Genomic DNA, 72,089 nt, shown 5'->3' on the forward strand with positions numbered 1-72,089 from the left:
TTAGAAAAATTATCAGCATAAATGACTATATCAATAACAAAACCAACAGAAATCAAATAATTATCTCAATAGATTCAGACAAAATACAGTACCCATTCCTATTTAAAAACACTAAACAGCATAGGAATAAATGGAGCTTATATTAAAATGATAATTAATATTTATCTAAAACCATCAGTGAGCATTATCTATAATGGGGATAAGCTAGAAGCCTTCCCAGTACAATCAGGAGTGAAGAAAGGCTGCCCATTATCACATCTATAATTTAATATTGTACTAGGAATGTTAGCTATAGCAATAAGAGAAGAAAAGGGAATTAAAGGAATTAGAAGAGGTAATGAGGAAAATGAGGAAACAAAATTATCACTCTTTGCAGATAATATGATGTTATACTTAGAAAATCCCAGAGAATCAACTAAAAAACTACTTGAAACAATTAACTACTTCAGCAAAGTTGCAAGATACAAAATAAACCCACATAAATCATTATCATTTCTATATATTACCAACAAAGTCCAGCAACAACAGATAGAAAGAGAAATCCTATTTAAAATAACTATAGACAATATAAAATACTTGGGAGTCTACCTGCCAAGACAAACCCAGGAACTATATGACCATAACTATAAAACCCTTTTCACACAAAAAGGCAGATCTAAAAAACTAGAAAAGTATTAATTGCTCATGGGTAGGCCAAACCAATATAATAAAAATGATAATCCTACTTAAGTTAATCCATTTATTTAGTGATATACCAATCAAACTATCAAAAATGTTTTATAGATCTAGAAAAAATAATAACAAAATTCACCTGGAAAAACAAAAGCTCAAGGATATCACAGGAATCAATGAAAAAATGAGAAAAAAGGGCATCTACCAGTACCAGATCTCAAACTGTATTATAAAGTGGTAATTATCAAAAACAATCTGGTACTGGCTAAGAAATAAAGAGGTGGATTAGTGGAATAGAATAGGTAAAAATTACACTATAGTAAATGACTATTGGAATCTGATATATGATAAACCCAAAGATCCAAGCTTTTGGAACAAAAACTCATCATTTGATAAAAAAAAAACTGCTTGGAAAACTGGAAAACAGCATCAGAAACTAAGCATAGACCAACATCCCACACCATATACTGAAATAAGGTCAAAATGAGTACATAATTTACACATAACGAGCAATACCATAATCAAATTAAGAGATCATGGAATAGTTTATCTGTCAGATTTATGGACGGAGGAAGAGTTTAGGACCAAAGAAGATATAGAGAACAATATAAAACAGATTATTTTGATGATATAAAATTTAAAATATTTTTGCACAAACAAATCTAATGTAACTAAGATTATAAGGGAAGCAGAAAACTGGGAAAGGAATTTTTAAACAAGTATCTCTGATAAAGGCCTCATTTCTCAAATATATAGAAAAGTGAGTCAAATATCTAAAAATACAAGTCATTCCCCAATTAATAAATGGTCAAAAGATATGAAGAAGAATTTTTCATAAAAATTCTATTGATTTTACTTTTGTAATATCTCTTGTATAATTCTTCCCTCTCTTCTCTGGAACTGATAATACCATGTTACAGGCCCTCATCACTGTATACCTAGACTATTACAATAGACTAGTGATTTGTTTTCCTGTCTCCACTCTCTACACTTGAATTTTTCCTCTATTCAGCTGTCAAATTTATACTCTTAAAACACAGGTCTCACAATGTCTCTCTCTCTCTCTCTCTCTCTCTCTCACACACACACACACACACACACACACACACCACTCAATAAATGCCAGTGGCTTCCCATCACCTCCAAGATCAAATACAAAATCCCTTGTTTGGCTTTTAAAGTCCTTTACAACCTGAACCCTTCCTACCTTTCCAGTCTTCTTACTCTTACTTCTTACTTCTTAGACTTGTCTCCTTGATCTTCCTGAAACAAGATATTTTATCTCCTGATTCCAGGCATTTTCACTGGCTATTCCCCATGTCTGGAATTCTCTTTCTCCTCATCTCTTACTCCTTATTTCCTTCAAGTCCCAGATAAGAGTCCAGCTTCTATTAGAAACCTTTCTCAGTCCTCCTTAATGCTAGTGCCTTCCTTCTGTTGCTTATTTACAATTTACACTGTTGTAATTTTCTCATACATAGTGATTTGCATGTCATCTCCCCCATTAGACTGTGAGCTCCTTGAGAGCATGAACTATCTCTTGCCTTTCTTTATATCCCTAGTGCTTAACACAGTGCCTAGCACATAATGAGGTACTTAACAAATTCTTCTAGACTTGATCCCTGATGAAGAAATTTCTTCCTCAATACAGATGTACTACAACTTCTAGTTTTAAAGACTTTTCTGAACCATTGAGAAGGTAAGTAACTTGCCCAGGATCACACAGTCATTATTAGTGATAGACAAGACTTGAAACAGGTTCTTCCTGACTCTAAGTCTGGCTATCTCTCCATTACATTCTCCATCATCAATTCTAACATATATATGGATGGATGGGTAGAAAGATAGACAGGCAGACACAGGCAGACACAGATGCAGACGCAGACATACTTGGTCCAGAAATCCCTCTGCAGATACAGATTTATACCTTATTTGTAATTTAGAGTTTGAATATGCCTGGAGTATTGGAAAGTTGGGGCTGCTTGGCGACACAATGGATAGAGTACTAGGCTTGGATTTAGAAAGACTCATGTTCCTGAGTTCAAATCTGACTTCAAACCCTTACTAGGTTTGTGGTACAGGGCAAATCACATAATCCTATTTGCCTCTGTTTCTGCATCTATAAAATGAGCTGGACAAGGAAATAGCAAGCTACTCCAGTATCTTTGCCCAGAAAATCCCAAATGGGGTCACAAAGAGTTGGACACGGCTGAAAAGACTGAACAACAACAATTGAAAGGTTAAAAAATTAGCCTATGGTCACATAGCAGATTTGTTCCAGAGGTGAGATTTGAAACGAGTCCTCTTGATTCCAAGTCTAATGACCTAGTCAATGAACCAAAAAACCTCATATTTGTATAACATGCTAAGATTTAGAAATCTTTTTTCCCTTTGTTCCTTGAAGATATGTAATACATTCATAGGATTTTAGTATCATAGATTGAGAACAGTCTAAGACTTTAGAGATCATCTAGTCCAGCTCCTTTTGATAGATGAGGAAAACTGAGTCCCAGAGAGAGGTTGGTGACTTACCCCAAAGTAACACAGCTACCATAAGCAACTCCATTCTAACTGATTCTAATGAAAAAAAAAACTGAGTCTCAGAGAGGCTATGATATAACCATGGTCACACAGCTAATCCAGTTCCAATTAATGCTTGTTAACCCTATTTATTTTGACTAATGCTCATTAAATGAACCATAAGTCCGGTGTTATTAGGTCAACTTCATTGGGATGGCTTAATCTCTGAAGATATTTCTTATTTCTTGCCAGCACCTGGGTGCCATGTTTAATTGCCTTAGAGATGCATTCCCCAAATACACTAAAACAGGTGCCATTATAAACTTTATTTATTAAGTATGGTTTGAGCTAATGACAGTAACATTAGTTTTGTTATTTTGTTCAATTTTTCAGTTATGTCCAACTCTTCATGACCCCAGTTGGGGTTTTCTTGGCAAAGATACTGGAGTGGTTTGCTGTTTCCTTCTCTAACTCATTTTACAGATGAAGAAACTGAGACAAATAGGGTTAACTGATTTGCCCAGGGTCACACAACTACTAAGTCTCTGAGGCCAGATTTGAACTCAAGAAGATGAGTCTTCCTGACTCCAGGCATTCTATCTACTGTACCACCTCACTTTTTTAATAGTGTTTGAAGGCATTCAAAGTGCTTTTCTCACAACCATATTGTGACATAAGTAGAAAAGTAATACTATCCCAATTTTATAAAGCAAGTAATCCAAGGCACTGAGGCACATTAGATCGAAGTTCTATTAAGTTCTCTCTTCTCCCCCCATTTAGTGCCTTCCCTTTGAAATTTCTTCCCATCTTGCCATTTACAATGAATGTATCTTGCATGTGCATTGTTTGCATGTTGTGTCCCCTCTTATAATGAGAGCTTCTTGAGGGTAGGGAACACGTTTTTGTCTTCCTTTGTGCCTCTTACACTTAGCACAGTGCCTAGCACATGGTAATAAATTATTAATAAATGCTTGTTGACTGAAGAGTTTCTATTGTCTCCATCTTTAAAATTAAAGTTTTTACTTCATTGAGTTATATAGATGATTCTGGCCACCTTCCCCTTGGGTGAATTCTAGTATGGAAGGAAAAGGACCCTTGAAAACAAGATTACATGATGATACATAATAATCAATGGAGATATTAGTTAAAGTTCTCTTTTTTCCTTTGTTCTTGTCTTCTAATCAATGCTCTTTGATTGAATTGATCACTCTGTAAAGAAAAATTTATTAGCTAGCTAATCTTAATCTGAAAAAATTCATAACTGTAAAATTATGATTATATGAAAAATTATAACTTTAGAAAAATTATAATTGGACTGTATGTCCTGCCGGGTCGCCATTCAATTGTAAGAATTGTTTTAACTAGTTTAGGCCTAATTTGGGGGGACTAATCTGGGGACTTTTGACTGTCTGGCTATCTGACTGCTATTAATTTAATGTGGCCCATTTATAAAGTTTCTCCACACTGCTCCCAAATCAAGCAAACGGTTAAGAAGCCTCTTAATTAAATAACCAAAGCAGAGTTTAATTATAAAAATCAATGTAAACAATAAGGGTTAAGAAATGCAAATTATACTACCTGTCTGCTTTTATTATAATAAGGGTCCTTGCTGCCTCTTGCCTTAGGGTATGCTCCAGCTTTCTCTAACTTTCACTTTTTTCTCCTTCTCTCCAGCTTCCCTGCTTCACTTTCACTTATAACTCCAAGCCCCTTTCACTTTGTCGACCTCCCTGAAAAGCCCCTTAGCGTCCTCACCTCTGTTGCCAACCCCCTGGCATCTCTAGCGTCTCTGTATCATAGCCCTTTCTCGCTTTCTCCAACCTCCTGTATCGTCCTTCCGTTTGTTCTCTCAATCTTCCGGCCTCCCTGCGTTCCCCTAGTCGTCCTCTCTTCACTGTCTCACTAGCTCTGCATATCTCCATCTCTGTCAGCCTCCTTTTTATTAACCGGCTCTCAGGTGAAATTCGGGGCTGGCCGCCCCGGGTTGCTCAAGCCCAAAGCTGGTGCTGGGCGAAGCAAACCCTGGCATCCCTGAGGGTTTTTGTGCACCTCTCCACTGTGCACAGGGTCCCACTGTGCCTCGCCTGTGGTTTTTTTGTCCACACAGTTTAGCCCGCAGCTGAAGCAGAGGGGGAGGGGAAGCTCTGCTTATGGAGCCTGAGGTTAATTTCAATGCTCACAACTCCCTTGCTACTAATTCTAGAAAGAGTGGAAGAAAGGCCATCTAGATAGGTTCTTGATACTTTGGGGTGTTTGCAGGAGACAATACCTGCTCCTGTGGTTCAAAAAGCTAGGGGTGAAAACAAACAAACAAAAAAAAAGGGGGCAGCTAGATGGCACAGTGGATAAAGTACCAGCCTTGGATTCAGGAGGACCTGAGTTCAAATCTGGCCTCCTACACTTGACACTACTAGCTGTGTAACCCTGGGCAAGTCACTTAACCCTCATTGCCCTGCAAAACAAACAAACAAAAAAATTACGGGTGTCACCTGGGCTATCAGAGAAGGCAGGGAATGAGACAAGAGAAGAAACAGAGTGCAGTGGACTTGGAATCTGGAGATAGGTTTTTGTCCTGTTAGTCTACCTTTAATTTGGTATATGGCCTTAAGCAAGTCACTTTAGCATTCTAGGTGGGCTTAAATTTATTCATCCATAAAATGAGATTATTGAACTCAATAGCCCCTAAGATACTCTCCAAATCTAACAACTTATGGCTCTGAATGATGAAATTTAAGAAGATACCATAGTGTTGATAGTATGAGAATAAGGACATAAGAACAATAGTGAAGTCTGAGTAAAGTGGTGTCAGTAAATAGAACCATAGGAAAGGAATAAGGGAAGGATGACCTTATGAATGAAAGAAAACAACTTTGGTCATATCTACAAGGCCATGCTGAACTGGACATAGGAGGGGGACCAGAGGTGTTCTGGTAAATGTTTTAACAACCAGCTTTCAAGACAGGCTACATACACATTTTAAAGTTTAATCTGCTTTAACATTTTCTGCATCACTTTCACAAGAACAGACAATCAGCAAAACAAAAAAAATCAAGTCCTGACTTACAGCATTTGCAGTTTTGAAGGTATAAATGCTTACCCAGAAAATTTATCAGCTCTTAAGAACTGGTTTGAACTGGCTATAGTATAGCCCTGATGGAAACAGTCAATAAGCCCAATTTTGTGGCATGTAAACTATACTTGACAACTGTTTTAGGTTGTCCTCTCCATATAATGTATCACAGTACAAGGGGCATTAACCATACCAGTTTGTGGTCACTGATTCAGCTCCACATAGCATCAGTCAAATCCAAAAGGCTGGAGCTGTTCTTTGTCCATTTTCAACAAGAAGCAATAACATCATAGTGTGATGTCTTAACTTGCCTGTGAATTGGATTTAAGTGAGGCAGAGTTATACAAAATCATTATCCTCACTCTCTTCCAAAGTCATTAAAGTCCAGTGATGGCAGGATAAAAGTCAAGGTGCCCGACAATGGCCCGGGATACCTTAGCATTTTCGATGTCTGATCAAGTCTAAGCGTTCCATAGCACCTGCTTCATCTATCTGCCTTCACAGCTATTAGAACAAATTGTTCTCATCTGTCCATTCCACTGGGGGAGGTCTTCTCATGCTTGGGGTAGATATCCCCCTAACTTATGGACAGGTTTGAGGCCTATCGGTCACTGTTAGCCTGGTTTAGCCCATTTGCCTAGATGGTTTTTCTGGGGTGTAGCCTGCAAAAGCTTCATAGAGCCTCAGGTGAAAGTTGGGTGAAAGGTGGACACCAAAGAGAAAAGAGTAACCCTGAGAAGGGCTCAGCAACCCCACACACCAGAGGTGCTAATCCTCCCCCAACACCCCATACACTATAGCACCTTGTGTTAAAACTAGCACAAGGCAATCAGGGTTTTGCCCTAGAGTGGGAAATTTAGAGGGTGCAAAATTTTAATATATACTCTTTGAGTAGAAGAGTTGATGAGAGAAGGATGGGTTCAAACACTGTCAAAAGTAAAAGAAAAAAGAGGTTTCATTTCAGGGTAGCTGTAGAGGGACAATTCCCTCCTCCCCTTTATCCCTCAGCTCCACATCCTCAGCATCCTTAACTATCACTTCCCTGTTTCATCCTCTCTCTTAAGTTTTGTCTTCCCCAGATCCATTCAATGCATCCCTTCCTCCATGAGAAGCTACATTTCCTACCATCAAGGGTAATAATTTCAGTGCTTCCTTCTCTCCTATAGGCTTTGTGGGAGGGTGCCTTGCCCAGGCTTTTCTATTAAGTAGAAAGTACACAGTACTGCTAGGCATTACCCCAAAGAGGTCAGGAACAAAAAGAAAGGTTCTAAAATATTTATACCAGAGCTTATTTGTGGTAGCAAAAAACTAGAAACAAAGTATAAATCCATTGATTGGATAATGACTAAATAAGTTGTGCTACCTAAATGTAATTTTTGCTATGAGAAATGATAAAGATGATGAAAATAGAGATGCATGGGAAAATTTCTATAAACTAATGCAAAGTGAAGTAGGCCAAACCAGGAAAGCAATATACAGAATAACCATGATGATCTAAATGGAAAGAACAACAAAACAATTAAAGCTGAATGCAAATTATAACGACCAAGCATTAGCCCAAAGATTGGCGTAGATATGTCCCCCACTTCCTTGCAGAAATGGGAGACAATGGATGTAGAGTACTGGGTAGAATGTAAAACTTTTGGATGTTTGTTAGTTTAGCCAGTTTTTTATGTATTTAATGTTATTAGTCTGACCGAACTGTTTTTCCCCTCTTAAAAATTATATTATGGGGGCAGCTCTGTGGAGCAGTGGATAAAGCACTGACCCTGGATTCAGGAGCACCTGAGTTCAAATTAGGCCTCAGACACTTGACACTTACTAGCTAGCTATATGACCCCGGGAAAGTCACTTAACCCTCATTGCCTCGCCCAAAAAAACCTTTTTTTAAAAATTATATTATGTGGGGCAGCTAGGTGGTGCAGTGGATAGAGCACCAGCCCTGTAGTCAGGAGAACCTGAGTTCAAATCCAGCCTCAGTCACTTAACACTTGCTAGCTGTGTGACCCTGGGCAAGTCACTTAACCCCAATTGCCTCACCCTCCCCCCAAAAAAAATATTATGAAGAATGGCTCTCTGTGAGGGAAAAGGGAAAAGAATACATTGGAAAATATAGGTGACATTTAAAAAAGATAACCACACAAATTTCTTTTTTTTTTTTAAAGGGGGAAAGGGACAGCTAGGTGGTACAATGGTTAAAGCACTGGCCCTGGATTCAGGAGGACCTGAGTTCAAGTCCAACCTCAGACACTTGACAACTTACTAGCTGTGTGATCCTGGGCAAGTCACTTAACCCTAATTGGCCTGCAAAAAAAGGGGGGGGGACATGTATCAAAGTGTATCAAATGGCCTCTGAAATCTTTTCCTGCTTTTAGATTCTTTGGCTTAAACCATTCTTCCAACTTCTTCCTCCTCCTGCGGTCTCTTTCTTCCTCCACTTAATTTGTCCTAATTAATTCTATTATTTTTACACCATGAATGCATACATGAAGGAAGCACTCAGTAAATTCTTATTATGTGCCAGATCCTGTGCTAAGCAACAAAGATAGAAATATAAGGAAGAAAGACGGTACTTGCCCTTAAGTAAAACATTTTAATGAGAAAAGCCAACACATAAAAAAAAAAAAGCTAGAAAGTTGGAGGTCAGATAGTTGAAATGGAGGCACAGTGTGTCATGGTTTGAAAACATCTGGGAATTGGTGAGGGTGGCCTGGTTTGGGACAAGATAAGGTTTGAGCTCACCTAACCAAGCCCAGGGTCACGGGGTGGTATCTATATTCCAATTCAAAGGGGATGAGGAGAATGACCACAGCTGGTGGCCATGGTTTGAAAAAGGCTGGAAAGGCCATGAATTATAAATTTGATTTGCAAAACCTATAGGAAGCTCCTTCACTGGAGAAGCAGTCGCCCCAGGCACTGCTGTGGCTAGTTCTAGCTCTACCAAAAGTTGACATTCTTTAGAAAGCGTCCATTCAGGGTATTACAACCTGTTAGACTAGGAGAACAACAAGCAAACTTCACTGGCCCCTTGATTGTGCTACCTGTCCATTACTTCACTGAAAAGTCTTTCAGCGTGTCAAAGGAGATTAACAAGAAACAATTCTGTACCTATGATCCCCAGGTTTTAAATAGATTAAAAATACTGCTCTGTGATTTTCCCCCTTTTTCGCTGCTCAAAATTTACCTGAAGTCAGAGTTCCTTCATTATCACGTCCCTCAGCTGCTTCTCAGTCCTATCTTCACAGTTTACCTTTACTGACCTCCGTTCCTTTCATACTTCCCGCCTACAGTTTTAATTTTTTTTTATTATTAGATCAGTTATCTCTTTGAAGATCCTGTGGCACAGTCTGTCCAACCTTATAAAACTTACTTTCTTCCGAGCTAGCTTTCATTTATAAATGTCTTGTTCAAATGGCTTTATTCTCCACCATTTTCCCCAGTAACACTTCAACTTCTACTACAGGCTTCTTTCTTGCCTCAGGGACCTCAGAGAAAACACTTTCATTTCCAAGTATGAACCTGCTCTGCTCGGTGGCATTCTTTCTGCCCTTTCTAATCCCCCAGGATCCTGCTATCTCCAAAGAGAAGCCTCCATAAATCCTTATAGGAGGAGAGTCTTCTATGTAGATAAAGCCAGAAAGTACAAGTTCCTTTACAGATCACTGGGCAAAGTTCTGATTGTTAGAGGAATAATCAAATCCTGACAGTGAAGCAATGCCTGTCATCTCCTTATCAGTGTTTTGGTATATGTTTTTTTACATAATCTGAAGGAAGATTACTTGGGCTGTGGTGGGAAACTATGAAAGCCTCAACTGGCTGAGAAAGAACAAATGCCTGGGTCCCAGGACTCCATAGTTCTCTCTTATTTCAACAGATGTAATTAAAAGGCAGAAAGGACAGTCTGCTATCATGGCTACACAGCTGGTCTTAGAGTCAGAAAGACTTGGGTTCTAGTCCTGCCTCTAACACACACTAGCTGTGTGACCCCAGGAAAATCACTTAACCTCTCAGTGTCTCTCCCCAAACCCCCCACCCTCCTGTCAACACTAGGCAAACTTCTAAGACCATAAATTGTAGAACAAGTGCTATGTTGTGATGGTAGAGGAAATTTCTCACACAGGAACTCATGGCACCAATGAAAACACAGATCCAGATTTTCAAAATTGAAAGGTAGAGATAGTTAACCATAGACTAACAGAATAAATGTCTAGGTAATTTTTGACCAGCTGAGTAGTTCACTAATCACAGGGCAACCTTTTAATTTCATCAGTGAAAAGTTCAATATTGGTATAATAGCATAATACCACCGTGGCTTTTCACAGCATGATAGACATTTTGTTTTGTTTCATTTTGTTTTCCAAGAAGAAAATACATTCTTTTTCGGTCATTGGCATTCTGTGTCTGGACAAATTATAGTTTAAGAAATGTTCCTAATACATAGAATGATTGTAAAATAAGGCTAGTGGCTGAGTAGAGATGAGGCTCTTGGCCAGGGTTGAGAACAACTGGATGAGTAAAGACCCTTCTGGAGTTAACTCACACTGACATTATTCTCCTAGTAAAGAAGCAAGGTTCTGAGATACAGAGCTTAGAAGTTACCTCCCATCATGGGACACTCCATAGGGCATCATCAGTATCCATCTACCCTGCTTGATAGAGATAGCCCAATCCTGAATGCATCATAGCCTCTGTTGCTGGGCATCACCTCTAAGAAGTAGGCATCTAAGCTCTGCTTGAAGCCTTCCTGTGATGGAGGACTGATTGCCTCCTAAGGAACCCTGTTCTCACTTGTGGATACCTTTAGTTCTTTGGAAGCCTTTGTCTTATCTTGTGCTAAAAATTAGTTGTCTTCAGCTTCCATCCATTACCTTCACTTCCATTTTTTGAAAACAAGCAAAACAAGCTTAATTCCTCTCTTAAAGTACAACTCTTCAAATACTTGAAGGCAGCTAACATGCCCCCTTTACATCTTTAAGCCTTCTCTATTCCGTAATAAATATTCCCCAGTTCATAGGATCATAAAATCTAAAAGTGGAGAAGATCCTAAGGATTATTAGTCTAACTTCTCTATTATGAGGATTAAGAAATTGAGACCAGGAGAGATGCCTTGTGCTTATCTGAGATCACATAAATATGAATGGCAGAGCTTGGCTTTACATCTAGGTTCTCTTACCTTAATCTTTTCATGGGATCATAGATCAACAAATCTAAATCATAAATATAGAGGTAGAAGGAATGTTAGAGGTCACATAGTCAACCTCCCCCTTTTTTAGAGTTGCTGCTTTTTATTTTGTTGAATATCTTTTTTTTTTTTGCTGTAGTTCCCTGTTTTCCCACTCCTCTTATAACATTTTAAAAAAACGTAAACCCTCTTATTTCAGTCACAGCAAGAAGCCAAAACTGAGACAAACAGAAAACCCCTCTGGAAAGACTGGAAAACTAAACGGTTTTACAACAACAACAACAATAAAGAGGGGAGAGGAAGCTTGATTTTGTTTTTTAAATGGGCTCAGATTTGAACATTGAAAAATCAAGAAATGGTATTCACTCCTTTTGCTCAATAATAACTAGTGGATGTTTTTTGCATCTGTGATAGGTTTTTTGTGAGTGTTTTTTGTTTGTTTGTTTGTTTTTTATTCTCTTTTTTTTTCTTCCAGGTGCTGATACTTGACTCCATCCTCTCATTCTTGGTGGTTTTGTTTTGATAAGATGTCACTATTCCAGTTCACTCTCATGTCCCTTACACAAAGGCAAAATAATCCCTTCAAGGGGGCAAAGAGGTACACTCCATAACTTGCCCAGAAGTCTTTGCCTAATCAAAAGGCTCATGTTGGACACATAATGGACTGGGAAGCCAAAGACCCTTTCCATTTTAGCACATCATAAGATGGTTTTGTTCTCATTCATGAAGATGGGAAATATATTGGTCTTTGCCATGCTTGATAGAGTCTGATATAGTTGTAATGGTTCTTGTTTTGCTGAGCTTTGCTATTCTGCCATGGTTCAAATGCTCATGAAGCTCCATCTTATCATTAATAGAAGATGCCAAATGCCTGTTCATACTGGGAAAGTTACCCCAGAAGTAGCAAGCCCCATGGACTTGTGGCATTTTTTTGGCATCAACCATTACAGGGTTGTACTCTAGAAAGTGTGAGATACTCCCCTTATCACTGACCCCCATGGCCAGCACATTTTCAAAGAGCCAGAAGAAGGGGTAGTCATCATCCTCCTTAAGTTGGGTTTCATGCAGAAGGTGGTAGAACTCAAAGAAGAGTCATCCAGTGCCCTCATAGAGACACTCCCAGGAAGGGTTGACAATAGAAAGGTCACTGCAGGGAGTGCCTCCAATTACCAAATCAAAGTTCCTTTATGTGTTTTTCCTGTATGTAACATTACAGATATCTCCCATATACATGTTCTTCCCTTGTGGGAAGTGGGGGAAGGAGGGCATACCATTCCCACAGTGATGGAGTCCTCACCTCTAAGGCAATGCAGGGGTCTACCTTGCTCCCCACATCGTTCAGCACCTACAGTCCTGTGGCACTTCCTTTAAAAACCTGAATTGATTTCTGTGTCTCAGCTGGGAGTGGGGGATAAACTTTGGGAGGGTCAAACTCCTGGTCATAGTGAAAAAAACATCTGAAATCATCATGGCCAGTTGAGTTGCTGCCATTGCAGCCCATAGGCGCCTTTTCTTTTCTTTTTTTTTTTTTTTCCTGTGGGGCAATGAAGGTTAAGTGACTTGCCCAGGGTCACACAGCTAGTAAGTGTCAAGTGTCTGAAGCCAGATTTGAACTCAGGTCCTCCTGAATCCAGGGCTGGTGCTTTATCCACTGTACCACCTATCTGCCCCCATACGTGCCTTTTCACCACACATGTAGCAGTTCAGGGGTCTTCTTTGATGGCTGCCTGGACAGCACCTACTTCCACCCGGAGGTCCACACATTTGACACAGAAGCATTTGCAATAGTTGTTGCTCCTTCACTTGAGAACCTCTTGGCCCCTCAGCAAATAGTACAATATGACTGGTAGTCATCATCGTTGTACTGATAGGCACCCTCCAGGAAGCAGTTCTTGACATTTTGGCACATGCCTCCGCTAAAGAGGGGGTGTTCCAGGATGATGGTGAGGCTCCCACAGGAGATATAGATATCTTCAATGTTCCTGTGCTTCTGCTGTATAACCTATACCAGCTGCTCTCTTGTGCTTTGGCCAATGATCTCTTTGATCTTGGGCTTCACTATTGTGGTCTTTCAGGGCTTTTTGGCTGTTGGAGGTAGGGCATGGGCAACAGCTTTAGCCCATATCAGTACAAACTTCCTTGTAGGGATTTCTTTCTTCTTCTTCTGGTGGCTCCAAGCCCTTGGGGCCAGAGGGCTGGAAGCCACCCAGAACCCATTCAATCATTTGATTGTTCTGCAACTCCATGGCCTTGGCTGTGTCACTGTCATCATTCTCAGGGCAGTCTGTAAATAGCTTCCTGGAACAGCTGCTGGATACCTGAAGGACCTCATAGATGGTTTTCCAGTATATAGGCTGCTTGTTATATTTGGCCTGGCAGAAGGCACTGCAGAAAGAGCTCAGTACAATTTGGAACTATGCAAAGGGCTATAAAGCTGTGCATACCTTTTGACCCAGTGGTACCACTGCTAGGTCTGTATCCCAAAGAGACCATAGAAGAGGGAGAAGGACTCGCATGCACAAAAATATTTCTAGTAGCTCTCTTTGTGGTGGCAAAGAATTGGAAATCAAGGGAATGTCCATCAATTGGGGAATGGCTATGAATGTAATGGAATACTTTTGTGCTATAAGAAACAATGAGCAGGAGGAATTCAGGTAGGACTTGAATGAACTGATGCTGACTGAGAGGAGCAGAACCAGGACAACATTGTGCACAGTAATAGCAACATTGTGTGATGAACAATAGCGACAGACTTGGCTCTTCTCAGCAGTGCAATGATCCAAAACAGTTTCAAAGAACTCATGATAGAAAATGTTCTTAACATCCAGAAAAAAAAAGGATTGTGGATTATGAATGCAGATTGAACCATACTCTTTCTACTTTTGGACTTTTTCCCTTCTTGTTGAGGTTTTTCCTTTGTGCTCTGATTCTTCTTTCATAAGATGACTAATGTAGAAATATGTTTAATGTGATTGTACATATACAGCCTGTATCAGACAACTTTCTGCCTTGCGGAGGAGGTAGGGAAAGGAGGAGGGGAGAGAAAAAAAAAGTTGGAACTAAAAATTCCATGAAAACAAATGTTGAAAACTATCCTTATATGTAATATGTAGCTGGAAAATAATAAAAAAAAATCTAAAAGAAAAGAAAGAACTTAGTGGCATCAATTTCTCAACACAAACCACTGAGAATTTGCCATCTCCAAACCACTTGACCCATTGAGTGCCTCCAGCTTCTCAGCTTTGGCACCAAGATACAATTTAGCCAGGCCACCAGGAGAAAGCCTGCAGTTTTCCCCGGACCAGTTCTCCAGTGCCAAAGTCCAGGCTATCCTCATATTCTGGCTCAGTAGCAACAGCCTTGAAATTCTGAAATATTAGTACCCAACTCAGTGGCAGATCAGAGCTTTGAACTCACATAATCACAGAATTTGAAAATGGAAGCGTTGTCTAAAGCCATCTTAATCCAACCTAAATCCTCTGACTCCAAATTTACTATTCTTTCAGCACTGTTTACAGAAAAAAATTAACAAATTCCCACAAAAAAGAACAGTGTCATAAATTAGTAAAGGCATCCCTTTAGGTTGACACTGATGCTTTAATCAATAACTTATGGGTCTGCTTATTCAACAAGTACCAAGTTCACCTAATTGTACTATCATCTAACCCACATCTCTCTCCAACTTTTTTTTTACAAGCATAGCATGAAAGATTTTGTCACTGAACAAATTGATTGAGCACCTCTATGTGCCAGTCACTGTGCTAAGTACTGGGGATACAAAAAGAGGCAAAAAAAGCCCCAAACAACAACAACAAAAAAAACATAAACAGTCCCTGCCCTCAAAACCTCAGTGTAATGGGGGAGACATCATGCAAAAGAGCTAAATACAGGATAAATGGGAAACCATAAACAAAAAGGAGGCCCTCAAATAAGAGAGATTGGTAAAAACTTCCTGTACAAAATTAGATTTTAGCAGTGACTTGAAGGAAAACCAAAAGCAGAGATGAGGAAGGAGAGCATTTCATGCACAAAGGAAAGAAGGAGTGTCTATTCAGAAAATATCAAGATCAATGCCACTGCATGGAAGAGTATGTGGGGGTGGGGTCTTAGGGGGTATTAGAGGTCAAAGGAATAGGAAAACTGGAAAAGTGGGAAGGGAGCTAGGTCATAAAGGGCTCTGAACTGCAAGTAGAGGTTTTATATTTGATCTGGGAGGTGATAGGGAACCAATGGAGTTTACTGAAGGGTGGTATGGGGTGACACAGTCAAACCTGTGCTTTAGAAAAATCACTTAGGTGGCTGAATGGACAATTGATTAGAGTGAGGAGAGATTACTGGCAGGCAGACCAATGAAAAGCTACTGTAAATAATCAAGGCAAGAGAATATGAGAGCACATCAGCCAAGATGGTAGTGAAAGACATTAAACACACACAGATTCTGATACAATCACCCCAAAAATATCAATAAAAGAACCCTTGGAGCAGAAAGACACACAAAAATATGGACTGAGAGTTTTCTCCACCTATAGATAGATTTCAGGGGGACGTGCTGGGCCACAAGTAAAGCCTACCGCATTCAGGCTGACACACCCGACACCTGCCCAAGGAATTTGCCCTAGATCTGGGAGGGGAGCAGGGGAGCAGGCTCGTGGAAGCTAAGAACCACACCACAGATAGCTTTGCTGGTTGGTTATTTAGTAAGTAGGCTTGAGGTTATCTCTGGACCAGAGAACAGGCCAGGCAAGATTAAAACCTCCTCAAACCAAAACACCTGGGACCCTCTGAAGCTGGGAACAGGAGCGGAGCCGAGAAGCAGCACCCCCCACCCCCCTCATGGAGAGTTGAAAATCAAATAAAATTGAGGTCAGGCAGCCTGAGAAGAAGCTGAATCACCCCCTGGCCATGCTGTCGCTTGAACAGTGTTTCCTGGAAGCAGCACTATACTTTAAGGAGTTAAAAGCCAAGAAATAGTAAGCCAGCAGAATATGAAAGCCTGTACTAGAGTAGTAGCAGTATCAGAGGGGAGAAGGGGGCATATTACAAAGAGATATTACAAAGGCAACAGGGGGGCAGCTAGGTGGCACAGTGGATAGAGCACTGACCCTGGAGTCAGGAGGACCTGAGTACAAATCCCACCTCAGACACTTAACACTTACTAGCTGTGTAACCCTGGGCAAGTCAGTTAACCTCAATTGCCTCACCAAGAAAAGAAAGGACAATAGGGCTTTTCAACAAATTAGGTAAGGGGATGGGGAATGAGAGTAAGGGGGTATACTTCATATCAACTTTATTCCCCATAATAACTGTCCATAAAAACATTTGGATAAAACTGTTTAGTATAGCTATTAAGACAACCAGAGCCAAAAGTAGCATGAATGCCAACATCCAGGGCTGATGGAGTTCACCTCATTTCATTCATACTGGCAAACTAGGGACTAAGAGATGAGGAGTATCAACCTTTCCCCATAAGCTTAAAGAGAAGAAGCACACTGTGTTCTCCAGGTTCCTCTCCCAGCCCAAACACTATGGCTATACACAAGTGGGGTGGACTCCTGAGGTGGCACCTGGCCTGAGGTACCAACACAAGTGATGCCAACACATGGCAATAATAACAAGATGCACCAGTCTCAGGTAATGTCAGTGTGTCTGTCTCTTCCTATCCCACACCATACTCCCTAACCATATTTGATCCAGTTGTTCAAATTCCCATTAATGTTTCTACTGGTAGCACATATAACTTTACAGTTCACCATTTCTTAATAGGAAAAAATGAAGAGCATAACCTCAGTAATCTAAAAACAATATTGACCATTGTATTGAGCTGAATTTCCATTGCCTTTTAACCATTGTCCTCAGTAACACTTTTTAAAAATAAAGTTTTTTCATAAGGGCAGGGAAGTCCCTCTACAATGCCAATCAGCAGCTGACATGAAATTTATGGTCTTCAACAGTTACTGAAAGGCACTGAGAGATTAAATGTCTTATCCAGATCACCAAGTCATTATGTGTCAATTAGGTTTCTTGAGTTTGAGACCATCTCTTCATCCACTAGGCTATACTGCCTGTCTCACTCACATTGTTGTCCTTACTATGAATAATGTTTTCTTGGTTCTGCTTGTTCTTGATGAAGCCATTCTAGCTCTTAGGGATTATCTCTTCCAAATACTGAAAAACCTACTTCAAAAATTCATTCGACAATTAAGCAGGAATCAATGAAAAATCTATCTTCTCCCCCATTTTAAGCATGAGAATGACATTTGTCTGTCTTTTATTTCTATTATTAAGGTTCTAGAGCTGTAAATGACCATAGCGATCATCTAGTTTATTTTATAGATGAGGAAACTGAGGTCCAGAAAAGGTTCAGTGGTTTGTCCAAGCTTGCACAGATTTCAAAGCAGCTATTAGAACCATCTCCAAATTCACATTCTGAATTTATGCCTCTGCACCTGTTTTCCTCTCTAGTGGCATTTTTTTCTCTTCTTTACAATTTTTCATAAGCCACTGACAGCAGCTGAGCAATCACACGTGTAAGATTTTTTTCAGTATCTAGGACTCTGGGGAATAATTCATTGAATCCTGTTATTTTGAAGGCAGCAATATACTTGCTTATCTTAGATTTCAACTTACATTTAACCATTTTTGTTCTCTATGTAATGGGGATGAAGGGAATCATGTAGACTCAATCTATAGAGCATATGTGAGGAACTTGGCCTGCTGCCAATTTGCCTGGAAAAGTTGTTGACCCTGCTTCTAAAAGGATTTGATAACATGTAATGGAGGGGCCAGTATTCTGTGACAATGTCCTATCCACTTACTCCATGACAAAGTCCTTTAATTGTCTGTTGAGGAAGAATTAGGCATGCATGCAAAAAGGAATGAACAGGAATAATTGTGAAATGTTGTAACCCCCCAGATGGGGAATCCCTCTTGGCTTGGTTGTCATGTGTCTTATAACACATGACACATATTATTTCTGTCCCTGTTGGGTCTATTCTCTTGTTTTTAGATCGTTTATTGGAGATGGAATAGCATTATAAGCTTAGAAAGGTCTTAAGAGGCACAAGAAGTCAACATTAACAGGAGTCTATATTAAAGATTACTGTAACTGCTATAGCTCAGTCAGGTGAGGCACCAGTGTACCCTTTCCCTCAAAGAACAAACCTAATGTATACAACCCAGCAGCGAATGAATCTAGCAACTGAGACTCTGTATCCTATAGGCAAGGAAGTAATTCCATCAGTTATACTTGTGGTAAAAAAATATGAAAGTTTTTTTAACAGTCGGTTAGGATAACTGAAAGACGCCAGTTTTTTTTAAGGACCACTCTTTCAGGGAGGAGACCAACAGCATGAGCTATGCCCGCCAGTCCGCTTGCTGCGCATGTCAGACTGCCTGCTAGCACTCCACTTCCGGGGTGCGAGCTTAAAAGGCAAGGAGAGAACGGAAGTGGGAGTTTTTTCCTGCTCTGCTGGTCTCCTGACTGCGCTGTACAGGCTGATGCTGATGAGAGTTCGAGTAGGCCCGGCTCGCGGTTAGCAGCAGCACGTGCTTGACACGGTCTCTCTCTCCCCAAAGGTGGCCTTCGGTTTTTTGGTGAGTTTTATGCGAAATATAGACTAAGCTTAGACTTAAGATGATTTACATTGTATTTCTACTTTCCTATCCTTCTAATCAACATCACCTTGTGGCTACCATACAATAAAAGTTCTAACTAGAAAACCAGAAGCTTCTTCCATTTACTAGTCTGGGAGATAAATTAAGGGAAAGGTTAAAGAGGGAAGATTTATGATCTAATATCCAATTTTAAATCTCACATACTACATTCAAAAGGTGAACATATTAAGTCTGTGACTATTCTCTCCAACATACAGTAGAAAAGAGAATTGGGAGATTCCCCCTATTTTAGAGGGATGCTTTTGTACTTTGGTTCTTGCTATACCTACTAAATAAATCTCTGATTCTAAAAATACTTCATGCTAATTATAAATTATATTTTTAAAAGATTCCACCTGGTTAATTTTATAATGAGGTGCTAATCACTGGCATTGATGACTTTGAGAAGATGTTGATTGGCAGTGGTGATTGAGAATGAGGGAACACACTGATATGCAACACTGGTCAATAGTATTAGAATACCACGGCATTTCAGGGGTAACCTTGAGGAAGAATGATAGCCCAGAGAACAAATCCCTCTAGTGAACCAATCTGATAATAGACTTGGGGTTGCGAGAGTGAGGCCAAAGATTATATTCATTATATATATATATATTAGTCTGAGAATCATTCTCACTGGTAGAGAAAAACAACAAAATAGGGTTGAGTCATCCCTCCATCTATTTTCATCGTCCCAATTCTTTCTTTTGTTCCCAATGTAGCTAAAAAAGTATATCACTAGTATAGCTAAATTCTGTTTTATTTAGCACTCATCATTAATTTCAGTTCCTCCTCAGATTTAGCATTCTTGAAATGGTTTTTATAGATTCATTGCATGTTTTTGTATTTATTCTCATAGACCTATTACTGAAAGGAACCTCAAAGGCCATATGGTTCAATTCCATTTTTCAGGTGGGGAAAGTGAGGCACAGAAAATTTAAGTGACTTGCCCAAAAGCAATAGTAAATAGTCAATATATATATACCAACAAAAATAATAGGTAACACTTACATAGTTCTTATTATGTGCCAGGCCCTCTGCTAAGCACTTCACAATTATTATCTCATTTGCTCCTCACCACAATCCTGGGAGGTAGATCCTCTTATTATCTCCATTTATATTTGAGTAAACTGAAGCAAGCAGGAGTTAAGTGACTTGCCCAGGGCCACACAATTATTAAGTGTCTGAGGTTGGATTTGAACTCAGGTATTCCTGACTGTAGGCCCAGCACTCTATCCATTGCATTACCTAACTACCACTCAAATGCTTACTATGTCCCAAGCACTGTGCTAAACACCAAGGATATAAAGAAAGCCACAAAGACAGTACCTATCTTCAAGAAGATCACAATCTAATGGGGAAAGACAACATATAAAAGAAGCTAAAAAGGAGAGGGGGAGGAAAGCATGGGGATATGATGGATTCCTGCAGCCAGGGTGAGTAATGATAAGGTGATTGCTTTGATCTCACCTCCTTAAATGGTGGAGGATATGAGAGGAGCTCTCAAAAGTACCCCCTCTCCAAGCAGATGGAGGGAGGGGCCCCAATGGTAGGGGACACTGAGGACGTATGAGTTTCAGAGTTGATGTGATCCTGAAGGATAAGTTTCTGAAGATCATGAACTACAGAAGAGGCACTGGACAGCAATAATGGCACACTAGTGGTAAACAGCTAGGGAGGAGTTGAGCACATGCCCTCTGCCTCCAGAGCCAGGGTCCTTTCCATTGTACTACACTAATTTCTTCCATTGTATTCCCTTTTCTTTCATCTCCTGAAGGAGAACTTTTTTTTTCTTTTACTATAGCTTGGTCAATGACTTCTTTACCCTTTGGAAGTAATCTCTTTAGATAGCTCAGTTTTTTCATCCTCAATGGAATGATTTGGGCTTCTTTAGTCAGACTTCCATTCTTAAGAATACCCATCTTGTACTAGCTTTCATTATAAACCACCAGATGCAAAATTCTTTTCAAAATCTGTCCTCTTTAAATCTGGGGTGCATGGCAGACTGAGACTAATGTTTCCCTCCTTCTTTACCATGAAATCTAATATGATGTAGTCACTGTAAAGATTCTTATCATTCCCTCTTCAGCAACCAGTCCTACTTTATTGATCATAATTAGGTAGGAATTCTTGCAACTTCTTCTACCTTCTGAATATTATCAGAAAGACTATAAGGGTGGGGCAGCTAGGTGGTGTAGTGGATAAAGCACCGGCCCTGGATTCAGGAGGACCTGAGTCCAAATCTGGCCTCAAACACTTGCCACTTACTAGCTGTGTGACCCTGGGCAAGTCAAAGTCCTCATTGCCCTGCAAAAAAAAAGACTATAAGAGGAACAATAAGCAGATGAAAACTGAAAAAGCTCTATAAAGATTTGCATCTTTCTAATCAATAGTGAAAGCATTTTTTTTTCATATGGCTATAGATAGCTTTGATTGTTTCATCTGAAAACTGTTCATATCTTTTGATCATTTATCCATTGGAGAATGGCTCTTATTTTAATAAATTTGACTCAGTTCTCTATATGTTTGATAAATGAGGCCTTTATCAGCCAAACTTGCTTCAAAAATTTTTTCACAGTTACTAATGCTAACTGTATTTCCCTCCATCCTATTCCCTCCCCGTGCCATTTACTCTATTCTTTCTCCTTTTATCTTGTCCTAAAGATTTCAATAACAAGCTATTTTTTATCAATGAGAGGAACCATAATGTGCCATATGAATAATTTAGGTAATTTAGTCCAATTTAGTCCCCAACTACCTGAACACTACTCACAATAATATAACTGAGAATTATTCAGATTCTTCTAAATTATTTCTATTGGTAGTAAATTCACAATCACACAAGGCAGCCCATCTCACTCTTATCAAAACATTTTCACATGCATTTTTGCTTATCAAACCTATTGAAAAGACATAATGTCCTAAGCCTCATCATTATTTTTCATGTCTTAAATAAACAGAAATAAACAAAAACAATTACCTATCTCCATGCTAGCAAAAGTATTTCCACAGCATGTTGCTTTTCAGGGAGACCTTTATCATTAGTGAATTCCATCTGTGTGTTCAAGGGTTGAGTAACCACACTTTTCATATACTGATAGAATTACCTCTTGGGTAACCTTGTCTCTTATATTTAGGTCTGGAAATTTTAGGCTAGCCATAATGACTCTACCCTATAAAACTAAAGCTTCATAAAATTACAAAGTTCTTTATGTTCCCACACTGAGAATTGTTAGTTTTTCAGAACTTTCTTTAGCCAGTTTTCCATTTGTGGGAAGATTTTATTATAACCAATCCAAAATGTCAGTTGTAATCTTTATAGTACATCCTAACACTAAGAATAGTGAATGTCATATACCATGAACCAGTCAGTACTGAAAACAAAACCTAAGGGTTTTTTTTTAATATATTTGCTATTTTTATTTACTATATTTACCATAGGATGTACATTTTAAAACACTTACCAAAATGTTAGAATCCTAATTAAACACATTCATTCAAATAAATTGTAAGTGAACACTACTTTCAAATGTTACTTATATAAATGAAAACACCAATAACAAAAGTAGTTTCATTTGTTCTCTCTATAAGCAGCACAAGAACAGTGAATGATTTGCTAATATGAGAGAAGATAGTATTTTCATATAATGTCCTTCCAAAATATTTAATTATGTATTCAATCCAATTCAATAAACATTTATTAACTGCCTTCTAAGTACCATGCACCATCCTAAGTGTTGAGGATACAATTAAGAAAAAGAAAGTTATGAGCCAGGCTGGGCAGCTAGGTGGCACAGTATATAGAGCACTGAGCTTAGAATCAGAAAGACTCATCTACATGAGTTCAAATCCAGCCTCAGATACTTATTAGCTGTATGGCCCTGGCCAAGTCACTTAATCCTATTTGCCTCAGTTCCTCATCTGTAAAGTGAGCTAGAGAAGGAAATGGTTAACCACTTCAGAATCTGTGCCAAGGCAACTCCAAATGGGGTCATGAAGAATTGGATATGACTGAAAAAATGACAAAGTGCTGGGGGTATAAAGAAAGGCAAAAAGAACAGTTCCAATCTTAAATGAGCTCCCATTCTAATGGGGGGTGAGAACATGCAAAAAACCAATTATACATATGAGATATATCCAATGTAAAAGGAAGATAATCTCATGGAAGGAGGAGAGGGTGAGGGGGAAGAAAGTGAGGTTAAACTTAGCTGAGACATAGCAAATGCAAAAGAAAATAATGTGTAATAAGACTGAAAACTTAGGGAAACCCAAGGTTATGTAGGCCCTTGAATGCCAGGCTAAAGAGTTTGTCCTTTATTTGATAAGTAGACATTGATGTGCTTGGAGCAGAGGAGAGGCAAGATAATATCCATGCATTAAGGGAGATTAATCTGACAACAGTGTAAAGGATGAATTTCAGGCAGAAGAGATTGGAAACTTTCTTTAAAAAGGCATTTTGTAGACTGAGTGAACATATGATTCCTCCCTTTTCCTCTTAGTGACAACTTTTTTAAATGGTGATGGCAGAGTAGGAAGATAGGTAATGATAAAAGATGAGGGATTTTCTTTGACAGAACCCCCTGGGTTACAGTACTTCATGTAAGCAGTATAGAAGTTAGAGGGACATAGGGGGAAAAGGATCAGAAGGAATTCAAAAGACCTGTGTGATATTGCTCTAAGTGTGTTTAAGCATACAGAGATACATAAAAACCTGCCGCAACAATGAGATTACAACTAAAATGGAAAACAGTTGGGTTTTGGAGTTTCTGTTTTTGTTTTTGTTTTTTGTGGGGCAATGATGGTTAAGTGACTTGCCCAGGGTCACACATATTGTAAGTGTCAAGTGTCTGAGGCTGGATTTGGACTTAGGTACTCCTAAATTCAGGGCCGGTGCTTTATCCACTGTGCCACCTAGCTGCCCCAGGTGTTTTCTGTTTTTTGTTCTTTAATAAAAACTTTTCTGCTTCAAAGAAACCTCACCCTGATCTTGCTTTCCTCGTTCTTCTCTTCTTGCCCTTAAATATCCTTCTGGGATGCCAATAAGCAGTGACCAAACAACAATAGCAACAACAACAAAACCAATTGGAGAAGTGACTTCTAACAAGTAAACATAAGGAGTTAGTTTCTCCCATCACTCTTCCTATTCCAGGGTGGTGGAGAGGACACCAAAATTAGAACCACCCAGGCAACTCACTTCTGTCTCTCTGAGATTAAATTGACTCATCAGTAAAATGGGGATAATAATACTTCATAGGTCTGTTGTGAGCACCAAATCCTGCCTCTGATGTTTACCACCTGTACAATCTTAGGCAAATTGCTTAACTTCCCTCTGTTCCCTAAATTGTAAACTGATTTTGCTTATCCAGAAAATGAGAGGGGTCACCTAGAAAACCTCAGAAGTCCCTTCTAGTCCTAAAGCTACAATTCTAAATATGAAATACTCTGTGACCATAAAGCCTTATATAAATGGAACCAGCATTTAAATCCATACATTTAGAGTTGGAAGGGAATTTAGATTATGAATTCCAGCCCCTTTACTTTATAAATAAGGAAACTGAAGCCCAGGAAGTTAAGGGCCCAAGGACATATTGTTACTGTCTGTCCTTCATTCTCAAGGAGGACCATAACATTGGGAGGTGATGTCATGCCTTGCAGTGAATTGAATTTAAATGAGGCAGGACTGTGCATAGTAATTAACCTCACTCTCTCCTCCAGAGCCATCTGGGTCCAGTGGCTAGATGTACAACAGGATGACTGGAGATGGCCCCAGATGTTTGAGGCAATCGGAGTTAAGTGACTTGCCCAGGGTCACACAGATAGTAAGTGTCAAATGTCTGAGGCTAGATTTGAACTCAGGTCCTCCTGAATCCAGGGCCAGTGCTCTATCCACCTAGCTGAGCCCACCCCACCCCACCCCAGGACAAATAAGAAATGAACAGCAGAGCTGGTATTCAAACAGAGGTCCTAATGATTCCAAATCTGTGACTCATTTCAGCACATCCTTTCCCCATCCTTCCACACCCATCGTACCCACGTGGGGCTCTTTCCTCCTACAATGGTGGCCCTGAATCAGGAGTGTGGGCCAGAGGACCACAATTTGTTGTTGTTCTTCAATCGTTTTTAGTCATGTCTGACTCTTTACCACCCCATTTGAAGTATTCTTTGAGTAGTTTGTCATTTCCTTCTCCAGCTCATTTTATAGATGAGAAAACTGAGGCAAACAGGGATAAGTGACTTGTCCAGGGTCACATAGGCAGTAAGCATTGAAGACTGGATCTGAACTAAGGAAGATGACTCTTACTGACTCCAGGCCCAGGATTCTAGCCACTGCGTCACTTACCTGCCTTGAGTTCCACAATGGTATAGATCTATTCTGAGTTGTTGGCAAATTTTACTTTTCTTCCAGAGACAAATCATTCAATTCTGTAATGTACCATAAGGCAGGGTGGGCAAAGCAGTATTTTTTGCCATCAGGTCAGCCAGGGAAAGGAACTGCACCAGCATAGTATGCCAATACTGGTTCTTAAACCAGGGGCAGGTTCTCTCATCCCTAGTATCCTCAAGTGAATGAAAATAGCATGGAGGGGCAGGTAGGTGGTGCAGTGGATAGAGCACCGGCCCTGGATTCAGGAGGACCTGAGTTCAAATTCAGTCTCAGACACTTAACACTTACTAGCTGTGTGACCCTGGGCAAGTCCCTTAACCCCAGTTGCCTCACCAAAAAAAAAATAAAAGAGAGAGAATGGAGACTAGTGAATGCCGCAAAGGCCCAACAACCCCAAAAGGAATTAAGTTACACTGGAAAAGATAGAAGTTAGTCATTTGCAAGCAATTCTTGGGTTATGGAAAATTTCGATGAGTGGTTGAAATGAATTCTCCTTGGAGTCTTTTATGCATGGTATAGGGAATCTTGCATAGAATCAGAGATAAACGACTGTCCATAGTAGTCCTGTCATTTTACCCTCTAATGGAAATGCTAGGAATTCAAACTGGCTATGAATTGAGAGGTAGAGCTGCATAGTGGATAGAGAAACTGGCCTTGGAACCAGGAAGACATGGATTCAAGTTTTACTGCAAACACATACTCACTTTGTGATTCTGGGCAAGTGTCTGACCCTCTTAATGCCCTAGGCAAAGATTATAAATGGTAGATAAAGTCCATATTTGTATATGGTAGAAGGAATTTCCTTATTTAAGGAGTTCCCTGCCCATGTTAAATCATAGGTTCACTCCCTTCCTTGTAAATGAGAAAACCTACCTTGAAATGCTGTTCTGTCATGTGTTCATGGCATGGAGGTGACCAAGGCTTCTGGCAGGTTATACCAGTGGAATACAATCTCAGGTAAGTCTTACAACATGTTAACACTTCAGGTTTGTGACTAGCAAGTAGCAGGCTGTCTGTCTGATGACTGAGAACTAGCCAATCTAAGTCAGGAGAGGCTCTGTGCTAGAAAGTTGACAATCATGGGAGGAATATTTTTGTGAAGGAAACGTGATGTGCATTGGTGGAGGATCATGCCTACCAGTGACATCCCAGACCTTTTGAAGCATTGATATAAGCCGGGTTGAATCCTGCTACAAGCTAGATGCAATTGACCATAGGAAACACTATAGTGACAAAGTGATATTTCAGGAATATCTTCACCTTGTGCCAACACTCATACCCAGTATTCTAAGGAGAAATTGTCATTCTTTTGATACAGTGGGACACAAGTGGTGGAAATGTGAAGAAAAGTTAGAAAGTTAAGAAACTGAGTGATTGATGTTATGTCTGCTCTATACTACATTCAGAGAACTGTGCCCGAAGACCGTTCTTAATGAGCTGAGAATTTTTAAATGGACCTGATGTGGGGACTGACATGGTCAGGCGAAGAATTTCTACAGTTAATGGATCTAATAAATAGATTAGATTGGGAACAGCTGTCCAGCCTATTTCTGCATAAAGTACAATCTGGTCACTTGCTAAAACTCAGGCTTTGCTCCTCAGCTTTGGGCATTGTTTGGGGAGGGCATAGCAGAGACGTGAAACTGTATTCAGACACTAGTCTCATCAAACTTGATGGTCAGTATAGAGTTATACGTTGATATCAGCCTGCCTGTTCAGTCATCCTTGGAAATAACTAACAGCAAGTTACCTTTTAATTGTTTGGAATGGGAATATAGGAAGAATATTATTAATATTAGCTTTACCTCATTTTGTCCAAGCAGTACAGTAGAACTCAGGCTCACAGATTAAAGGGCATCTGTGTGTTTATCAATAGAGTGGGCCTCCCTTTTTGTATATATTTGTTATTTACACATATTTGCACATTTCATTTTCCCCAATAGAACATAAATTTTTTGAGGGCAGAAACTATTTGGTTTTGGTCTTTGTATCTACAAAAGGCATATTAGGTCATATTAGGAGTTTAATAAATGGCAGTTGATTGATTTATTGATTGACATTTAGAGTTGACAAACTTTGGATTGGACTAGGTACACCAGTGCTACACACCTCATGGAGAAGCTGAGGAACAATGTCTGGTTCCTAACATGTAACTTTATTTATTGATTGATGAGAAACAGTAGATGGACTTCAAGACCATAGTCTGTGGTGGGATTTTCTTTAGAACTTTCTCATCTCCTCTTTTTTTGAGCATAAGAACAGAATCCCTCTCCCTCTCCCTCTCCCTCTCCCTCTCTCTCTCTCTGTCTCTCTCTGTCTCTCTATCTCTGTGTGTCTCTCTGTATCTCTCTCCATCTTTCTCACTGTCTCTGTCTCTGTGTGTGTGTCTCTCTCTATCTCTGTCTCTCTCTCTCCCCTATCACTCCAAATCTAAATCTTTTTTTCTCGCTGGGCCAAGAAATACCCCTTTGTTATTTTACCCGATTTTTTGCTCAGTTCTTCTGAAGTCCTCCTTTAACGCTAGTATTCATTTTTAATTTGTTTAATTGATGCTTTTAAAACATCACTGTTACTTCCTGATAACAATCCCTCATGCCCTTATTTCCCAGAATCTCCTTTATAACAAAAAAGACAGGGGCAGCGAGGTGGCGCAATGGATAAAGCACTGGCCCTGGATTCAGAAGGACCTGAGTTCAAATCTGGCCTCAGACACTTGACACTTACTAGCTGTGTGACCCTGGGCAAGTCACTTAACCCCAATTGCCCTGAAAAAAAAAAAGACAGAGTTGAGTACAACTAATCAATAGCAATATTTTTTTCATTGTTGTTACCTGACTACAAGTCATAGATGGTAGGTCTCTGAAGAACTGAAATTGAGAGCAATGGAGAGAAGCTTAATGGACATACCAACAGGTTGCTTCTCATTACAAAGGAGGAGTCACATAGGAGAAGTATGGTAAAGGATATCATCAGAGAAATGTATGCCAGGGGTTGGGGAGAGGTATATTAGTCATGGAGTGAGAGTTTGAAAGATCCAATAGACAGCCCACATGCTTGACTGGTATCCTTGCAATGTCAAGAGAACATGACCGGGGCAGCTAGGTGGCGCAGTGGATAGAGCACCGGCCCTGGAGTCAGGAGTACCTGAGTTCAAATCCGGACTCAGACACTTAACACTTACTAGCTGTGTGACCCTGGGCAAGTCACTTAACCCCAATTGCCTCACTAAAAAAAAAAAAAAAAAAGAGAGAACATGACCAAGGCCACCAGTGTGTTGGGTGTGTGCACTTTAGATATTTAGATGTAACACTAGTCCCAAAGACCATTGGTGTAGAATGTCTGTCTTCACTGGTGGAGATGAATTCCCTGCCCTGTGTAGGGGTAGGGTGAAGTTGGAGAGAGCAGGAAAGCTCCAGCCTGAATAAGTCCTGTTCAGGACCTGTCAAGCTCCAGGTCTTCTTCAAGCTTTGAGTTGCTTTGGGCATGTCTGGCTTCCAGATTGGAAAGGAAAGATGGAAAAGGCCAACTCCACTTCAGGTTACTAACAAAACCCCCCAGGAAAACATGAAAAGGGCGTCCATTTCCATCATGTCCTTGTCTCCAGCTTGGCACATTAGAAACTGCAGAGTTTCTTTCTACTTGAGTGAGGTCTAAAACTCTTTCAGTTATCTTGCTCCCAATGGGAGAACTCCTTTACTCTGTATTGTCCTCCTATGTAATACCTTTACTGATTTCCGTTTTGCTATGATCTGAAAAAAATTAGTTTCTTTTCTATTTTATAGGTATGTTCATTGTAGAATCACTGTTTGATGAGAAATGGGTTAAGCCTTAGATATAGAGCTTGGCATCCCTCTTCCCTCAACGATAATGACAAACATTATCAGAAGTTAGATTGAACCTATTCATATCCCATAGACTAATCACTTTTAAAGGAGCAGATACACATAATTCTAGCCTGATACCCTCCTGTCTCTGAGGAGAGCAGAGTGGCCTCTGCTTCCAACTTCCTACTTCCTTCCTGGCAGGACCCTTAAAGAAGAGTTGGGGCTCAGGGTTGGGAGGGGACAGTCTAGAGATTCCTATTCTGCCTCCCTTTGAAACACACAAATACAGCCCTTAACCACAGGCAAACTCTCTCTACACTTGGGTTCTATCTTACACAGATTTCCTACAAAGATTTTTCCTGCATACAAAATGCCATGAACAAGAGTCAGACAGGATGGGTAGAAATGGGTCAGTTCAGTCTGTATCACTGGATGGAATAATCACAAAGATGAATTCACAGGTCCACTGGAGAATTAGAGAACATTTTTAGATGTTTTAAATTTTATTTTTAATTTATGGAATAAAACAAATATTTCTATAACAGTATGATTGTAAAAAGATGATTGCACATGAAAACACAGACCTATTTTGTATAACTTGCTATTCCTTTTAAATATACAATAAAGTTATCACATACGTCTTTTTTTTCCTTTTTTCTCACCTCACCCCCACTGCAGAGGGCTACCATCAGACAAAAAAAAGTGTGTATATGCATGTGTATACATATACGTATGTGTATGAATATAAAATAATTTCATACATATTTCTCTTTATCAATTCCTTCTCTGAACACAGATAGTATCTTCTTTCACATGTCCTTTGTAGTTAATTCATTCAAAGTTGTTCTTAAAACAATATTGTTTGGTAGATGATCAAAAGACATGAAGTTTTCAGATGAAATAATCAGTCACCTATAGCCATATGAAAAAATGCTCTAACTCACTATTGATTGGAGAGATTGAGGTAAAAATAATTCTGGGTACTACCTCATACCTATTGGAATTAGATAATAGAACAGTAGAGGAAAATGACAAATGTTGTGGGGGATATGGGGAAAATAAGACATTAATACACTCTTGGTAAAGTTGTAAACTGACTCAAACATTCTGTAGAGCACTTTGAAACTATGGCCAAAGGACTATAAACCCATGCATATTTTTTGACCTAGGTGGGTACCCTAAAAGAGATTTTTTTTTAGGGGCAGGTAGGTGGCGCAGTGGATAAAGCCCTGGATTCAGGAGGACCTGAGTTCAAATCCAGCCTCAAACATTTGACACTTACTAGCTGTGTGACCCTGGACAAGTCACTTAACCCTCATTGCCTGAAAAAAAAAAGAAAAAAAAGAAATATATTTTTTAAGTTGAACTAGAAATTAGGATGATGCCCATCAATTGGGAAGTGGCTGAACAAAATGTGGGATGAGATTAGGATGGAACCCTATTGTGCTGTAAGAAATGATGAGCAGGATGCTATCAGAAGGACTTATAAAAAATGCAATCCATCTTCAGAGAAAGAAATGATAGTATCTGTATACAGATTGAAGTATAATTTTTGTTAGTTCTAATGCAGAAATGTTTTGCACAACTGCATATGTATAACTTATATTGAGTTGCTTGAGTTCTTAAGGAGGGGTGGGGAGGGAGGGAGAGAATTTGGAATGCAAAGTTTTAAAAGCTCAATGTGAAAATTTATTTTTACATGTAATGGGGAAAATTCTAAATAAAAATTTATTTTAAAAAAATAATATTGTTGTTACTGTATACAGTATTCACTTTGTTCTGCTCATTTTGCTCTTTATTATTTATGCACGTCTATCCTTGTTTTTCTAAATCAACAAATGCACCATTTCTTATAGCACAGTAGTATTCCATCTCTATCATATCCCAGAACTTGTTCAGCCATTCCCCAATTAATGGACATCCCCACAATTTCCACTTCTTTGCCACTACAAAGAGAGCTGCTCAAACTATTTTATAATAGGTTCTTTTCCTTTTTCCCTAATTATCTTGGGAAACAGACCTAATAGTGGTATTGCTAGGTCAAAGCATAGAGGCAATTTAAAAACTCTTTGGGCACAATTCTAGATTTCTCTCCAGAAAGGTTGGATCAGTTCACAATTCCGCCAACAATAAATTAGCACCCCAATTTTTCCATATTCTCTCTAATATTTATCATTTTCCCTATCAATAATTTTAGACAATCGGATAAGTGTAAATTATATCTCAAGGTTGTTCTAATTTGCATTTCTCTGATCAATAATGATTTAGAAAATTTTTATAGCATTCCATAGTATTCTCATTAAGAATTATATCTTTGGGGCAGCTAGGTGGCGCAGTGGATAAAGCACCGGCCCTGGAGTCAGGAGTACCTGAGTTCAAATCCGGTCTCAGACACTTAACACTTACTAGCTGTGTGACCCTGGGCAAGTCACTTAACCCCAATTGCCTCACTAAAAAAAAAAAAAAAAAAAAGAATTATATCTTTGTTATTTCAAAGTCATTTTTAGCAGGCATGTATATTTGTACCCAATAGGACTTTTCCCCAATAGCCCATGTGTGTGATAGATCTCAATTTATAGTTTATTTTTGAGCTAAGAATTCCTTCCCATTGTCCACTTGCTAAATAATTCTCATTACATATATATTTCTTTCTCCAACAAATTCAGTGATTCTTAACCTTTTTGTGAGTGTCTTAGACCTTTTTGGAAGTTTGGTAAAGCCTATGGACCCTTTCTCAGAATGGTGGTTTTTTTAATGCATATAATAAAGTACATAGCATTACAAAAGAAATAAATTTTATTGAAACATAATTACCAAAAATAAATTTAAGTTCACAGACCCCAGGTTAAGAGGTTGCTGAGGCAGCTAGGTGATACAATAGATAGGATGCTGGACCTGTAGTCAGGAAAAACTGATTTCAAATCAAGCCTCAGAATCTAAGTAACTGTACTCCTGAGCAAGTCATGTAACCTCTGTCTGTCTCAGTTTCCTCAAGTGTAAAAGTGGGATAATATTAACAGATAACTCCCAGAGTTGTGGTGAGGATTAAATAATATTTATCAAGCACTTAGTACAGTGCCTGGTACATAGTAGGTGCTTAATAAATGTTTCCTTCTGTCCTTCCTTCCTTAAGAATCTCTGATTAATTAGGGGGGGTTATTTTCCAGTTGCTATATTGACCAATGTCTACATGTTCAAAAAACTGGAACATATTCTCTCTTACCCTTAGAATCTTCAGGTAAATGAAGAGAGAATGGAGACTATTAAATATCCCAAAGGCCCAATAAACCAAAATGGGATTACTTTACACTGGGAAAAGATTTAGGTTAGTCATTTGCAAGCCATTCTTAAGTCAAGAGAAATTTAGATGGGTGGTTGAAGGAAAACTAAATTTTTCCCTGGAGACTTTTACAAACAACACAGTGTATTAATACTCAAAAGATTTGGGAAGTAGAAGCATCACAGGAACACACACACACACACACACACACATATAAACTTTATTCAATGAATTATTTATTTATTTATTAGCTACTATGTGCCAGACAATGTGCTAGGCACTGGGGATAAAAATGTATAATACTTTCTCTAAAGGAGCTTGCGTTGTAAAATATAGCATAAACATAAAGTTAATTTATGTTAGAGAGTTAGAGAGAGGGAGAGAGATAGACAGAGACAGAGACAAAGATACAAAGAGAGACACACAGAGAGAGACAGAGAGAGAGAGACACAGAGACAGACAGAGACAGACAGAGAGACAGAGAAAGAGAGACACAGAGACAGACAGAGACAGACAGAGAGACAGAGACAGAGAGAGAGTAGTTAAATATAAGATATTTGGAAAGAATACTTTCTTCCAAGGGGGTTGAGGCGGGGAGTCAGTAAACGCTTCATACAGATGATGGTATCTGAGCTGTCTCTTAAAGAAAGAGAACTCTCTGACGTATACATAGGAGAAATAATATTCCTGCACCAGACCAAGGACATGGAGCGTTATGTGTGAAAAATAGAGACAGCTAATTTACCTGAATTGTAAAGTGTAAGAGGGGTAGTAATGTCCAAGAAGGCTAGAAAGGTAGGCTAAGGCTAGGTTGTGTGGGGCATTAATAGCTAAATAAAGAAATGTAATTTTATAGTAGAGGCAACAAAAAGTCCCTGGGGTTAACTGAATAGGAGAGTCACATGGTCAGATCTGCACTTAAGGAAAATCACTTTGGCATCTGTGTGGAAGATGGGGTCAATTGGTGAGATCCTTGAAGAAGGAAGACCAATTAGGAGGCTGTTGTGATTACCTAGGTGAGGGGTGATGAGGGGCTGAAAGAAAGTTTTTACTGGGAATGTAGAGAAGTTGTGAAAGTAAAATCAGCAAGATTCAGCAATGGATTGGATTTGGAGGGTGAGGAGTCTAGGATACTACTGAGGTTGCAAACTTGGGAAACTAGGAAAATGGTGGTGCATTTGAAAAAATAGGGAAGTTTGGGCAAGGAGAAGGTTTGGCAGTGTTGTATATGTTGAGTCTAAGGTATTTCCAGGATATCTGGTTTAAAACCTCCAGTAGTAATTGGTGAAGTGGGATTGAAGTTCAGAGGAGTGACTGGGGTAAGATATCTGGATCTGGGAATAATCTACATAAAGATGAAGTTAAACCCACAGGAGAGCACAAGACTCTTTCCTGCTTGGTATCAGTTGGTAGAGGATTCAAGTAGGCAGTACCTGTGCCCTGTCCTTTATGGCAGTATGGAAAAAGCCACTCCACAAATGTCATTTCTAAGGGTCAAGAGGACAAAACTAGTGAACTAGAACTTCATTCTTCATAGCCATAGACCAAGATGATTCTGTCCATTTATTCAGTCAATCAACAAACATTTATTAAGCACCTACTATTTAACAGCCACTATATTAAGTGCTGAGGACACAAAAAAGGCCAAAGAAAATATTCCTTGCCCTTGAAAAATTCACAGTCAAATGTTGCATATCTACTTTTCAGTCTAGCTCCACTGAGTTGCCCACAAAGAATGGAGACAAGTCTCCCACATCTTTACTGCTAAAAGCATCACCAGAGAATAAAGAATAAAGAATTTAGTCTACATGGTGGGACATGAGGCAGCCATAAATGGGGCTAGTCATTAGAAATGCCAGATTTTGAGCACTGTCACCCTTTAGGGAAAACCCTTCAAATATGAAAATAAAGCTTAGGTTTAATTTGGGGGTTTTTACCACATGTTGTTAGGTTCTAGAGACATGATTTAATTCATGATATTTTGTCAGATATACCATGTAATAAAAAGCCATATTCTAAGGAGATTCTGCTTACTAGTTTTTTAATCATAGGCACCTCACTTGACCACTCTGAGCCTCTTTGTAATCATTCTCTTCTTCAAAGTGGGGAGAATAATACTTAAACTACCCAATTCAAAGAGTTAGTGTGAGAAAAAACTTTTGGTAAATCTCAAAGTGCTACAGAAATATGAATCATTATCAAAATCATTATTACTATTTCCAACAAATTATCTAGTTCTCTGCAAAGATAAATGATTTGTCCTTATGGCAACTAATGAAATTTCATAATAAAATGTTAACAATAATAGTAAAGTTAATGATACTCAAGTTTAAATGGCAATTTTCATGCTCCTCACCTTGTCCCCTCTCAAAAGTCATACCAGTTGGGGTTGTGACTTGCCCAGGGTCACACAGCTAATAAGTGTCAAGTGTCCGAGGTCAGATTTGAACTCAGGTCCTCCTAAATCCAGAGCCGGTGCTTTCTCCACTGTGCCACCTAGCTGCCCCATATACAATTTTTTTTCTTTTTTTGAATAGAATTTTATTTTCCAAAATATATGTAAAAACAAAATTTTAACATCAATTTTTTAAACTTTGTGTTCCAACTTCTCTTCCCCCCTCCATTCCTACCCCCCACCCACAAGAACTCAAGCAATTCAAAATAAGTTATACATTAGTAGTCATGGAAAAATTCCCATATTAGCTAGGTTGTGAGAGAAAACAGCCAAAAAACCCAAAACTTCAGATTAAGGAATTGTCAAAGAGGTAAAGAAAAAAAAATTTTATGTGTTTCCATCTGTTTTCAGATACTATCAGTTCTTTCTCTGCAGATAGGCTGCAATCTTCATAAATTGTTCAGGATTATATTATTTTCAGCAAGGCAATGATCCAATATACCATTTTTTAAAAGCATGATAACATGTATTGTCTGCCCCACCCCTTTCACTTCTACATGGATGACTCCTGACTGGATTTCCAGTCCTTACCTCCCTCTCAAGCTCTAGCAAACCACCACATCTTCAGTGTTCTAAAATCAACTCAAACAACATATCTAAAATCCAAACTCATTATCTTCCTTTCCCCTCCAAAGGAAACTGTCTCCTCTTCATGTTTTTTTTTTACATCTTCAATTACCTGGAATCAGAAATACTTAAGTATAAATCCCACCTCAGACATTTACTAGTTGTGTAACCACTGACAAGTCATAACTTCTGATTGCCTCAGTTTCTTCATCTGAAAAATGGAAATAAAATAAGATATAATTTGTAAAGCACTTTGTAAATGTTTTAATGCACTCTCTAAAGCCTAGCTATTTTTATAATTACCCAAACTGAAAATTCTAGTATGATCATTGGCTCCTGCTTCTCCCATGCCTCTTTTATCTAATCAGTCATTAACTGCCAAAAATTCTTCCCTCAAAATTTTTCTCACCTTGTTTCCCAAAATTCTCTGTGATGTAATGGAAATAAACTTGAAATAGGAGTCAGAAGACCTTGACTCTTATACTAACCCTTGCAATCAACCAGCTTTGTGACATTGGACAAGTGACTTTACTTCAGTTTCCTCATCTATTAAGTGGTGCTAAGGATAAATTATTTATAAGCTCTCTTCTTGTTTTAAATTTCTGACTATTTTTCCCATTCCTATCATCACTCCAACAGCTGAAACCCTTGATAGTGACCTGGCCTGGGAGCCATGAAGATCTATTCAATTCTCACTAACACATACTGACTGTGTAACCCCGGACAAATCATTTAATTTCTAGGTGCCCTAGAAAACTCTCTAGGACTATATGTTGCAGAGAAGATGCAAATATGTATTAGTAAAGTGAGTTTATTTGTCAGGGAGCTCCCTATGCCAGCAACAACCTCATGCCTAGACTAAAGCAATAACCTCTGGTCTCTTTCCTTTCTAAGTCATCATTTGTGCATCACCACAAGATTAACCTTACTTTTTAAAATATTAAAATTTAAAATAATAAAATATTGCTTTCATTGTGTCACTCCTTAGCTCAAAAATGTTCAATATTTCCCCAATGCCTATTGGAAAAATACTCTTTACCTTTGCATTTAATGCCTTCTACCTACTGTTCAGTTCTGTTCTCCCTACAGTACTTTTCAATGGCCTACTTACTGGCATCAATTTACTATTCTGATCTTATCCCCTAAGACTCCCCTATAATAACCCTCCACTCAGCTACATTAATCTAGTCACTATCCTCTTCAGTAGTGTCTGACTCAAATAGAAACAGACCTTTATGTGCTGCATAATGTCTTAGAAAACCACAAATTAACATTTTAATGTTGTATCATATTTTTATTTGGTTTGTTAAATATTTCTCAATTACATTTAAATCTGGTTCTGGCTGAACTGGGAAACTTTGCAAGCCACTTGCAGCCTCACTGCCCTGAGTTTGACACCCCTCCAAATATGTTTGACCATTTCCACCTCCATGGTTTTGTTCATACTGTTCACAACTCCTCTGTGTGAGAATATCCTCTCATTTTCTCTATTCCTTTGAACGAAAGCTCTTCCTCCTTCTTCTTAATTCCTTGTCTGCCTCTTTCATGAGGCAAATAGGTGGCAGAGTGAGTACAGTCCTAAATTTACAGTCAGGAAAACCTGAATTCCTGCCTTAGACACTATGAGATCCTGGGTGAGTCAGTCAGCTTTTCTTATCCTTAGTTTCATCATCTAGAAAATGAAATAATAATAGCAATTGTTGTGGGGACCAAATGAAATGACATATGTAAAGCACTTTGCAAACCTCAAAGTACTATATGAATCCTAAGTATATCTTTTGCTCTTATCATAGTCCTGTATTACAAATTATGTTATTTACTCAGTGAGATTATAAAGCTTTTGAGGCCAGAGACTGTCATCTCTACATCCCCCACAATACATTGTTATCAGGGTATCAATGAGTATAGTTGATTAGTTGAAATAATCTCAAAACTTGGAAGTTGGTGGGATCAGACTAACAGCACTATTTTCTTGGAACTTGGCGGCCATATTGGACAATCTACTTGATATATTTTTCAAGTTTGTGATCTCATTTCATGGTTTTGCAGAAGGCAACTTCTTAATATAAGCACTTATAAAAATATTTCTCAAAATAAGCCAATGCAAAAGTAAGCAGAGGTAGCTTCATTACTGGAGGATCAAACCAAGGAAGCTAGTAATTGATCCCATTACCACAGAACTTCACACTAGCTACAAATACAATTCAGCATACATTGCTATGCTCCTACCTATATTTAAAGGCTTTAAATGGGCTGGAGTTCTAGGAGCCCAGCAAATCAGGTAATAGCTTGATGCTTTTCACTTCCCAGGGAGGGATGGAAGGAAGGAAGGAAGGAAAGAAGGAAGGAAGGAAGGAAGGAAGGAAGGAAGGAAGGAAGGAAGGAAGGAAGGAAGGAAGGAAGGAAGGAAGGAAGGAAGGAATGGGACATCACCACTGTTCTCTTTACCTACTGAAACAGTGGACTAGAGGACCTTTAATATTATTTTTGACTCTAAGGTTTTATTATAAGAGCATTTGCATGTACAGTAAACCATGAATACCAGTAATCAAAAAGTCCCTTGCCTTCAACAGAAAACAAACAAATAGATGGAGGGATAGATGGATGAATGGATGAATTGATAAATAAATAAACAATTTGTTATTGGTGTTGCTCTCTGAGAGACAGGAGGTAGGGTGTGTATGGAGATAAGTGCTGGAAGTAATTAGGGTGCTTATGGGAAAATAGGTACCTGGCTGTTGAAATGACCACCAGAAAAGGGAGTCATAGCTGAAGGGGAATATACCCTGTATCTTAGCAGGTTTTCTGTCAGGCAAGTAGACACATTCCTTCTCCCTTAGCTCATTTGATAAATTATTTATAGATGCTCAAAAAAATCAGCATTATGCTGACAGTAAACTCCAACAACAGCAAATCAGGAATCTCTTATTTATCTTTGTATCACTCCCAGAAGAGAGGCAGTAGTAGCTATAGAACTGATCTCAGACCCAGGATGAACCGGGTTCAAGTCCCCACTTTAACACATACTGATTGAATGAACCAGGGGAAATCACTTTACCTCTCAGTGTTTTAGCTAATTCTCTTAGACTATAAATTTGCAGAGAATGTGCCAGTCTGCATTGGTATAGGGAGTTCCTCACTCATAACTTCCTCTACCATACCAATGAAATCATACCTCCAGTTCCTATCCTCACCCCAGGGGTTAGAAATGTGCTCTGGGGGCAGCTAGGTGGCGCAGTGGATAGAGCACCAGCCCTGGAGTCAGGAGTACCTGAGTTCAAATCTGACCTCAGACACTTAACACTTACTAGCTGTGTGACCCTGGGCAAGTCACTTAACCCCAATTACCTCACTAAAAAAAAAAAAAAAAAAAGAAAAGAAGAAAAAAGAAAAAAATAAATGTACTCTGCATTTCCTAGGTGTTTGATAACTGGTTGTTGAATGAGTGAGTGAATGAGTGAGTAAGTGAAAAGTATTAATCAGAGTAACATTAGGCAAAACTGTGATGTCTTCATATCCTCTAGATTCCTCTTTCTTAATCCTTTTTCTTACCTCCATAGTGTCCTGTCAACTCTCTCAGGCATACAGGTTCTCCCTGCTCAGTCTTCTTTCTCCTCCTCAAAGGCTATTCTTAGGAAAGTCATTCAAGTTAAGATGTACATGATTGGGGGCAGCTAGATGGCGCAGTGGTTAAAGCATTGGCCCTGGATTCAGGAGTACCTGAGTTCAAATCTGACCTCAGACACTTGACACTTACCAGCTGTGTGACTGTGGGCAAGTCACTTAACCCCCATTGCCTAAAAGAAAGAAAAGAAAAAAAAAAAAGATGTACATGATTGATTAAGCCTTAACATATTACCTTTCTCAGAGAAAATTGCATTTTAACAGTATACAAGACCTTCCTTTAAAGTAACAAAGCTCATATGGTGACCTTTCAGGCATCATTGAGCAGGTGACAGGAGCATTTCTGTAGCCAGTAGTCAGGGTCGGAAGACTGTCCACCTTTCTACTTGTAAGTTTAATTGTGGTCAAAGCTCGCAGTCCTAAAATTGTTTCTGCCTCCCTCTACAACCTCTGCCTTTCCAAATTCTTGCTAATTTTACAAGAGGATTTCCCCTACTTTTGCATATCCAAATTAGATTTACTTTTTTCTTTACAATCAGAACTATCACTAGACTAGGGCTACCAGAGTTTTGCCCTACAGCAGTGGAATCTAAAGGGTGCTGACAGCACTTGCATGCTTTCTACAATGTAGAAACACCTGAACTTGGCACTCGTTATCAAGAATAATTAGTTAAAATGGGAAACTAACAGTTGGCTTCTTCCTCCCCCTTCATCCTTTCATCCTGTATGTAGGCACATCGTTGATGAGCTCCTGAGAAGCCCTGCTCCCCTGCTCCCAGCAACAGTCCTCCCCAAAGCAGCTTTGAGATGAAACATGTTCTATTTCTCTTTATCAGACAAATTGTCCCAGGTGACCAAATTGTTAGTTAAACTTCTTTCTATCATTATTATCACATTTAGGAATCACCTTTGGAATTTCCCCTTCCAGCATTTTCCTTCTTTCCCACTGCTTTCTGGATTTTCCTTTATCCCCTTAAGCTTTATTGGAATGCTTGCAGAACATCTTTCCTGCTTCAGTTCTACATAAACTACCTTGTTTCAACTACATTAAATCAGTGCTTCCAAAGACAGCATCTCCACTCAGTGGTGAAGAATCAGCTCCCCATGAAGTATTTGATTTGGTTCAGCTCAGCTGAAGGTGAATGTGGGGGACATGCTCAGAGGGGAGAACTAGGAAAGGATTACCTGGGCATTTTGTACTTACTCAGGGCTTTCCAGGCAGAGGACCTCAAAATGTTTCACAAATAGCTAAAGTTGAACAATCTCCTCCCTTTTCAGGGAGGGAAACTGAGAACAAGAATGATAAAGAAACCAAAGTTTTGGGTTTTGGGGGGGGTTGTTTTGTTTTTTTGTTTGTTTTGTTTTTGCAGGGCAATGGGGGTTAGTTAAGTGACTTGCCCAGGGTCACACAGCTAGTAAGTGTCAAGTGTCTGAGGCTGGATTTTAACTCGGGTACTTCTGAATCCAAGGCCAGTGCTTTATCCACTATGCCACCTAGACGCCCCAATAAAGAAACCAAAGTAACCCTAGAAATCCAATGGAGGTAGAAAAAAATACTAGAAGGCTTGATTTCCTCATCTACAAATGGCTCCCTTACTAAGTAACAAATATAAAAAGAATCTGTAGTAATAATAATAGATATTAATAATAATAATTTTAAAGCAATTAGTTCATAATTATGATTCAGGAAAATTTAAATCCTGACTAAATTGGGAAAGGAAGGATCCTACGTAATAATTAGAAGATCGTTTTGAGAGCAAAACCAATTTTTTAAAAAAATCTTGCTGATTCATTTTGATATAATGAGTTTGTTTCCATGTAGATGTTAGGGACAGAAAATGACCCTCAAGATTATCTAGTCCAAACTCTGGACTATTATTGTGTAACTTTAGGCAAGTCATTAAGCAATCTGTTCCTCAGTTTTCTTATTTGTAAAATTAGGGGGTTGAGCTAAGATGACCTACTAGGTCCCTTCCAGATCCATATATTTAATCTACTGATTCATAGCTATTCACTGCTGAAAGGAATTAATAAGGAGGAAGAGCATGAAAGAGACATTTTATAACAAATGTCAAAGGAAAGAAAATGCTGGTCTACATTTATTTCTTTACACTTAATTTTAGGCTTAAGATCCGAAGTCACAGTGGACTAGCCACAATACAGTATCATTTATAGTGCATTGTACTTAGAGTCAGGTTGTTATTCTTGTTGTTTGTCCTTCATTCTCTCGGAGGACCATGACATCAGAGATGATGTAATGACTTGCAGTGAATTCGATTTTTAAAGCAGAACTGTGCAAAGTCACCAACCTCTCTCTCCCCTCCGGAGCCATAGGGGTCCTGTGGCAACGTATACATCAGGATGACTGGATAGGGCCCAGATGCAATGAGAGACCTTGGCCTTTTAAACTAAGGCCTTGCCTAGGTCTCACTTTGCATGAGGCAATGACTATTCAGTGATTAAGGTTAGGTAAGAAATGAGGCAAAGAAAGGCCTAATTTTACCTAGTCAAAAATAAATAAATAAATGGGGAGGGGGGGTTGCTGTGTAAGACCCCTCAGGGTTTCTGGCCAAAATAGAAAGAATCACTATTTAAGCAGTTAGGTAGACCTGAGTTCAAATCCTACTTCAGATACTTAAACTCTTTGGGTCACAATTTTATAATCTGTAAAATACAAAGATTGGACCCTAAGGCTTATTGTTGTTTAGTCATTTTCAGGAGTGTCTGACTCTCTGACCCCTTGGGGGGGTTTTCTTTGGTAAAGATACTGGAGTGGGATGCCATTTCCTTTCCCAGCTCATTTTACAAATGGAGAAACTAAAGCAAAAAGGGTTAAGTGACTTGTCCAGGGTCACACAGCTAGTATCTGAGGCTGGATTTGAACTCATATCTTCCTGACTCCAGTCCTGGTGCTCTATCTACTATGCCACCTAGCTGCTCTCTAAAGCCTCTGAGGCCCCTTTATAACAGCACTAAAATCTATGATTGTAGTTGATGGGTGAGGCTTGGATTAGATGCCCTCTAAGGTCCCTTACAACTCTACGTCTGTGGTCCTACAACCATGCCTCACCCATCTCAGAGACTCCAAAGGTAGTAACAATATAAGCGCAGGAGTCATGCTCACATAGCAGTATTTTCCCACACATCCTCCAAAAACAGGGCCCAACTTCTCTAGGCAAGTCCTGTTTATTGGCAATACAAATTACACTTGGGGAAAAAATAATCATGGATAATAAACAGTTCAGCACATTGGTCTTCACCAAAAACCTAGAGGAAAATGGTGTTTATATCCTATGGAAAAACGTAAAACAGCTACATAATGATATTTTCACATCTACTCACTAGCAGCATCAATAAAAACCTGAGGCATCAATGTGTTAGAGAAAAACAAAACTGCTTATCCAATGCAAAGCAACCATCTCATGCTTTAAGCAGAGCTCCGCTCAAAATTAACTGTAACTAAAGGGAATAAAAGCCAAGACACATTAGAGTCACTCTGATCTGATGTTCCTTGTTGTTTTCTCAAAGTTCAGTCACTTTTTTTCCTTCCAAAAAAAACCCCTCAGATTCCAAGAGGGTTGATCTCCCCATCATTTTGTCATGAGGCTTCAGTTAGGCCACCTCTCAACCCAACCCCAAACACTGGAAGGACTGAGACTGTTGAAAGAGCTCAGAACAAAACAGGAACAAAGAGACAAAGGAAATTCTGAGATGAGTCAGTTAACAAGACAGACTCTTAAAAAACTAGTCCCTTGATATCAAAACAAGATGGGACCTGCTCCTTCCAACATCCTTTTCTTTGTAACCAGTTTGGGAGAAATGAATGCTTGAAAATGCAGTTATCCATAGAAATATACATGTTTGAAAGAACAATTCTTTACCCATTTAGGGGCAGTATGGACATAGTCCCTTTTAGATTTTTCAAAAACAAGAGTTTTAAAATCACCATTTAATGCAATCCATTTGTCACTTTACATACCCCTTCTAAGGAAGAGTAAAATGGTCATTGAGATACACATTCTTCTTTTCTTTATATTTAATTTAAGTCTTAAAATGGTAAATATGGAATTGTTCTTCTGTGTTCCACTGTTTTATTTATAACCCAACAGAGTCCAACAAGCACATATGCCACATGTTTAGGACAGACAACAAAGGGTATCTCTGACAGTTCCAAGGACATCTCCCGCCCCCAATTTTTTAAAAATGCACCTGAAGGACCTTTCTCTAATCCCTTCCTGTCCTGTTACCAAGGCTTTCCCCTATCCTGGTTCCTCTTGGCATCTGATTAATGTAGGAGGCACTGTGCACAATTCTGAATTGCATGGAGGATAAAAATGTAAGTGATGGTGGTGGTGGTGATGACTAGCGTTTATATAGCACTTTAAGATTTATAAAGTGCTTCACCAGTATTATCTCATTTTATCTTCACAACAACAATGGGAGGTGGGTGATATTATTAGCCCATTTTACACCTGGGGAAACTGACAGAGGGCTTGCTGAGGTATACTCTCTTTGTTTTAAAACTTTGATATATTGGAAAGTAAATTTAAGTATTCCATTACAGGTGTGCAATGGAAGCTGAGATGTAAATGTTCAGGACAAGGTTTTACTCTTGGGCTTTCCCCAATTCTTTCATATTTAAAGTAGGAAGATTTCTTATTTTAACTACTAGACCACCCTGGCACGAGTTGCTATGAATGTCAGAGCACTTTGGAAAAGTGAAAAATGCTCTCTCTTTGTAAGTGAGGGAAGTTATCATCTCTTTGATGTGAATGGTAAATCCTATTCCCCATAGCCAACAGAGCCACTTTTTCCTATGGACAACAAGGGTGGCAGGCAGCTCGGGGCACACTGCTGAACAGTAATGCCATATTGACTCTTAAAGCAATATCTAAACAAAGGCAACTGCAGTATCTGTCAAGTTCTGTCAGCAACTGACATTAAAACAAGCATTTCCCAAGTCTGATCCATCAACCAGCCTGATGGTAAGATTTCCCAACAGAAACAGCTTAAGAGATCTGTCTCACACCAATGATTACAGACTATAAGGGATCCTTTTGGCAAACACATATGACCAACAACTTGCAATGAATGAATGTGACCCAAAGTCATTTCTACAATCTTATTCTAAAGAGGATAAAGCTAGAATGCTACAGTCCTGTTTACAAAGAAGCTTTTTCTTTAACTAGTCCAAAGTCTCATAAGCTATTAATTTCCTCATAAGCTATTAATTTCCTTTGCTTTTAACATGAGGCATTTAGAGGGGAAGGGGCAGATTTTCAAAAGAAGCTTATTCACAGAAGCTCATGCATGATCTCTCATGTGGTTTAAGCAGTTTTGGATATAGGTAGGGCATTACTTTTTGCCATATATCAAATTGAGACCTAGACAAATATTGCAGACTTTTAGCAACAGACAATTCTCTCCACTCTAGTGTATTGTAAGATATTGCTTCCAAATATGAACTATTGATTCCAGTTCAAAATAAAATTTTAGATTTTAGGGAACCCTTGAGATTTTCTGGCAAATAGTAGAGCAGTAACAATTGTACCTATATATAAAGACTACTCATTTTTAAATTTGGGGTTTTTTATTTGTTTTGCCCATGGGCAAAACTACAGGTCGTCTCCATAAGAAGATAGATTCTTTTTTAATCACAAATTTCAACCTGGAAGGGATTTTAGTGGCCATTGAATCAAATCTTCTCATTTTATGAATGACGAAACTGAGGCACACTTAAGTTAAATGGCTTGTCCAGTGTCCCAAAGTTAGTAAGAGTCTGAGGCGGGGGTGGGGGGACAGCTAGATGGCACAGTGGATAAAGCATGGGCCCTGGAGTCAGGAGGACCTGAGTTCAAATCTGGCCTCAGACACTTGACACTTACTATCTGTATGACCCTAGGCAAGTCACTTAACCCTCATTGCCCCACAAAAAAGCATATATTTATATAAGAATTATATGCACATAAATGCAATAAAGAATATTTTTAATAAAAAAAAAACGAGTCTGAGGTAGGATCAAACCCTGGTCTTTCTGACTCCAAATCCAGTACCCTATCTACTATGTGATACTGTCTTCATAATCAGCTATCCAACCCTTTCATTTTATAGAGGAAACAGCAGGCCCAGACAAATGGAGTGACTTGTCCAAGGTCAGAGGGATCATAAATATAAATACCAGAGCCAGTACTTAGTCTCCAAATCCAAGGCTCATTCACAGAACTGCCTCTTCTGATTTTGCTTCCTTTAATGTCTGACTAAACTTTGGGATTTGACCACTCTGGCCCAGGAGTCCCTATAGCATTATAAAGACCAGATTCTCAATATTTTATTCAATATGTAACATTTCCTTCAACTAGATTCATTTAGTGTGTTCCAATTGGATTTTGAAAAGAAAAGGATTTTTGAAAAGAAAGGGATTGTTTATTGTCACATTTATGAGTTACTGATATATCATGTCAAATTGTTCTGATTGTTTGAGATTATGGGGAAACTTTTATTTTATAATTCTATTTCCTTTCTCATTTGAGTCAGAGAGGGAGAGATATATATCTTAGTTAGTTAAGTGATTGGGTAAAGTACCAAAAGCCTATTGGATACAAGGAAAATATAGACTATAGCATGGGAAATGAGTCACATCATGTGCTCTCAGGCCTGTATATGCCAAAATTGATCTGGGGACATTTTGATGGAGAAAACACATGCATATCAATCTTTATTTATAATCCATCATGTCTCTATGTAGGAGTGGGAAACATATTTCATCATTAGTCCTCTCTAATTGTGATTGGTCATTGTATTGATCAGAGATCTTAAGTCTTTCTAAGTTGTTTGTCTTCACATTGTGTTAATCAACTGTCATAGACTTGGCTCTTCTCAGTGATACAATCATGCAAGAAAATTTCAAAGGATTCATAATGGAAAATTCTCTTCACATACAGAAAAAAAGAACCGTGGAATCAGGATGCAAATTGAATCATACTGTTTCTAATGTTTTTGTTTTTTGTTTTCTTTTTTGAGGTTTTCCCCTTTTGTTCTGATTCTTCCTTCACAATATGACTAATGCAGAAATACATTTAATGTGATTCCCATATATAGCGTATATCAGATTGCTTTCTGTCTTGGGGAGAGGGGAGGGAAGGGAGCGAGGAAGAAAAAATTCGGAACTAGAACTCTTATAAAAACAAATGTTGAGTTGCACCTAGGTGGTACAGTAGAAAAAGCACTGGCCCTGGATTCAAGAGGACCCGAGTTCAAATCTGACCTCAGACACTTGACACTTACTATTTGTGTGACCCTGGGCAAGTCACTTAACCCTCATTGTCCCACAAAAAAAAAGTTGAAAACTAAGTTGTGCATCTTCATAATATTGTTGCTATTGTGAAAATTGATCTCTTGGTTCTGATTACTTCACTCTGCATCAGTTCATATAACTCTTCCCAGGTTTCTCTGAAACTATTCTTTTCACCTTCATTTCTTACAGCACAAGACTATTCCTTAGCAAGCATAAACCATAACTTGTTCACTTTCCAGTTTCTCCAAGTTCCCAATTCTTTGCCACCACAAAAGGAAAATACAATTTTGGTCTAGGAGACATAAGGCTATTTAGTACCCAGGTACTGAGAGAATTATCACCAAGTAAGACCCAGGAACCATGAGGAAATGGATTCGCTTAGAGAATTTACATGGTATTTCTAGAAAACTTTAAAAGGATATGTTGGAGGATTTGTATGACCCCAAATTAGCTTACCTATTGGACATTGCATATTGCAAATGTCACCATGTCTTTGATTCAACCATGTTCTCTATAATAATGCACTAATTATCAAACCAGCATCATAGATCCTGTGATATTTGGTGGAAACAAGCAAAGGTGACTTTTTTAATGAGAGAATCATTCAAAGTTGTTCAAAGTCACACAGGGTCACACAAAAAGTACCATCAAGTTCCCATGCACTACATTTTAGAAAAAAAAATGAACTGTCTCTTGCTGAATGTGAAAAGACTAGCAGCAGCTACATTTCCCTTCTCTTCAGGCTATACTCCTGATTCTCCATACTTTCTATTTTAAGCCACATAAACCTCTTTATCCTGGAAGTTCACTTCATCTCTAGACTTCTTATAGGGGAAGTACCCTCTGCCCTTCCCTGAAGCTCTTCCCTCCAAGTGGCTATTTCCTCCCAGGAGCTGTTTTTCAGGAAAGGTCGTCCTTAAAAGAGGTCCTGTTCCTTGAGAGCAGGAACTATCTTTCTTCTTGTTATTTGTATCTCTAGTACTTAGCATGGTGCCCGGCACTAGTATTATTTAATAAATGTTTGTTTCCTTGACTTGGTTTGTGTTAATGCATCTATTTGCATCAGGATCATCTCTTTTTATGAAAATACACAAGTCTATAGAGCCACTTGGATAGACATTCAATAAATGCTTTTTGTTGAAGGTAATGATGATCATAAATTTGGGCTTCTTCAATCCGAGATATTTCTTCTATTTTGGTTTAATAAAGATGAAATGGCCATATATGGCCATTTGAATCAGCATAGATTGGCCTTGGCTTTAAGAGAAACTAGATTAGAACTAAAATAATCAGGGTTGGGAAAAGAGTAGTATGGATTGTGATTAAAATGTTAAATATTATCCCAAAGTATTTGTTCAGAGACATCTAATAAAGTCTTTGAAGTAGGAATCATTCCATTCATAGTACTTGTATTCCCAATGACTAGTACAGTGCCTGGAACATACTAGGGTCTTAATAAATACTTGAATGATTGATCTAAATGCATTATCATTGATGTTAGTAAGGCTGGTGAGTCTTTTGGTCTTGTGAATGATAGGTGTTTGTCTTGGTAAGACACTTGCCAACAATAATAAAAGAGTGTCTGTATTTGGACCTCAAATAGGAACTCTTTTAGTCACCTGCCAACCATATGAAAACACTGATCATCCCTTTCTTTATAGAGATGGGGGACTGTGGGTATGGAAAACTATATATAATGTCAGACTTCTCTGCAGAGTTGGTTGATGTTGATGGACTATCCTCGCCCCCTTTTATTGTTTGTTATAAGGAATGGCTCTCTGAGAGGGAGAATGGAATGGGAACAGACACATTGGGAAATGTAGGTGATATAAAATCAAAAGGTATCAATAAAAATTTATTTTTAAAAAGGACTGATTAACAAGTATGATCTTACTTATACTCACTCATACATTCTTTTCTACTTATTCCAAAAAGGATTTCAGATGAGTGAAATCTTAAACTAACATAACTACCACAACCTTTTTTTTAAGTATAGCACTTCAATTAAATGAGCAGTGATTTCACTTAAACCAAAATGACTTTTGTAAGAATACAAAAGAAATTAGGAATCACAGACTGCCTCCTCTCCCACTGTAATCTTGTTCAAACAATTATTGACTCAACCAATCAAGTAATGGTGCCCCCAAGGTCTCCATCTCCCAGGTAGCAGTTATTTAAATATAAAAATAATCCTTTAGACAGAAAAAATCCCCTCCATCTAAAGACATCAAACCGAGCCTGGTTATGCTAGCAGAGCCATGGAAATGATTATGGGCTTTTAGGCCAAGAGTCTTGAAAGAACTTAGGCCAAGCAGAGTCAATCAGATGCTGAGGAAATAGAAACTTAAATGCCAGAAAATGAAAGCAACACTAGGCACTGGTCTTTTACTTCTTTATAACACCAGTGCTCTCCTATTCATTTCCTCTTTTCTTTTCACTACCAACAAATTCACTTAGCCCCTTAGTAACCTCTTAGGTCACAAGTAGATGGGCTGGAAGAACTGTGGAAGTTTTATGTCACATGTAGATGAATGTGAAAGAACTAAAGAAGAGGCTGAGCTGGAACATTATATCATCTTCTTCAAGTATTTAAAAGATTGTCATGTGGGAAAGGGATTAGAATTGTTCTCCAGAGGGCAAAACTGGGAGCAAGAAAGTGAACATTGTAAGGAGGTGAATCTGGGTTTGATGTCAGTAAAGAGTCCCTATAATTAGAGCTGTCCAGAAGATTTTTAAAGAAATATCAGATGAGGACTTTGTGGGTGTGTGTGGTGGGGATTCTCTTTCAGGTACAAGTTAGACTCAGTGATTACTGGAATCCCCTCCAACTCTGTCTCTGTCCCTCTCCCTTCTCTCTGACTCTTTTTTTGTTTGTTTGGTTGGGTGGGTGGGTGGGGTTTTTTTTATTTGTTTGGGGTTTTTTGTTTTGGTTTGGTTTGGTTTTTTGCGGGACAATGAGAGTTGTGACTGTGACTGTTTTTCTGCTTCTGTCTCTCTATCTCTGTCTCTCCTTCCCATCTCTCTCTCTCTCTGTATTTTTCTGTCTCTGTCTCTGTCTCTATCTCTCTCTTCCTCTCTCTGTCTCTGTTTCTCTGTCTCTGTCTCTCTGTCTGTCTCTCTCTCACAGTCTCTCTCTGTCTCTCTGTCTCTCTCTCTCTCTCTCTCTCTCTCTCTCTCTCTCTCTCTCTCACACACACACACACACACACACACACACACACATACACACTTGTATTAACCTATCTGATCTTTCTGCTTATCTGTAATCCAGCTCCTAGAGAAATCTTCCAAAAAACCCTATTTTCATCATGTCCCTAGTGCCCTTGGAATAAAGCCCAGACTCCTCAGGCTGACTTTCAAGGCTTTCCCAAATCTAATCCTACCCCCACCCTCCTACTACTGCCACATGAAAAACTTCATTTTCTGCAAGGCCAGCCAATACTCACTGTTACATACCCATGCCTGTATCTTTGTTCATGCCCTTCTCCTTTCTTACAATGGCTCCCTCCTTCCTCATATCTAAATCTTGACTACCCTACAGGATCCCATTCAAATTCTACCTCTTCCATGAAGCCTTCATCATTACATTGTTGTTCTTCAGTCATTTCAGTCATGTCCAACTCTTCCTGACCCCATTTGTGATTTTATTGGCAAAAATAATAGATTGGTTTGCCCTTTCCTTCTCCAGCTCATTTTACAGATGAGAAATTGAAGCAAATAGGGTTAAGTGACTTGCCAAGGGTCACACAGTTAACACACGTCTGAGGCCAGATTCAAATTCATGAAGATGAGTCCTCCTGACTCCAGGCCCAGCACTCTATCCACTGTACCACCTAGCTGCCCCTCATCATCATTACTTTAGCCCTCATTAATTTCTCTTTCCCTATTCTCCTCCCTCCACCCCTACTACCTTATAACTCAATTTGCTATAAAGGAGAAGAAATAGAAGAGGAAGGCTGGTATTCCGTATGTCAGATCTATTTTGGGTCCCTTCTGAGGGATTTGTGAGTACTCTCATTAGTTAATTAATCAGCAATGATTTTAAAAAAAAAAAATCCCTACTCACAATTAGTTCACATTCAAATGTGGAAGGCAACAAAAACATATATAACTATATATCGCCCAAATATAAGATTAACAAACGCAAAGGAGTTAAATACAAGATAGATTAGGAAGAAGAGCGCAAGCAGCTGAGGAGCTGAGCAGTCTAATGGCACATGACACAAGGACACAAGAAAGGCTCCAGAAAGAGATCAAAAATATATATGTTTATGTCACGTATTAAAAACAGACTTCTAGAACTTCTCATCTTTTGTGGCTTCACCCACAACCTAGATTATTCACCCAAGCTCAACACTGAACAAGGAAGCAACAAATTCACAGACCTATACTCCCGTGTATTTCCTTTTTCAGGTGCTTCATCTACTAGAGAGGGCCAAGCTACCCTGTTTATGAGACCTGCTCCCTAGATCTGAAAGTCACTTGAAGGGGACAAGTCCATTTTTTAAAATAAATTTTTATTGATATCTTTTGTTTCTAAATCAACTATATCCTTTCCCCCCTTGCTTCTCCCAGAGAGCCATGCCACATAATAAGGATTATTTTTTTTTCTTAATTCCATTGGGGGGGGGGCAGCTAGGTGGCACAGTGAATAGAGCACTGGCCCTGGAGTCAGGAGGACCTGAGTTCAAATGCAGCCTCATATACTTGGCACTTACTAGCTGTGTGACCCTGGTCAAGTCATTTTTTTGGTGTGTGAGGCCATTGGGGTTAAGTGACTTGCCTAGGGTCACACAGCTAGTAAGTGCCAAGTATATGAGGCTGCATTTGAACTCAGGTCCTCCTGACTCCAGGGCCAGCGCTCTTTCCACTCCACCACCTAGCTGCCCCCCTGGTCAAGTCATTTAACCCTCATTGCCCCATTAAAAAAAAATTCCATTTTCAATCCATTACGGACTCTTGGAATCCAGGATGTACCATGTACCTTCTGGAGATCCATCAGCCACCAGCAGACTTCATTTGCATTATGAATCTGGATTCATGTCTCTAAAGAGATGATTATCCTTCCCTTGTGTTAGAGGGCTAAGCTATGTTATTCCAGGCCTATTCCAAGTGACAGGGAATCATACGCTCTTCACGGACCCTATAGAGGTAAGGGGTAGAAGGTAAGGAAGTGCTCCTAAACAGCTAGCAAGTTGGAAAAGCTCAGGAAAAGAGGCTGCTAGGGAAAAAAAGATGGCCGCACAGATGCAGCTAAAAAGGAAGGCCTATGACTATGTATACCATCATCCTATCCCTGCTCCAGACACAGCATTCTTCCAGCTACTCTGCTGAGCTCTCTCTTCGCTTTCCATATTTTTTCTTTTTTATGATGTACTTTAAAATTATCAACAAACACAAACTATTCTATAAAGAACAAGAAAGAGGGCTGTATAACTGTGAATTGTTGTTTTTAAGAATATATTCATTTTAAGAAGGTAGTACCAAAATGATTCCATTTGTTTGTGTCCCCTTTGGCACTTCCCTGTGTTTTCTTCTGTAGATTTAAAAAATAGGTTTTATTGGTGTTCTCTCTGTGTGTCTCTGTCTCTGTCTCTGTCTCTGTCTCTGTCTCTCTCTCATTTTTCTTAATAGCCTGTAACACAAACTCAGCCCTATCCCTCACCCACAACATATTTGATTTTTCACTTTTGTGAAAATATCATTCTACAATTGCAAAGGAGGAAAGAAGAGAAAAGGAACACAGAGTGTGCTCACATTCTAATCCTAAAAATGTCTTGGATTCCCTGTTTCCCAGAACAGCCTTGGATCTAACACAGCTTTCCTTAAGCTAGGGCAGCTAGGTGGTGCAGTGGATAGAGCACCGGCCCTGGAGTCAGGAGTACCTGAGTTCAAATCCAGTCTCAGACACTTAACACTTACTAGCTGTGTGACCCTGGGAAAGTCACTTAACCCCAATGGCCTCACTTAAAAAAAAAAAAACAAAAACAAGATTCAGTATCTGACTTGCTCTTTTCAATGTAGCTCAAGATCCTTTAATTTAAGGCCTACAAATCCCCTAGTATCCAATCCTGGCCTTCTTTGGGCTTCTTCTCAAAAATATTTTTCACTAATAAGATTGTCTTTCAAACATAGAATTCACTTTGGAGTTCAAGACTGGGCTTGAGTATCAGCAGGTGATATACTCCCTTTAAGAATAACTGGTATTGGGGGCAGCTAGATGGCGCAGTGGTTAAAGCACCGGCCCTGGATTCAGGAGTACCTGAGTTCAAATTCAGCCTCAGACACTTAACACTTACTAGCTGTGTGACCCTGGGCAAGTCACTTAACCCCCATTGCCCCACAAAAAAAAAAAAAAAAGAATAACTGGTATTGGAGGCAGCTAGGTGGCACAGTGGATAGAGCACCAGCCCTGGATTCAGGAGTACCGGAGTTCAAAATCCGGCCTCAGACACTTGACACTTACTAGCTCTGTGACCCTGAGCAATCCCCAGAGTTTAGGGAACCATTCATCCTTCTATATAAACAACCCTCCGATAGCCAAAGCTAGGGAAGGAGATAGGGGCCATAGGCTAGGCCCAAGTAGGTAGCTAGGGTCTGTTCTTTTTTCGTTTATATTTGTGTTTGCTTTGTTTTGAGACTGGTTCTCCCTATCTTACCCAGGCATAAAGTATAGCAGCCACTCTTGGGCCCATACCCACTGCTAATCAACTTGAGAACTTTGATCTGTTCCATTTCTGACCTGTGCTGGTTTGACCCTCTGTAGACAGACTTTTACCCCACCTCCTGGGGACTCACTATATTTGTACTATACTTAGTGAAAACACTCTACTGACTTCAACCTTGTTTCAACTCTGAATTTCTGAGCTCAAGCATTCTACCAACTCCAGCCTTCCCAACAGCAGAAACTACAAATGTGAGCCAATATACCCAGCCCTTGGTCTGTTTCTGTGTCTCAGGTTTTGACCCATTGGAGGGACACATTTTGTTAATATCTTTTGTTCTTCTATCACTTTATGTCTCTATCTTCTCTCCTACCAAAAAAGCCATGCTTTGTAATAAAGAAAGAGGGAAAATGCAGTTGAACAAAAATAACCAATATATCAACTGAGTATACAATGTTCCAAACCCATAGTCCCCCACCTCTGTGAAGAAAAGGGATACATTTTCTGGTTTCTTCTTCAAGGACAAGCTTTGGCCCTTTCATATTTAAAAAAAAATCCTAGTAATTCCTCTTTTTAAAAAATGTTTTCATCATGGAGAGGGATGGGAAGAGGGGTAAAAATTAGAACCCAAAACTATAAATAAAAATGTTCATTTTTTTAAAAAATGTTTTCATCTCTCCCCCTGAATGAGTCAGTTTGTTCTGTTTCTTACAGAGATTTGTGTAGTTTATGTGATTATTGGAAATTGAACTTCCCTTAGGAATCTGCTTCACTGCCTTTCTCAATATAGGGTTAAGAAAACCTGGAAGTGGCTTCTGAATGAGCTAGTATCACAGAAGGCATAGCTTATGATCCTGATTGTCTCCAGCTTTGTCCCTTTGAGGTCCCAATTATTAGACTCATTAATTTATAGGGAAGGAGACACATCACCTAAATTATTCAGGTGTGAACCTCTCATGTAGGGGTTCTTAACCAGTTTCATGTCATGGAGCCCTTTGACACTCTGGTAAAACCTATGGACCCCTTCTCAGAATAATTATTTAAATGGATAAAATGAAATACATAGGATTACAAAGGAAATAAATTATGTTGAAATACAATTAGAATTTTTTCACTCACAAATTCAGGTTAATAACCCCTGCTCTAGGACAAACCTGAAGTCAGTTTAACATTGTAGGTTATTTTCAAGTTAATAACTGATAATGGGCAGCAAGACTGCACAGTGGATAAAGTGCTGGGCCTAGAGTCAGGAAGATGATCTTTCTGAGTTCAAATCCAGCCTCAGAAAGCTATATGACCCTGGACAGGTCATTTAGCCCTGTTTGCCTCAGTTTCTTCATCTGCAAAATGAGCTGGAGAAGGAAATAAAAAGCTACTCCAATACCTATCAAGAAAATCTCAAATAGGGTCACAAAGAGTCAGAAATTACTGAAACAACTAAACAACAAATGGTGCCTTACCCAAGCCATTTCTGGAACCCAAGAACAGTCAACATTAACTCATATTTATATAGCACATTAAAGAATGCAGAGGGCTTTCTCCATTGTAGCCCTTTAAGGTAAGTAACATAATCATTATTCTCATTTTCAGATAAAGCAACTGAATCTTTGAAAAGTTATTTGCCCATAGTCACATATCTAGCAAATGGTAAACCACTCCCCTATCTTTACCAAGAAAACCCCAGATGGGGTCACAAAGAGTCAGATATGAATGAAAATGACTCAACAACAACAACAACATAATTAGTTAGTGTCATATCAAAGACTCACATTCAGAAATCCTTCCTATTTTTCCAGTATTCATTCTACTAAATCATGATGCCTCTAAAAACAAAAAGAGGCTTCTCTAAAAATTCTCACTTCTTCCAGGAAGTATGGGATCATACTTGCCCCCCTCTTTGTTCCTAATGTTACAACCATGTTGGGTCACTCACAACTGAGTACTGCACACAAACTGAGTACTGGCTAGCAAATTTTATCCCAACAATGGCTTAGTGGTTTGTCCAATTGAGTCTAAGGCCTTATCCCCAGATCTCTGGTGGCTATCCTTAAGCACTACTCTGTGTTGTATACATTATTTTACTTCAGATAACTATAGGGACTATTTGAATAGTCACTAGTGCCAACTGACTCTCAGCACTGGCATGAGTAATGATTCTCTATATTTCATATGTTTTATATGTATGTGTGCATGCATATATTTGTATACACATACCACTTTGATGATAGTTTTCTGCTGCCTTAGGATAAGTCTAGGTAAGTGTGGGAAGGCTCATAACTACTAGGTTGACCACTAAGTGGTGACCTTTTTTTTCTTTTACCAAGGCAATTCACAAAATTATAGATGCATACCTACATATACATATATATATATATAAATTATATCAAAATATAACACATATATGCATGTAATGTCTCTGGGTCATGTGTGATTCCTCTTTCATCATGATGGTGACAGAATGGTGGAAAAGGGAGCAAAAATATTTAAAATCACACAGCATTTAAATCATATGTAAGCATCAATTTAACTGTTGGTGCTTTAAATGTGATATTTTTGTCCAATGCCCCATGTGTTGATTCGCTGCTGGAGGAACTGAAACATATTAATAATGACATTCTTGTTGTAAGTGGAGCCAGAAGCCATCAGGAAGTTGAAGTTAAAGGCTAGGAGATCTCACATTTTCCCCTTGGAGAGATGAATGAAAGAGTTAGTGTAGGCAATTCTATTATGCACAATTTAATTTCATGGAACATTTGGTCTTCCCAACTTTAGTATGACATTCAATATGAATGGTGAACATAAGCAACCAGACTTTCATAACTGGACTGGAAGTGACACAATTTTGAAAGCATTCAAGCACTATTTTTCAAATTATCTAGAAGAGAAGAACTAAATAGACTAGATTGCTTTTGGAGAATTGTGCAGTATTTATAATAATCCTAGACTGCTCACAGGCAGCTAGGTAACACAGGAGATAAAGTGCCAAGCCTAGAGTCAGGGAGACTCATCTTCCTGGATTCAAATCTGGCCTCAGTTACTTACTAGCTGTGTGAACTCGGGTAAGTTATTTAACCCTGTTTACCTCAGTTTCTTCATTATAAAATGAGCTAAAGAAAGAAATGACAAACCACTCCAGTATCTTTGTCAAGAAAACCCCAAATGGGATCTCAAAGAGTCAGTCATGATTGAAACAACTGAACAACAAAAAAGACTGTTCACACAGAGATATACATATAAGTGTACACTCATGAGAGCACATACTTCATCTTTCTAAACTAATATTCTTCCATTGATGCTATATGGTTGACAATCAAGGAATGTTAGTCTCCAAAGAACCAAAATTTTAAGTGCTTCAATAGATAATGGGAAGCAGCACAGTAAGCTGGCTTCAATTTTGTTTTGTTTTTTACCAGCAATAATTTGTGAGCTCAACAATATTTGCCAAGAATTTCATCATGTAGGAAAAAAGATATGCTCACAGAACAGAGCAAGCGATTGCAAACAGAAAGCTGAGACCCATGGAATGTCAATTGATCTAGAGGAAGGTCTCCCAACTGTGGAGGATATCCTTGGTAGAAGATTTATGGTAAGATTTAGATTTAGATCAGCAAAAATTGGTCATCACTGGAGGAAGTTCCCCAGACGAAGTGATCATAAATGTATATTGAAGTATGTAATATTTACAAAGCACATTATGTATGTAACACAAGTCCTGAAGCCCAGTGGTATGGTACTCTTTCCTCATTGTTAGAGTGAAATGCCCTGTGCCTGGGTAAAAAGTGGAATGGAAAAAGAAAAGAAAAGTAAAGTAGGATGGGGTTGGCAAGAGCTCGAGAAGAGAGTTCCCATCTCTTTGCACTCTTTTCAGGTCTCTTGGTTGTTGTTTTTTTTAATTTTCTTTGGATTCTTCATTCACTTCTGGCATTTCTGGCTTCTAGCCTTAAGAGAGAAGATGCACAATACCGATCCCACTTTAAGTTATTTAAGGACTCTGAGAGGTCACGGTTAAATTACTGGCCTAAGGTCAGACAGTAAGTAGCAGAACAAGAATCCTAACTCAGGTCCTTTGACTTCAAACCCACCACTCCAGTGTCATGCTACCTTTCAATACAGTTACCCCTTCCATAATACTGGGGTCAGGGGCATGACATCCCATAATCTGGAAAATCCATGTAAAATTTGGGGGCCATCCCTTAGTACCAGAGAATAAGTTTGAATTTTTTCTTTTTCTTTTCTTGGGTATTTATAGTACCTTATTGTAAAATTTGGGTATATTTGTGGTATCAACAGATAAAATATGTTGATATTATGTAATACTCTACATATATTTTATTCATTTCTGAACTTTTTATGTGTCATCTGCTGGCCTTTGCCTATCATCTGCAGCTTCTGCAAAACTCCCAAAACATTCCCATTTAATTTCTTATGCCAACCCAAGATATATTGAAACTTCAATGGGGAAAGTCGCAATGTGGAAGGAATAACTATGTAGTTATTAACAGAGTAAGATGAAGTCTACTCTACTACTTTTTACTACTTACTATCTGTGTACAGTATCTCTATAGTAACTGAGAAGTAACAATGAATAAGATGTCACATAGATCAGCTTTTATCCTTTTCTTTCAAAATTAGATTCAGCTGGGATTCAAATTTGAATTACAACACATCTTTATTCTTCCAATATCCTATTTTCTTTTTTTATTCTAATTTAATTTTGTACTTCTTATTTAGTCCCTATTGCTTTAAAATCTAGATCCTTCTATGCAGCTAAATTTCCTTCTTAGATTTTTCCTTATAGTCTTATAACAAAGAGCCCAGTCCTACACAGGCCTTTTCCCTTCAAAGGGTCATTATCATCATCACCGAATACTATTTATTTAGCTTTTCATGGAGATGACACTTTTATACACCTACTTATAGTATATCCATTCTTGACTAACTGTAATATAATGAGCAGCTAGAGTTTCCATTATCTTAGGCAGCAGCATTATTTTACACAATATTGAGCCCCATGGACATAGTCAACATGATAGGAATAGATTTTGCATTATTTATATCAATTTCTATGAATAATTAACCATATTCCAGGTGCATTATTTTCCCCAAAGTCTTCCTAGCCTATTTTAGTGAAATTGGTGCATTCTTACCTTCAATCAATTAAACAATTGCTGCTGAGTGTCTTTTCTAATCAATTTTTAAATTTTTTTTCCCATTGCTGGAACTTGTAAATAAAGCAGAAAGTTACATTGTGGTTTATGTCCTTTCTTCTTTACATTGTCGAAATACCATTAGCTTCCTTTTGTTCACAAGGATCCTCCCTAACACTATTTGACTGAACCTAAAAACTCAGGAAGGAAAATGGTAATATAATATCCTACATCCTAGCTTTTTAAGCTGTGGGTCAAGACCCTATATATGAAAGTCTAACTGAATGTGGGGCTCGTGAAAATTTTGGCAACAGTAAAAGTTTATCTATACCCATTTTAGGTATAGGGTCATGTAAAAATTTCTCAGGCAAAAAGGGGTCTGAATGGAAAAAGTTTAAGAAGCCCTGTCCTTTTTAGTATTAAATTTGATTTCCAAACCCTGTCTCTGACATACCCTTTAATCCTCTCTCACCTATCTACTTACCCACTCTCATCCTTTCCTCATACCTAAGTCTCCTCTTCAGTTACTGACTCATTCATTCTTTTACCTAGACACACACACACACACACACACACACACACACACACACACACACACAAAGATTCTTTTTTCATTACCCTTCTACTACTTCGATCTTTCTTTAGGCCAAACCCCAAACCCCAGCAATAATAGCAGTGCCTAGTACATAGTAGGCTCATAAGAAATGCATATTGATAGATTGAACCAACAATACATGTTCAAATGCAAACTTAAGCATTCAGTCCCCAAATCAGGATATTTACCTGAGTTACTTGGAAATGTTTGTATAAGTAACTAATTCCAGTTTGTATCTCTTTCTGTCACTAACTCTTTGTATTTTTCATGTTGTTATTTGTTTTCCCGTTCTTACACTCATTCCTCATTCTTATATCCGTCTTTTTGTTTTCTCTGTTCTCTTCCTTTATTATTTTCCCATAGGTTTCTTTTTCAATTCTAGCAAAGTTATTAAGGAGGGAATGATCCACACTGAAGCCCTTTCGCCTATTTTATTGACCCCCCCCTTTCCTCCTAGTTGTCCACCCTCACCATCCATCAGAGAAATTTGCATTTAATAGCAGACTCTGAAAAACCTAAAAGGTTTTAAAGCTGAAAGGGGGATTGATGTTTTGAAGACTTGGGGTTAGATTTGGTTCCATTTTCTTCCTCAGATGGCAAAATCTCAAATAACACCAAATAGGAGTACCTGCCTAGTCTGCCCACATGTAAGGATGACTAGTCAAGAAGTTCCTGAAGAGAAAGGGATTCCAGAGGCTATGATTAAGCCTGACAAAGATGTCTATCCCCATCTATGCCCAATAATCGCAGAAGAAAGAAAAAAACGTGTGTTAAGGCTTAAAAGTACTTGTCTTAAGGGCAGCTAGGTGGAGCAGTGGATAGAGCACCAGCCCTGGAGTCAGGAGGACCTGAGTTCAAATTCGGTCTCAGACACTTAAACACTTACTAGCTGTGTGACCCTGGGCAAGTCACTTAATCCCAATTGCCTCACTAAAAAAAAAAAAAAAAAAAAAAAGTACTTGTCTTATGAAAGTTTGGTTTGACCATGTCTCTTTAAAAAGAATGGTCCAGCTTCAAGAAGGTTTAAGTCAATAGCTTTAAAAGTCAAATAGGAGGACTTGAAAGTAAAGAAAGAAAAGGAAAGGAGTGGGGCATTCACAGGCACCACTGGTTCAAGTAGGGATTGAGATAGAAAAATAAAGAGGGTTTAGAATAACCATTGGTGACATTTTCCTCAATGTCCTTTTTCTGTTGTTCCCTTTTTTCAGCCACAGTGTTAAAAAAAAAAAAACTCTCTGTTTTTGGTTTTGGTTTTTGTGGGGCAATGAGGGTTAAGTGACTTGCCCAGGGTCACACAGCTAGTACGTATCAAGTATATGATGCCAGATTTGAACTCAGGTCCTCCTAAATCCAGGGCCGATGCTTTATCCACCATGCCACCTAGCACCCCACCCCCCTTTGTTTTTGTCTTTTAAAATGACTTGTGGAGAAGAAGAGAAGAGAGGAGAGGAAAGGAGAGGAGTGGAGAGGACGGGACAGGACAAGACACGAGTGTGATCCAAAATGAAGATGTAGATTAGTTATCTGAACTCACTCCATGCTATGGCATGAAAAATAAACACTGAATGATCCCGAGGGGGCTCATTTCCCAAAAATATGAATTTGGAGTCAATTGGAAATCAAATGCCCACTCATCTTATCAGTGTGTATATCTGAGAGAGTCTGCCCAGATTTATGGTGGAATATTTTGCTGTTCCATTGTTTTATTAGTGCTTTTCATTTAATGACTTTGTTTTGAATTCATTGTGTCCTCTGGCTGAGTATTAAAGATAAATATATCATTTAAAACATTAAGTGGGTACAGACCTGCACAGTATCTTGAACCTCACATAGCCAGATGTTCCTTGGAGGTATAATGCTGAAAGTTGGAGAATGCCTCCAGGCTCTACCCTAGATAAATCTATAATAAGTATATCTGTTCAGAATTAGCTAATCTCTGTCAGGCAGCATGGGGAGATACAGAAGCAATCAAGAGACCTGAGTTCTACTACTCACCCTGCTATGATTTTGTTGAATGGTATTAAACAAGTAATTTTTTGCCTCTCTGTGCTTGTTTACTCATCTGTAAAGTGGGAATAATAGTACCTGCTGTACATGTCTTAAAAGGTTGCTTTAAGGATCAAATCAGATAATGATTATCAAGCTTCAATAATATTTTAAAACATGATACAAATGCAAATATTAAGTATTAAAATCACATAGTAATTTCCTTGACAATATGGCAACATTTAGTTTCATTACAAACAATGAAACATATTGTTGTTTTTCCTTTGTTTTGGAAGAGGACCAATGACACCATGAGGGTGATGTCTTAACTTGCTCATAAATTGGATTTAAGTTAGGCCGAGCTGCATAGGGGTGTCAGTTTCACTCTCTCCTCCTGAGTCATTTAAGTCTAGAAGCAAAACAAAGGTCAAAATGACTGGTGATGGTTTTGGATGCAGTAAGTGACCTTGACTTTTCTAAATTAAGGTTTTTCCCAGGTCTCCAATCAAGCATCTATAAGCTCTTTAAAATGAGAAGATAATATTTAATAAGTCAAAGTCTGAATTTGCCTAAAGGATTAAAGCATGATTTGCATTGAATTTGAAATCAGAGAACCTGGGTTCAAGACCTGACTCTGTGACATTGGGCAGGTCACTTAACATCTCTGAGCCATAGTGACTTCACCCATAAAATAAGGGCATTTGGGGGGCAGCTAGGTGGCACAGTGAATAAAGCACTGGCCCTGGATTCAGAAGGACATGAGTTCAAATTTGGCCTCAGTCACTTGACATTAGCTGTATGACCCTGGGCAAGTCACTTAACCCTCGTTGCCCTGCCAAAAAAAAAAGGGAGGCATTTGACTAGATAGTTTCCCAGGTCCCTTCCAGCTACTGGGCTATGGTCCTGAGATAGCTCTAGTATATTACTTCTCTAATTGCCATTTGCTTAAAAATTTGCAATAACTTTTGGCACAACAAAGAAATTAGGGAGTCTTGACTGTCAAATGGAGAATTTGGGTGCCCACTGTACATTTCCATTTTCACCCACACCTTCTTCCTCACTCCCTAACTTTCTATCAAACCTAAGACTTAATTCACTAGTGCCCAATGCTGGTTTCTAGCTTTCACTCTGCTGTATGAAACTAGGTTCCTTTGGTACCCAGCTTAGCCTACACAATTCTCCTATTCCTTTTCCATGAAAAGAGCACAGATGACCCATGAGGAGATTTTAAGGGCTATTCTACTGTGGAGAAGCAGAGGACATTAAAGCAAAAAACAAAGGAACAATTACAGTTTACTGAAGTCTTGTCCATTTACTGTGATCCTAACATATAAATGGTCAGGGAAAAATGTATGTTTTAAAAGTTTTACTGATTTTTTTTTTGCTTTTATATTACCTACATTTCACAATAATGTTCCCCAATCCCACCCCCAGAGATCCATCTCTTATAACAAAGAATAATCAAGAAAAAATTTCAGTAAAACTAATTCATCAGCTAAGTTGGACATTATACAAGTTTTCTCACACTCATAGCCCATATTCCCATCTCTTTAAAGGAAAAAGAGAGGGATTTGAATTCTCATACCTCTTTTTTGGAGCCAAGTTTGGCCAATGTAATTCCACAGTACTTGATTTCAAATGCTTTGTGTTATTGTTGTTCTCATTTACACTATTATAGATTTGTGTATATTGTTTTTCTAGTTCTGTTTTGCTTTGGATCAGTTCAAATAAGTCTTCTCATGCTTCTGTTTATTCTTCATATTCATTTCTTATGGTGCAATAATATTCTATCATATACATATATCACAGTTTATTTAGCATTTTCCAATAAGTGAGCATTTACTTTTTTTCCAGCCCCTAGCTACTATGAATATTTTAGAATATATGGGATCTTTCTGCATTTGATCACTCTGTTCATGCATTATATCTTCAAGTCAAAGGATATTTTTGTTACTTTCTTTGCATAATTTCAAAATGCTTTCCAGAATGATTGGAGTACTTCACAGTTACACTAACCAAATACCAATATGGATGTCTCTTTACAACCCCTATAAAGGTGATTATATTTTGTTTTCTTTGGCTATATTTTGGATCTGAGGTGAAACCTTGGAGTTGTTTTGACTTGAATTAATTGTACTATCAGAGAAATTTTATTTCAGGTACAAAAACAACAACAGAAAACCTCCACAAGGAGTTTTGATTCCCATCAGGAGGTCTAAAACATTTACAAATTATGCCTCAAAATTCCCAAGAATCCAATTTGTCTGAGTGAAAGGGATATTCATTGCCTCTTCTTGGATATATCAGGAAAATGTAAATAAATAGAATAGATTACCTTCATTCTGTCTTGTAAAATTTAAATGAAGTTATCTTCTATAATACTTCTGTTGGTTTACTGATATGAATTCTTTAGACAATTGTAACAACTTGTCTTTTTATTGGTGAAGTGGGTTTCTCTATTTTATAATCTTAAATTAGCATCTGGGTCCACCTCCTCTGTGGAGGCCCTTATACCAGGTCGTATGAGTGTTTATGGGCTCCATGATCCCATGCCACTTTTATCCTGGGTTGCTCTCTAAGCTGATCTTGTTGTATTTTGTTTTGTTTTTCAAATGTTTGAATCCCTGTCCTCTAGTGAGTGTCCCACCAAAGATAAATTTCCTCCATTTCCTGGCTTCCCACACACTGGCAGAGCTGAAATAATAGGCACATCCTAGAGCCAATAAAGAATGGACATCTTTTCCTAGCTCTTTTGTTTATTCTAACCAGGTTAGTGATTCATTTTCCAATTCCTCCAATATTCTCCCCTGCCCCCCCAACCATCACCACCTCCTTGAGGTTTCTAGACCTAAAGTTCCACAGTTTAAATACACACACACACACACACACACACACACACACACACACCTTAACCAAACAGTAAATAATATTCAACAATGTCTCAGGTCAATAAGAGCAATCACAGTATATCATGAAGAAAATCTACAATACTTCATCGTATTATTTTGGGGTCCTTTCCTGATGAGTTGCAGAGCATATCTTTGATGAATAGTGACGATCAAGGGACAAGGTCTACTAAAAGCCTGAGCAAACCCACACATCATCCTAATAATCAATCTCATTGAAAGGAAAAGAGACCTTCCTCTAATGACTTTTATGTTCTAAGAGCTGCACTCACTAGCTGGAACAAGCAACAATAAGTTCAACAATTTTGGTGCAGTTTCAAAACTCTCAGAAAAGAAATTTAAGAGAGATATTCAGTGAAAGCTGGTTGGGGCATGGATTTGAGCAAGCATTTTTTTCATTGTCACCTATTCATTGCTACCAAATCTTCTATTCCATAGCACTCAATCAAACCAGCCCAGGGAGAGAAACCAAAAAAGACCACTTACCAATGCAGACAGTAATTTGATAGCCTGGTGATTTCTCTAACACATGCAACAGCCATTTGCCACCCCACCCACTTTGTGGTGCCTCTTAAACCTGAGCTATCATTTCAGAAAAGGCTTCGTTTTGAAAAACAACTTCGGCTCAAACATTTATTTTTTTTTAATCTTTTTTAAAAAGTCACTGCAAAAGTGGCTGTTGTTTGTCAAAAGATTTTCATATTTGGACTGAGGGAAGAAAGTATTTTTTTGTTCTTTTTAAAATATAACTTCTGAAATGGAAGACAAAGACAATATCTTGTTATTTGACATGGATTAAAGTATGTAGCTTTGAAGGGCACAGCAAATGACATTCCCTGTTTTGATTTCTATGGTTGTTGTTGGGCATAATAGTGTGGGAGTTCTTTCCTCTCCTTTTCAATATCATCAAAGGGCAGTTTTCAGTATTTGCTTTTATAGGGGTTGCTAATGTAGCGTCTACAGACTTGATTGTTTTTGCTTCTGATATTTTAATAACTATATTCTAATATAATGAGTTTCCTTTGTCACCCTGTATGTTTTTGTTTTGTTTTGTTTTGTTTTTTGTTGGTTTGTTGGGTTTGTTTTTTTTTTGGTGAGCCAATTGGTGTTAAGTGACTTGCCCAGGATCACACAGCTAGCAAGTGTTGTGTCTGAGGCCAGATTTGAACTCAGGTTCTCCTGACTCCAGAGCGGTACTCTATCCACTGTGCCACCTAGCAGCCCCCTGTGTGTTTTCTTTTATGAATTTAGAAAGTTTTCTGAGAATGAATCTATAGGCTTCATCAAACTGCCCCAGAGGTCCTTGACACCATAAAGGTTAAGAACTGCACCCCCATTTAAAACTTCAAAAGCTGACGCCATTTGATATTTGATTAACATCTCTGTATTCACCTCATTTATGCTCTTCAAGATTTCCTGGCATTCAATTTTTGTCTCCTAACAGTCAGAGAGATCCATAACTTGAAATTGTTGTGTATGAATCAAGCAGGAGCTAAGGATAAGGGTAGGTGTCACCAAGGGTACAGCCTCTGAGTGAAAAAATTTAAAAAGCTTTAGTGTAAAGTTTCTAAGCTGCAAACAGACTGGCTAATGTTAAAGAGACAGGAGCTGAGAAATAGGGTTATAGCAAGAGGAGTAGCTCTTGATTAGATTGTGACCTGCTCAAGATCGGGGTCTGTCTTTTACTTTTCTTTGAATATCCAGCACTGATAACAGTGCCTGACACATATTAAACATATTAGATGCTCATTGAATAAATGAATTAATTAATGATTATATCAAAGTGTTTTCTAAATTTTGTAACCTGAGGCAAAATCCCAGTCATACAGGCTTAGATATAGCTCTGTTAAAGCCTTTACCTTTCCAAACTAAAAATTACCGGTCTTTGCAGTCTATTCTTATAAGTAAGACCATGTTCCTTTCTCTTCATTCATGTTTGTTTTGGAACTTCTGTATTTCTATTATATAATTACTGAGTCTCAGTGACCAGAATTACACATGTATTTTTCATATAGATGCACTAAGGTTTTATTTATGTAAGGAGATAGGATAATGTTGCTGCATTATATGTAATACTTTCCACAATCATATTTAATACTCTTCTGTTGTTTTTTTTCAAAACTGCATTTCCTCTAAGGTTCTGTTCCAATGCCTCATTGTTGCATAGAGTCAGCCCTCAAAGGCAAAACCAGCAGAACAAAACTGAGAGAGATCTCACCAAGCTGATAGGGCTTCAAGCATGGGCCTGATGATGGACTGTGTATTACTTTGTTGGGATCAGTCTGGATAAAGCACAGTAGAAATAACATTGACTTTAAAGTCAAAGAACTTGGGTTCAAACTCTGTCTCTGATGCTTACCACTTGTGTGACTTTAGGCAAAACATTTCACCTCAATGAGCTTCAGTTTCTTCATCTGTAAAATAAGGGGATTGGGCTAGGTGTTCTCATCCTACTGCATCCAACATCCCTTTATTATTTATCTTCTCCCATTTGAATATTAGTTCTTTGAAGGTAGGGACTGAACTGACCTGATTGTTTATATTTGGATCCTCAGAGCTTAGCACAGTGCTTGGAATATAGTAAGCACTTAATAAATGATAGAAAGTTCCTTGTACATCTAAAGCTACAATTATGCCATCTATGAGAAGCTGGGAAAAGTCCATCATCAAAGAGTTGACTCTAGAGTGATGAATTTTCTATCTCTAAAGGTATGGAGAAGTTTGAACCTGAATGGAGAGCTGAAATCCAATGTCACTTGACTTACTTGCTTCACCTGCAACAGCATAATGTCCCTAGAGGAAAATCTACAAGGTGTCCTAAGTCCTTTTCTCCAATGAGACTCATGTCAAAATAGATAGGCTTTAAGAAATTAGAAGTCTTCTAAACCAATCCCTTCACATTACATATGATGGAGCTGAAGCCTAAAGGATAAGTGATTTGCACAAGGTCACACAAGAGTCTGGAAGAGACAGAATTTGAATTCAGGACTGGTGACCACAGTTTTAACAATTCAATGAACCACACTGACTTACTTTAGTCAGTAGTTTCCATTATAATTTTGGTCTCCCAGAGTGAAGGGGTCATATCAGGGAGAGTAGCGGGCTGGGCCTGGGTGTATAAGAGCCAGTTCACTTCACATACATAACAACAGGAAAAGAAGGAGAAAAATACACCCCAGCAAAGAGTCCAAACATGATGCTGCCTTGATTTTCCATTGTTTCTATTTGGGCATTTTGAGAATCAGCTTAATTTGCCTACAAAGGCAGAAGCATAATACCAAGTAAATGGGCAAAAAGAAAAGGTCATTTGTTGAATTTCCAAATCTGGAGCTGCTCTCAGCAGCCTTGAAGGATACACAACAAAAGTACTGTAGAAAACAGTGCTCCTGACAGCTGATTCCATGAAGAATAAACAGCTTCTTTTACATTTTTTGACATCATGTTCTAAGAAAAAAATCTCATTGCTTTCTCTGGAATAATTTCCGTTCCAGTGCTATTTGCCATCCTTAGATCAGACTTGGCAGGACTCCAGGCTCAGGTCAGGAGTCCTAACTCCCAGATCACTCCTCATCAATCCTTTTATTACATAGACCAAAAGTTTTCCTGAGCGTTTCTCGTCAACTGCAGTTTAAGATACCTGTCTTATCTTTTTGCAAAGGGCTTTATCATCATTCTATTGCCATTAAGAAGGGATTCTGGTATAATATAAATAGCACTTGATGGAAAGTTCAGAGATTCAGTTTAATATGATAAGTATTAATTAAATGCCTACAATGTGCCAGCTATTATGTTGCTCTCATGCTTACTTCTTAAATGACCTTGGTCAAGTCTTTTAACTTCCTGGGTTTGGGGTAAAAAGGTAAAATGAAAAGTCCCTGATATCAAGGAGTTTGCTTGATACTGGGAGAGAGGGGAATGAATGAGGATTTTCACAGTTAAGTACAAAATATACACAAAATAATTTTAAGGAGTCATTAATAACTGAAGAGATCAGGAAAGATTTCACATGGAAGTCAGCAATTGAGCTGAGCCTCAAGGGACCTAGGGATTTGAGAGAGAGCATCCCAGGAATTAGAATTTTTGCAAAATCATGGCGATGGGAAATTAAATATTGTATAGAGAGGAATGGGAGGAGGACATTTTGGCTAAAACATAGATTATGTGGGACAACTAGGTGGCACAGTAGATAGAGCACTGGCCCTGGATTCAGGAGGACCTGAGTTCAAATCCGGCCTCAGACACTGACAATTGCTAGCTGTGTGACCCTGGGCAAGTCACTTAACACCAATTGCCTCACCAAATTTTTTTTTAAATTAAAAAATAAATAAAAATAGATTATGTGACAGGGAGCAATAGGAAAATAATTTGGAAGGTTAAGTAGGATACAGGTTATAAAGGGCTTTAAAAGCAAACTGAAGGGTTTATATTTTATCCTAGTTATAATAGGAAGCCATTGAGTATCTTTTGAGTAAGGGGGGTGGGAAGAATGACTAGTTTCTTAGTAATATATTTTAAAAGCTTTATGGAAGATGAATAGAAAGATGAGAAACAGTAAAATTCTTTAAGATGCTGCTGTTATAGTCCAAGAAAGAGGCAATAAGCACTACAATAGGTGGTGACCATAGGAGAGTGGAAATGATGTTGTTAAGGTAAGAATCTATATTTGGCAGCTTATTAGATATGAGGCTTGGGGAATGAGGAAGAATAAAGTGTTGATGATGAGTGTGATTGTAAACATAGATGGTTAGGATAGTGGTAACTTTGACAGAAATAGGTAAGTTTGAAGGAAGAGTGGTTTTCAGGGGGAAATAATGTTATATTTAACCGTGCTGAATTTGAGATATCTGTGGAATATCCAACTATTGACTGTTTTTATAGCAATGGAGCTCAGAAGACAAAAAGTAGTAGATATTTATGTATATAAGGAATTCTACCACATAAATATGATAATTAGATCTTTGAGTGAAGATATAAAACAGATAATAATGTAGAAAGAAAAAAATATGACCTAGGATAAATACTTGGGGCATACATAAGCCTAAGAGGTGAAAGATGGATTATATTCAAAGCAAAGGAAACTGGGGAGGGATATTAGGTTGGAGGAGAGCCAGAAGATGTGAGAGAATAATGATATAAAAAACAACAGATGAAAGATTATCCAGGAGGATGGGATGGCAAACAATTTCAAATTCTGCAGAAACTTCAGGTAGGATATAGACTAAGAAAATGCCATAGGACTTAGCAATTAAGAGTTTGTTTAAAACCTTGAAGAAAATGTTTTCATTCAAGTGATAGGATTAGAAACCAGGTTGCAAGGAGATGAGAAGTGATTAGGTCAAGAAGTGGAGGTAATGAATGCAGACTTTTTATCCTAAGAGCTTGGCAGTGAATGGGAGAAGAGATGCATAATGTTACCTTGAGAAGATGGCAGGTTCAAGTAAAGAGTATTTTTTAAGGATGAGAGAAATCTAGGCATACATGTAGAGAGCAGGGAAGAAGTCAATGTGAAAAAGAGAGATCTCAGTTATAACTCTGCTACTCACTTACTATGTGACCTTGGGGAATTCCCTTAACTTCTTTTGGTCTCAGTTCCCCCATCTATGAAACAATATTTGTCCCACTCACCCCACAGGGTTGTTGTGGAGATCAAACCAGGAAAAGTATATAATAATTCTTTCATACACATTAAGCACTATATAGCTACAGAAGGTATCATACTGTGTTCCTTATATTAATTGCTAATTCTGAACTTTATAAATTAATTGCTATTACACCAGTTTTGGCAGTGAGAATTTATTATTAATTAATATTGTATACCAGTAAAGTATTGACCACATGTCCCCCTAAATTCTCATGGTTTCAAGGCTTCAGACCTCCATTGTCCTAAGATGAAAAGCATGTACCAAGAGAAGAGAGGGAGTACAAAGAGAGGGTGACCCTGGAGTGACTGAGGGTTTTATCTTCTTCAGATAGAGGCAGGTCATTATACATTGATCTAAGCTCATTGGTTAACATCATTCAGTTCCATTGATTGATATGACTTGATGGTGGTCTAAATAAAAATGAACTCTACAGAGTCTACAAAAGACCCTAGCTGAAGGGCAAAGTCCAGTATCTAGGTGTAGTTCTTCACTTTGCTAGACAAAAGAGTCTATCTCCATTTCTTTTGTTCCCTTGGGATTGTCCCAAAAGGGAGCTGAAGTTTCTGGAATTGGGGGAGAAAGAACTGAAACTGATCTCTGGATCCCCCTCCAGAAATCCATTGTTAATAATTATTTTTAACAATACTTTTTTAAGTCTGCTTTTGAAAAAAATGTTATAATTTCTATAAAGTTTTTGGGGGAAATAGGCAAACCTATGAAAGATTCCTTGTTTTCATTGATGGTCATTTTCATTGCCAGTAAGGCTCAAGACTCTTTCCCAGCATTGGAAGGACTTACAACCTGGATCAGGGGGCTAGCTCACCCAAAGAAATGGAGGTTCATCACAAATCTTGTAAAATAAAAAGAGACTTATTAGGAGAGAAGAATAATGTCTGGGGAAAGATCACCATGGTAATTGTCCCACTGGAGTAAGAGAAGACCTGGTCTTTTGTGTCTTTTCAAAACAAAGAAGGAGGAGGGAATTACAAAACATGAAGAAGTACAAAAATGGGGGCCAGATAACTAAGAGGAGATCGTTGATAATGGGGTATCATCAGAATATGCAGCATGCATCCAAATCCTGCATATCATCTTGCAGACCTTAGTATTGCTGCTGAGAATGACCTGGGTTGGGATCTTTAGGTTTCTTGAGATCCCACTGCTTTCCCATGACACTAGGCCCTCAGGACCTCAACCTTTTCTTCATCACTTTCATGCCCCTCAGGGAATCCTAAATAGTGTCTTCAAAATGAATAAACTACTTTAATGAAATGTTATATGGTAGTCCCTGGTGTCCAAATCATATACAACCAGACACTTAGATGAGCACATTGTAGTTACAGTCTTGCTTGAATCTAAATCTGGGACATGTTTTCAGATGTATTTATAACCACTCCAGTCCAGTCCACTCCATACAACTTGTTTTTGTCCCGTTCCTCTATCCATGGGAACCCTTCAGAAGCCTGCATTTTCTTGCCAGTATCAGAAAAACAGTCAGCACCATGGCCAGCAGTATCAAAGACAAAGTAACTGGCAGCTTAGCACTCAAGCAAAAGCAGGCAATGATAATTACTTCAGAATACTGAAGTGGGGGGTGAAGGACTGAAGGAAAGGGGGATAAAAAAATGTATAACTAAACTGACAGATTATTGTTCTTTTAGGAGATTTGTATTGTTAGCAAAATAAGGGTAAGACCCATCTCAGCAGCTGGGGCTTGAAAAGGACACTGGTACATTTATTTGCCTTCCTGGGGATAAGTCTTAGACCTAGAGCTGGAAGACCTCAGAGACCATCTAATCCAACCCTTTCATTTTACAGGTGGCATATTTGAAGCCATACTGGCATGAAGCATAAAAAAAGATTTGAACCCAAATCCCTTGATCCTAGAGCCAATGCAACAGTGGACAACCTTTTCTGACATAGAAATGGCTCTGTTCTTTTTCCCCTTAGTGTACTAACCACCAGAGAGACAGTTGGGTTAAAAAAACATATGTTGACATTCCTCTCTCAGGATTACAGAATATAACAGTTAGAGTACCTCTGTGGCCAGCCATACCTGACAAGAATCTCTTTTACAACTTCATTTTGAGTGATAAAAGAATGATTATTTCCTATAACAATCTATCCCAATTGTGGATAGCATTACTTGTTAGGAGGGTTTTGGTTTTGGTTTTGTCTATCAAGCCAAATCCATTCTCTACAACCTTTTCCCACTGAACCTCATACTGTCCTCTGGAACTAAACAAAATAAACCAAATCTTTCTCTTTCACATGATAGCCTTTAAGTATTTGAAGACAACTACTATGCCTTCCCATAGGAATTCTTTCCTTTAGATTAAACATCTTAAATCCTTTCAACTAATCCACATGTAATGTTGTCACAAGTCATATAAAACCCCAGGTTGGTTTCCTCTGGACAAATTCCAACTCATTCTTCAGATGCTTGTTTTGTTTTTTTTTATAACACCACTCAGTATGATTCCCATATGTTACAGAGTATGTCTGTGATAAGGCCTTTTGAAAAGAGCTTTGAGTGCATTTCTAATAAAACTCCCTGCGAGGAAGGATTATTCCATTTTTACAGCTAAGTTGAGCAAAAGATAGAATGCTGGATCTAGAGTA

The 72,089-nt window shown here is 38.5% G+C and overlaps 1 pseudogene; it reads right to left on the minus strand.

The window, feature by feature from the left end:
* Nucleotides 1-11,977: 11,977 nt before the first annotated feature.
* On the minus strand, nt 11,978-22,258 carry LOC122749642 (annotated as a pseudogene).
* Between the last annotated feature and the right edge of the window lie 49,831 nt (nt 22,259-72,089).

The sequence above is a fragment of the Dromiciops gliroides genome, chromosome 1 (assembly GCF_019393635.1).
Source record: "Dromiciops gliroides isolate mDroGli1 chromosome 1, mDroGli1.pri, whole genome shotgun sequence".
NCBI lineage: Eukaryota > Metazoa > Chordata > Mammalia > Microbiotheria > Microbiotheriidae > Dromiciops > Dromiciops gliroides.